The sequence below is a fragment of the Apodemus sylvaticus genome, chromosome 1 (assembly GCF_947179515.1).
Source record: "Apodemus sylvaticus chromosome 1, mApoSyl1.1, whole genome shotgun sequence".
Lineage (NCBI taxonomy): Eukaryota > Metazoa > Chordata > Mammalia > Rodentia > Muridae > Apodemus > Apodemus sylvaticus.
In genome coordinates, this window is record NC_067472.1 from 57,553,484 (window position 1) to 57,615,513 (window position 62,030).

Consider the following 62,030-nt stretch of genomic DNA (forward strand, 5'->3'; position numbering starts at 1 on the left):
CTATATAGACCAGACTGGCCTTTGACTTAGAGATCCTCCTGCATTCTGAGTCTTGGGATTAAGGGCATGGGCCACCATGCCCAGCCTTGTCCTATGGTCTTTTAGAATGAATTAAACTGAGTGCCTGGCCTTGCTAAGTTAACCAAGCCTCCTATACAGGCGGGGTGCTCTTCGGAGTCTGCCTTCTTTCAATCACTCAGCATGTTTGCTGAGCACCAACTTAGTGCACCTGCCCAGCCCCTGTTCCTGGAGGTGAGTCAGACCCAGCTGCTGTCCTGTTTGTATGACACATGTCCTGTCTGTATGACACATGGGTGGGACGGGGCTGATGAGCAGAGGTAAACAAATAGGCAACACTTAATGCTTGGTGTCCAGTGCTGGGCAGAAAGAGACACCAGGACCGGAGAGAGAGAAACCTCCCAGCTCCATCTTTCTCAGGGAACCAAAGGATGCTGTTGGTGACAGACCCAAGTGCCAGCTCCTGGGGTGAGGCAGTGGTCCCTGCTTCCAGCCACAGGTTCCCCTCTACCCACCATCCAACTTGGTGTGCAGTGCTTGGCTTCTTTCTTCCTTTCTTTCTTTCTTTCTTTCTTTCTTTCTTTTTCTTTCTTTCTTTCTTTCTTTCTTTCTTTCTTTCTTCCTTTCTTCCTTTCTTCCTTCCTTCCTTCCTTCCTTCCTTCCTTTCTTTCTTTCTTTCTTTCTTTCTTTCTTTCTTTCTTTCTTTCTTTCTTTCTTTCTTTCTTCTTCTTTCTCTCTCTCTCTCTCTCTCTCTCTCTCTCTCTCTCTCTCTCTCTCTCTCTCTTCTTTCTTTCTTTCTTTCTTTCTTTCTTTCTTTCTTTCTTCTTTCTTTCTTTCTTTTCCAGTTTTTTGAGACAGGGTTTCTCTGTATAGCCTTGGCTGTCCTGGAACTCACTGTGTAGACCAGGCTGGCCTCAAACTCAGAAATCTGCCTCTGCCTCCCAAGTGCTGGGATTCAAAGTGTGCGCCACCACTGCCTGGCTCTTTTCTGGTTTCTTAGATTTGTTTTCTATACACACCACACTGTTTTCCTTTGAAGCAGGGTCTCACTGTGTAGCACTGCCTGGCCTGGAACTTTCTAAGTTAACCAAGCTGGCCTCTGTCTGCTTCCATCTTTTGGATACTGTGATAAGTGACTCTGAACATTTTGCTGTTGGAGTCTCTTTTGATTCTTGGTATATATACACTGAAGTGGAATTGCCAGATAACATGGGGTGGTAGCTGAATGAGAACGGCCCTGCAGGCATAGATTTAAATGACTCAGTACTAGGTGGACTGTCTAGGCATGCTAAGGAGGGTGGCCTTGAGGGAGTAGGATGTCTGTAGGGATCCCAGCTAGGCCTAGTCTTGCCTTTGTCTCTGTCTGAGGAGAGAATGCAAGCTCTCAGATAGCACTCCAGCAGCACCATCGCAGCCGCTCTTGCCATGACCTGCCTTGATGACCATGGACTGTAAGTAAACCTCTGAAACTGTAAGCAGGCCCAGCTAAATGTTCTCTTGATAAGTTGCCTTGGTCATGAGTGTCTTCACAGAAATAGAACAGTAGCTAATACGCATTAACTACTAATTAACTGTATTTATCTTTATGTCTATGGGTGTTTTCCTGCATATATGTCTATTAAACACTTGTGTGCTGTGGAATAGGGCTCTGGAGCCTCTGTAACTTGAGTTACAGAAGGCTGTGAACTGCCACATGCTGGGGAAGAAACCCAATCCTTTGCAAGGGCAGATAGTGCTCCCAATCACTGTACCATCTCCCCAGTTTCTCCCTCTACTCCCATTTTTTAAAACAGGGTCTCTCATAGCTTGGGTTGGCTTCAAACTCACTATGTAGCCAAGGATGACCTTGAACTCCTGACGTTCCTGCCACCTCCCAGAGCTGACTGCTGAGCCCTTCATTCCATCCTGTTGATCTTTTGCACCAGTTCCACGCTGTCTGATGACTGAAGCTTTTACCAAGACTTTCAAATGAGAAAATGTAAAATATGTTATCCAACCTTGTCTTGTTTCAAGATTGCCTATCCCGGGTCCTTTGGACTTTCTTTCTTTCTTTCTTTCTTTTTTTTTTTTTTAAGATTTATTATATTATATGTAAGTAAGTACACTGTAGCTGTCTTCAGATACACCAGAAGAGGGCGTCAGATTTCTTTACGCAAGGTTGTGAGCCACCATATGGGTGCTGGGATTTGAACTCATGACCTTCAGAAGAGCAGTCAGTGCTCTTACCCTCTGAGCATCTCTCCAGCCCCCCCTCTTTTTGTTTTTTTTGTGTGTGTGTGTGTGTGTTTTTTTTTTTTTTGTATTTGTTTTTTTTTCGAGACAGGGTTTCTCTGTGTAGCCCTGGCTATCCTTGAACTTACTCTGTAGACCAGGCTGGCCTCGAACTCAGAAATCTGCCTGCCTCTGCCTCCCAAAGTGCTGGGATTACAGGCATGCACCACCACTGCCTGGCTTCCTTTGGATTTTCATATGAATTTTAAGGTCAGACTTGGAAAGACAGCTGACCTGCTTTTTTCCCCTTATTTATGGTGTGTGTTCAAAGCCAGCCTGTCTACAGAGTGAGTTCCAGGCCAGTTACACAGAGAAATCATGTCTTGAAAACAAAACATATAAAAGGAGGAGGAGGAGGAAGAGAACAGAGGAGGAAAAGGGGACAGTTCGCCTGCTTCAGGTCTGAGACCTCAGCAGGACACCAGCTGTTTCCAAATTGATGTCATTTCCAACGCTCTCAAAATTCACCCTAGAGGCTGGCAAGATGCTCAGCGGGTAAAGGTGCTTGTCACCAAACCTGATAACCTAAGTTTGACTGCCAAGACCTACAATAGAAGGAGAGAACTGACTGAGTTATCCTCCTATGGTCACACGCATCCCAGGCCAGCACCCCTATCCACATAAAAGACAAATACGAGTAAAAGTATAATACATCTGCCCTTGGATCAGGGGAGCATATTTCAACAGGTAGAGTGCTTGCCTAGAATGCATGAAGCCTTGAGTTCGGTGCGCAGCACCAAATAAACCAGGCACCGTGGTGAGCATCTCCACGTTGGGGAGGTAGAGGCAGGAGGGTCAGAAGTTGAAGTTTATCCTTGTCTGTATAGCAAGTTTAAAGCTAGCCTGGGCTATATGAAACCCTTTCTCAAATATATATATATATAAATATAGATAGAGATAGAGAGATGGGAGGGAGGGAGAGAGAGAGAGAGAGAGAGAGAGAGAGAGAGAGAGAGAGAAGTCCAACTTTAATCCATTCATATTTCTGACAAGGATGAGGGTTTCAAAAGTGGCAAAATGTAGATCAGGTCGGAGCCGGAGAGACAGCTCAGAGGATAAGAGCACTGGCTGCTCTTCTGCAGGACCTGGGTTTGGTTCCCAGCCCCCACAAGGTGCCCGACGACTGTAACTCCTTTTCAGGTCCAGTGGTCTCTGCTGACCTCAGCAGACACTGAATTCATGTGGTATACAGACATGCTTTCGGGTAAAACACTCATATATATAAAGTAAAAATGACAATGTTTTAAATTTTTTTTAAAAATAATTAAAATGCAGCACACACTTACAGTTCCAGTGCTTGGAGCCTGAGCAGGAGGATGAAGAACTCAAAGCCAGCCTGGGCTGCACAGCAAGAACACCTCTCAAGAGCGGGCCTTGGTGGCGCATGCTTTTAAACCCAGCTCTTGGGAGACAGAGGCAGGCAGATTTCTGTGAGTTGGAGGGCCAACCTAGTCTACAAGGTGAATTCCAGGATAGCCAGGGCTACATAGTAAGGCCCTGTCTTTAAAAAAAAAAAAAACCTGAACAAACAAACCTGTCTCTGGTAAAAATGGAATGGACATGGAAAATTCTGCCTGTAATTCCAATATATGAGAGGTGGAGATAGGAGGTAAAGAGTTCAAATCCATCCTCTGCTACATATAGCTTGAAGTCAGTGCTCAAAGCATAAGACTTTGCCTTTAACAAATAGAATAGTTTCTATGATGGTTAATTTTGGGTGTCAGTTTCACCAAGTATTCACAGAGAGAGCCTCCAGAAACTAGAACACGAGTCTTAGTGGACTAAGTGGGGCTGGGTCCTGGCTGCGGACAGGCGCCATCCAATTGGCTGGGGCAGATGGAGCAGGCACAGGAAGTACACTGGCTCTCCACCAGCTCAGGTAACTTCTGCGGCTACTAGAATTCCAGGCTCCTGGGTGGCAAGGTGTCTGGCTCAGCAAATACAGGCACTTGCTTCCAGGCCTGATGACTTGAGTTCAGTTCTCAGGAAAGACTCCCAGAGTTTTGTTATCTTCTGACTTCCAGATGCACACACAATAAAATTTAAAATTAATAAAAAAATTAAAAGAGCCGAGAGGTGGTGGCGTATGCCTGTAATCCCAGCACTCGGGAGACAGGCAGGCAGATTTCTGAGTTCGAGGCCAGCCTGGTCTACAGAGTGAGTTCCAGGACAGCCAGGGCTACACAGAGAAACCCTGTCTTGGAAAAAAAAATTAAAAGAACTCAAGTCTCTCTGGCTTTTGCACGAGGGAGCTCAGGTTCTCAGGCTTTTGACCATGAACTAAAAGTCATAGACCAGTTCCTTGGCTCTAAGGTCCTCGACCTTTTCTGAAGCCACACTGCTGCTGGTATCTCGGGAACTCCAGCATGCAGACAGATGATCTATTGTGGGCCATCTAAGCCATCCTAGTTACAGGAGTTAATTCCATGACTAAATTGCCTGCCCTATATGTCTACACGCCCTGTTTATTCTGTCTCACTGAAGAATACTAACTACTAGCCGGGCATGGTGGAGCATGCCCGTAATCCCAGCACTTGGGACGCAGAGGCAGGCGGATTTCTGAGTTCGAGGCCAGCCTGGTCTACAGAGTGAGTTCCAGGACAGCCAGGACTACACAGAGAAACCCTGTCTCAAAAAACCAAAAAAAAAAAAAAAAAAAAAAAAAAAAAAAAAGAATACTAACTACTGACGATAAACTTAACACAAACTAAAATCATCTGAGAGTAGGAAACCTCCATTGAGATGATGCCTCTCAGGCTGTGGACACACCTTTAGGGCACATCTCAGTTAATGATTGACGTGGGTGCCCAGCCCATTGTGGGCGGGGTCGTTCCTTGGCAGGTGGGCCTGGGTTCTATAAGAAAGAAGCAGAACAGGCCATGGGGAGCAATGCAGTACACAGCACCTCTATGGGCTCTGCATCAGCTCAGGACTCCGCTTCCTGCCCTGCTTGAGTTCCTATCCTGACTTCCTTAGATGATGAACTGTGATATGGAAGTATAATCCCAGTAAACCCTTTCCTCCCCAACTTGCTTTTTAAAAATTACTTTGTTTTGGTTTTTTTGTTTGTTTGTTTGTTTGTTTGTTTGTTTTCTGAAGACAGTTTCTCTGTAGTCCTGACTGTCCTGGAACTCACTCTGTAGACCAAACTGGCCTCCAACTCAGAAATCTGCCTGCCTCTGCCTCCCAAGTGCTGGGATTAAAGGCGTGTGCTATCACCGCCTGGAGAGATTTCTTTCTTTTTCTCTCTCTTTTTTTTAAATATAACATTTTTTTTATTGAAAAGAGAAGTAAAAACACTTTATGATAATATTAAAGATTTACATGGAAGATATTTCAGATAAAATAGAAGAGATTCATAGAAAAACACGTTAAAATTGACAATTTTCATGGAAAATTAAAGAGTAAAGTGGTAGACATGTAAAACATTGCTAAATTAATTGAAATATGAAACAGAAACATTTTATGATAGAATTGAAGATTTACATGGAAAATATTTCTGACAAAATCGTAGAAAAATGTAGAAAAACATGTTAGAATTGAAGATTATCATGGAAATTTTTATATAGATATAATAATGGTAGGCATAAAAGTATTCCTAAGTTGATTGAAAGTAGAATTATAAACATTTTCTGATAAACTTGAAGATTTACATGGAAAATATTTCTGACAAAATTGAAGAAATATATAGAAAAACATGTTAAAATTAAAGATTATCATGGAAATTATACAGAAAAAATGATTGGCATAAAGATAATTCTAAGTTGATTGAAGGTGGAATTATAAACATTTTCAGATAAAATTGAGGATTCACATGGAAATATTTCTGGTAAAATTCAAGAAATATATAGACAAACACATTAAAATTGACTAAGATTTCTATATTTTTATATATGTGACTACACTGTTGCTATCTTCAGATACACTAGAAGAAGGCATTGTATTCCCTTACAGATAGTTGTGAGCCACCATGTGGTTGCTGGGAGTTGAACTCAGGACTTCTGGAAGAGCAGTCAGTGCTCTTAACCACTGAACCACCTCTCCAGTCCCCCAAATTGCTTTTTGGTCATGGTGTTTTAGTGTAGCAATAGAAACAGTAAGATGACAGGCTTATTATTTTTTCTTTTCTTTCTTTTTCTCTTCTTTCATTTCTTTATTATATATATATATATATATATACACACACACACGTGTAAATATATATGTGTGTGTACACGTGTGTGTGTGTGTGTGTGTGTGTGTGTGTGTGTGTGTGTGTGTATATACACACTGTAGCTATCCTCAGGCACACCAGAAGAGGGCATCCAATCCCATTATAAATAGCTGTGAGCCACCATGTAGTTTCTGGGAATTGATCTCTGGAAGAACAGTCAGTGTTTTTAACTGCTAAACCATCTCTCCAGCTCCAGGTGTATTCTTTTAATTGAAGGTTAAATTGTAGTTTGAACTTTATTTTATTTGAGATTTTTATTTTAATTGAAAATTAAAATTGTATTTTGGCCAGTGGCTACCCATTTGGTAATTCTATGTTCTTCTTCCCTGTAAGCCTCAGTGGCTCAGTGGCAACTTCCAACCACTCGTCATGAGCTTTCCTAGCTATGAGGTGAACCAGGAGTTCTCAGATCCAATAGGCCCTACATGGCCTAGACCCCTGAGTCCAGAGAGGTTTAAAATAGTCACATGACAAAGAATAGCACAAATACAATTTTAAGTGAGGTGGAAACACTTCTAGAAAAATGTGAAATGCCCAAATTGGCACAAGACAGCACAAACTTCAATGGATTCAAAACCAGTAAAGAAAAGGTATAATTCAATATTCAGTGTTGGACATGGTGGTGTGGGCCAAGAGTCCCAGCCCTTGGAGGGAAGGCTGGAAGGTCAAGTTTAGAGTTATACTTAGCTAATGCAGATCTTGAGGCCACCCTGGGCTATATGAGACCCTTCTTAAAGAAACAAAACCCCTCTTACAAAGAAGTAAGGAAAAGACAAAATCTCAGTGGAAGGGTTGGGGCTGTGGCGAGGGCGGAGCCCAGTGGTGAGTGTATGCTTGGTAGTCCTGAGGCGCTGTGCTCCAGTCTCAGAACCAAAAAACCAACCAACCAACCATCCAACCAACCGACCGACCAACCAGGGGCTGAGGCTGCGGAGATGCCTCAGTGGCTATACAATCATAAGGACCTGAGGTCAATCCCCTGCGTCCACACAGAAAATTAGCATACCCCACTTAGCACTCACACACCTTTAATTCCAGTGCCCTTGAAGCAAAGCCAGGCAGAGGTCGGCCTATTTAAGGACAGCCTGGTCTATACAGTGACTTTCAGGCCAGCTAGCTGGGTTACATGTGAGACACTGTCTAAAATAAGCAAAACAAAACAAAATCCATAAAATGCTCAAAACGAAGCCGGTCAAAGTACAAATATGCACCACTAGGCTCAGAAAAACAAGTAAGGCTGAAGCTCTGTCATTCTCAGTCAGAGTGGCTTGCTGCCTCTCTGAGGAGCACAGTATCCTGCTGCCAGGCCCTGCCAGGGAGCTGAAGGCATGCCGAAGACCATGGCCTGCCTCAGGCACCAATGGGGCATTTTCACAGGACCTGAGGGCCCTTTGAGATGACCAGAGGGTTCTGCTAACCCTCCAAAAGCAGACGGACAAACAGAGTGCCCAGAGAAGCAGGGAGCTTAGGCCGGGTCAGGCAGCAGGGCAGAGGCAGGCCCGAGGCCGTCCTGGGTCCTGTTGAACACCTCTCTGAAAGGAGACCAGCATAACATGCTCTGACTGATCCCTACCTAGTACTTTTTGCTGGAGTCATTCAGACTGGTCACAGCCTGGTTGTCATGGAGATGGCAGAGAGGGCAGTTCCAGAGCTGGCAGGTAGGGGTGGGAGAGGGCAACATGCCAATATGCTAAACACTGACCAACTGTTGGTTAGGGCCATATCGGAGAGACCAAGGCAGAACACAGAGCCCTTGGTTCCAGGGACACCCACAGGGCTGTTCAGACTTCTATCAAGCATCTCTCAGGAGGAGCAGGTGAGGGAGGCAGGCCCAGCTGGGGAACTTCAACCGCCCAGTAGCATCTTAGGCCAGAAGAGGCCAGCCCTGGCCAAGGCTCTTGAGGAAACATAAGACTGGTGCTCAGGTCCTGGTAACAGTTAGGAAGGCCTGGGACAGGGACTATAGAGGACAGATGGAACAGTTTGGGAACACTGCAGGGAGGAAAGGAGTTTGGGGAAATAAAAACTCTTCCTTCCTTCCACTTCTGTCGCACTGAGTCCAGAGCCCTGGATGGCATCGGAAGAACGTGAGCTTATGTTGTGGGTGGTTTGGCCTGGTGTTTCGGGGTGGCGGCGGTGGTGGATGGCTTGTTTATTTGGTAGTCGCCTACCAAATTATCTTATCTGGGCTGTCTTAGAACTCACCATCATCCCCTCTCAGTTCCCTGCGGATCTGGGGTTACAGCTATATGTCATCATACCCAGACATTTTTCTAAATTTAAAGAAGTCCAAATTAGGCATGCTGGCACAGCCTGTCATCCCAACACTGGGGATGTGGAGGCAGGAGGATCAGGAGTTCAAAGCTATCCTCAGCCAAGCCATGGTGGCACACATAACTTTAATCCCAACCTTGGGAGTCAGCAGCAGGTGGATCTCTGAGTTAGAGGCCAGCCTGGTCTACAGAGTGAGTTCCAGGACAGCCAGGGCTACACAGAAAAGCCCTGTCTCAAAAAAAAAAAAAAAAAAGCTATCTTCAGCTATACAGTGAGTCTGAGACCCTCCTCAGCTACACAAGACACTATCTCAACAAAACAACAAAAACTAATAACATATATTGATGGCAACAATATAGTAATCTTGTACACATAATGATTGAATCAGAGCAATTATCATCTGTGTGTTGGGGACATTTGAGCACTTCCTGTGGCAGAGTTCAGTGGTGACAAATTTGGGGTCTTCAAACAGTGACAATGCGTGTTGGTCTCAGTCCCACTACTCACCAGCCGTGTGACCTCTACTCTTTGAAGTGCTTGAGCCTAACTCTTTGCAAAATGTGTGGTAGACAGCAAGCTCAACCCCTTGGCTGTTTCTTTGGGAAGATAAATATGTAAGTGCTTAAAGATCTGGGGCCCAAGTGTCTGCAGTTCTTTATTCATGTGTGTGTGTGTGTGTGTGTGTGTGTGTGTGTGTAGATCAGAGAACAACAGATAGGAGCTGCTTCCCGGGGATTGATTGCACTCATGCTTAGTGGTAACTACCTTTACCTGGTGAGTCACCTCCCAACCCAGGTCTGCAGCTCCTGCTAACAGAAGAGGGAGTGAGTGACAGTGAGTTTTAGAGGCAGCCACAGCCTGGACAGAATGTAAAGAGAGGAAGCCCTGCCTCCGGGAGGTGAATCACGGTGTGGGAAGCTAGTCAATGCCCCCCTCTTCCCCTGTCCCTGTCCAGAGGCGCCTTGGGAGTGGAGACAGTCTCCAGAATCAGAGCTGTCAGCTACAAAGATCTTACAGTGCAGGGCAGACAACAAAGAAAGAACGAAAGCCCCGGAGGCGGAACAAGAAAGGACATGGCTCGGTGGCCGAGGCAGAGGAGTAAGCTGGGGATGGACCGGAAGGTGCGCGCGGGCGGGGGGCGGGGGGGGCATAAAGACCCTCGTTCTGACTTCTTTCTCCTCCTTCTTCAGTCTCTTCAGCTCACCTCGGAAGCCATCCTTCCCTTTCCAGTGGGCCTGGGAGAGCTTCATCATAGATGGCCAGACTTTTCAGTCAAATTCCTCCGTGGCCCTGGGCCATCGACCCCTGCTCTTCCCCCCAGCAGCCCCCCAGTGCAAGTCCAGGCAAAAGCCAGTAGCCAACCTCTCAGAAGACCTTCGAGCCTCCCATAAGATGGAAGTGCAAAACCCGGGGAGGAGATATCAACCAGGGGGCTGGGGTAACCTTCCCCTGCCTCTGGGCAAAGTTGAGAGCCAAGGGCTAGAGCGATCCAGCTTCTGGTTATCAGGGAAAGGGTCAGGATCAGAGTGTGAGGATGTCTCAGAGGTAGAAGGCCAGAATGCTGAAGAGGCCGAGAAAAGTCTCAGCCCTGGGGAACTGCCCCAGCTTCCAGCACGGGGCTTGATCTTGGAGGAGGAATTGGTCTCAGAGGTGATGGAGGAGGAGGAACACAATGACCCGAACAGGAGAAAGGGCAGTTCTGTCAATAAGGGGAAGAATTCTGGAGAGAAGGGCTCAGAAGAAGGGGAGCTGCAGAGCCACAGCCAGGGAAGCAGCGCTAGCTCCAACAGCCTCCGAAAGCCACAGAAGGGGACCTCAAAGGCCAAGGAGCTGAAGGGGCCCTGGGACCTGGAACGGCTACACAGGCAGTTACAGGAGGAACTGGAGTGTGGTTAGTACTGCGGGGAGGCCTGAGACCCCATAAGCCTGAGAGATCTGTGCTTAGACCGAGGGGTGGGGTCGGTGGTAGAGGCTGGGGAGGGCTAGGACTTGTCTGGATGCTGGGTGGGACTGCCCAGGGATCCAGGAAAGAGCATGACCCAGACTTCATTCTCCCATGGAAAGGCCCCCAAAAGCAGACCTGGAAGGCATTGCGGGCAGCTGTCCAAGCCTCAGCCAGGAACAGGAAGACCCCCATCATGGGAGATGATGAAAGTTTCTTGTCTGCCAACTTCCCTAATCGCACCTTCCATAAACGACAGGAGGCCACCAGGTGAGGACCAAAGAAGAAGGGGGACAAGATGTGAGGGGAGAGTAGAGAGGGCCAGTTTTACAAATGACAGATTTCCCATTGCTCATCCTTTCACCATTCACTAGGTTTTCTGACCATCCACCCATGTATCTGTTGGCACAGGCCACTCTCTCTCTCTCTCTCTCTCTCTCTCTCTCTCTCTCTCTCTCTCTCTCTCTCTCTCTCTCTCTTCCTTCCTTTCTTTCTTTTTCAAGACAGGGTTTCTCTGTGTAAACCTGTCTGTCCTGGAACTCACCCTGTAGACTAGGCTGGCCTTGAACTCACAGATCCACTGCCTTTACTTCCCAAGCAGTAGGATTAAAGGCATGCGCCGCCACGGCCCAGCTGACAAACAACACTTGCCATTCCTTTCCATTCTCCTATTCCTCGGTCAAACTACTAATTCACCATATACAGAGCATCTACTTGTACGCCTGCAGGATAGGAAGGAGGAAGAGTTGGGCCAGGCCTAAGAATTTCGAGGTCTGTAACAGAAGATGGATGGCCAATGTCTGTTCAGTTCCACAGTCTGACACTTGGGTTAGGACAAGAGACCATGAACTCAGAAAAGCCTGGAGACAAGGAGGCAGCTGCCAGCCAAGGGCTGGTGGTGTGCCAGTATGGATGAGAGGACAGTGCCCACTCCTGAGTTCTTCATGTGCGTGTGGTACTGGAGATCAAGCCCAGGTTCTTGGGAATGTTAAGCAGTTCTCTACTGTTGAGTTGTGGCCTCAGCCCTGAGACCGGAAAAAAAAAAAAAGATTTATTTTCTATTTGTGCAGGCGTGTGAGTACTTCAGTCCTGGGATGAAGCTCAGGGGACAACTTGAGGGAGGAAGTTCTTGCCCTCTACCATGTGGGTTGGAGTTTTGAACTTATATTGTCAGGCTTGGCAGCAAATGCCATCTTGCTGGCCCAGCCCTGAGGTTCTTAGAGTCTGACTTAATATTCCTTGAGGGTTGATTAGAAGTGGTATGTGAGGGAGGGGCAAATTCAAATTTATTCAGCATTATTATTATTATTAATTTTTCTGATGAGGGAAGGTGGTTGAGGCTGGTCTCACGTATCCCAGGTTGGCCTTGAACTTACAAAGCAGCCGGAGCTGCCTTGTGCAGCGGGAGTTTTTGCTACGCGGTTTTGGCTCCCAGTTGATACGTTCGAGCACCTGCCCAGGAGCTGTCTTCGGGTCCTCCAATGAAACACACACCTACATTAGCTTACTCTTTAAATTTCCTTGGCTACCTCATAGGCTGGGCACTCCAAAACGTTCTCCCTGCTACCCGAGGCCCAACTGGGGAGATGGCTAGTGGCTAATGTTACCCCAAATCTCACACTGCTGCTTGGTTTATCTCCTACCAGCCCTGTGCTCATCCTTCTGCACAGCCATGGTGATTCTCCAGCTCCTCTTTGCACCCTATGACGAAACTCTAAGTGTCCTGCCCCACACCCAGCCATTGGCCATTGGCATCTTTATTGATCAATCAAAAACTAATTGGGACAAGGACCTTCAACATCTGGACAGGCACATTCCTGATTGAATCAAAGCATTAGAATCAATCCCCAACAATCTTAAATTCCAGATCCCTCTACTTCTGTCTGGGTGCTGGGCTTACAGCCCTGCACCATCACCCTTGGTCACTTGGTCACCAGATTCTTTCTTTCTTTTTTTTCTTTCTTTTTCTCTTCCTTCCTTCTTCCCTTCCTTCCTTCCTTCTTTCCTTTTTCTTTCTCTGTTTCTTTTTTCTTCCTTTCTTTATTTTCTTTCTTTTTGAGACAGGGTTTCTCTTTGTAGCCCTGGCTGTTCTGGAACTCTCTCTGTAGTCCTGACTGTCCTCAAACTCACAGAGATCTGCCTGTTTCTGCCTCTCTAGTGCTGGGATCAAAGTCACAAGCTACTACATACCATTTGTTTTTATATATTTTTAAAATTATCTTTTTTAAAGATTTATTTATTTTATGTATATGATGAGTACAGTGTAGCTGTATAGATGGTTGTGAGCCATCTGTGGTTGCTGGGAATTGAACTCAGGACCTCTGCTTGCTCTGGCCCAGCTCATTCTGGCCCAAAGATTTATTTATTGTTATATGTAAGTACACTGTAGCTGTCTTCAAACACCCCAGAAGAGTGCATCAGATCTCATTACACATGGTTGTGAGCCACCATGTGGTTGCTGAGATTTGAACTCAGAACCTTCAGAAGAGCAGTCAGTGCTCTTAACTGCTGAGCCATCTCTCCAGCCCTTAAATTCGTTTTTGAGACTATTTTCACTTTATGTGTATGGTTGTTTTGGCTACATTTATGTCTGTGCACCACGTGCACATGTATGCATCATGAGTGTGTTTCATACACAGCGAGGTCAGAAGAGGGCATCTGTTCCCCTGAGCTGGAGTTGCAGATGGCTGTGACACCCCACGTGGGTGCTGGGAATTGAACCTGGGTCTCTAGAAGAGCAACAAGTGCTCTAAGCCCCGAGCCATCTCTCCAGCCCCTCTGTACTGTTTTTATAGTCCCACTATGGGATTCTAAGCCCCGAGCCCCTCTGTACTGTTTTTATAGTCCCACTATGTACAAGGTCCAGTTTCTCTGCACCCTTGACAGTGGCTATCTTTTGTCAGTTGTTTAGGAAAATCCTTGCTATTTAGGCAGAATGGCCATTTCTGGTACTAGTTATGTACCTAAGTGGCACTGAACTTTCTGTCATCCTCCTGCCTCAGCCTCCCAGGTTCCAGGATTCCAGGTTTATATCACCATGCCTGATTTTTTTGACCAGTTTCTGTTTTAAATTTCCTTTGTGTGAGTATGGGCATTGTATGGATAGTGGCAGGAGATGGTTTTCTCCTACCACTTTGAGGCAGGGTCTCTCTTGTTTCTGCCAGAATGCTGTGTACTCTGGGCTCCCTGGCCTGTCCCTCAAATCTGTCTCTGACCCACTTCTCACCATAGAAATGCTTGGATTACAGATGTACACACCCATAGCTGGCTTTATACAAGGTTCCTAAAGCTTGAACTCAGGTGTGTGTGGCCAGGGTTTGAACTGCTGAGCCTCCCACCTCCCAGCCACCATTTTCAAACTGGGTTATCTTACTAGTGTTGAATTCACCTGTTACCTTTTTCTAGTGTTTTGTTGGGAGATGTTCTTCATTTCCTTTGCTATGTGGAAACTTTTAAATTCCTACACATATATACTCAAAACACACAAAACTGTCACTGCCCGGGCCAGCATCATGGAGAGTTCCCCTTCATTCTGAACACTTTACTGATGTTGAGACAAGGTTTCTCTGTGTAGTCATGGCTCTTAGGAATTGACTCTGTAGAACACGCTGGTCTTGAATTCACAGAGATCCACCTGCCTCTGCCTTGTGAGGTCTGGGACTAAATGTGCATCACCACGTTGAGTTCTCTGAACATGTTTACAGTTTCAGGTTTTAGGTTTAAATGCCTCCCCCACTTGAGTTGGTGTTTGAATATTGTATGGAATAATAGCCGACTGTAATTGTTTTAATAGAAATAGCCAGTGTTCTTATGAGGACACTTTCCTTTCCTCCACGGTCCTTTACATCTCTGGAAAATCAATGCACCATTTATGAGCTTTGCATTCTGGTCCTTTACATCTCTGGAAAATCAATGCACCATTTATGAGCTTTGCATTCTGGCCCGTTGGTCCATCTGTCTGCATTTTTACCCCAGTGTCATGTTTTGATTACTGATTGATGGTTTATGAAATCAGGGCATATGATATTCCAGTTCTTTTTTCTGTTAAGCAGATGTAACGCCCAGTATGGTGGTGCACTTTGGAATCCCAGCACTCCACAGGTCCAGGCATGAGACATTCTTAGCTCCATGGAGAGTTTGAGGGCAGTCGGGGACACGTAAGAAGTGAAATGAACCAAGTATGTAGCTAGAGATGGGGGTTCCTAAAAAGGAGATGCCTTTCTGGGAGAAATTACATTTCAACAGACACATGACTGATGAGAAGAAACTGGCCATGGTATCTGTGCAGGAGTCTTCCAGGTTTGTCTAGTTGCTGTTCTGTTACCCACCTTTTGCCTACCTAATCTTCCATAGATGAATGAATCTTTTCAACATTTTAATTCTTTCCCACATATTCATTCATCCAACCGACTGTCCGTTCATCCGAATGTGCCTCAGGCTCTCAAGTGGTTAGAAATCTGTCCCCTTCTCAGACAGCTGCTGGGAAGGGAATGTGAGCTCTGCAAAGGGTCCCCAGCTGTGCTCGGGAGTCCCAGGCTGGGCTCTACAGTACTCAGGAGGCCTGGGGCAAACGTTAAGAACTGGTTGTCAGCTGGGAGGCGGTGGCACATGCCTTCAATCCAGCACTCAAGAGGCAGAAGAAGGTGAGTCTCTGAGTTCAAGATCAGCATGGTCTATAGGTAGAGTTCCAGGATAGTCAGGGCTACACAGAGAAACTCTCTGTCTCAAACAAAACAAAACAAAACCAACCAACCAACCCAAAACTAAACTAACCAAACAAACAAACAAAGAAGTGGACCTCACTGCTGAATAGTAAGTAGGGAAAAGCCTAAGGCTTGGTGTTCCGTACAGCCTGGCTTCCATGACAAATGCCATTTGTTTTGCAGGACTTGGGCTTTCGGAGACACATACTTCTTCCCACAGTCCCTCACCTCTGGATTACATGCTCCTCTGGTTACCTTGGCCTTCCCTGAAGCTCCTGATCCCCCAAGGTCTTCCCCCTTTTCTCACCAGAAACCTACTGCGGGCCTGGGAACAGCAGCAGGTAAAGGAGAGGCAGCAGGCTGAGCTGCGCAGAGCTCGGGAGCATCAGGTGCAGCAGCAGGTGGCGCGGTGTCTGGCAGCCTACACCCCCGGCGGCGGGAACAGAGGGGCCTTGGGTCCTCAGCGCAAACTAGAGGAGCTGAGGTAGGAAGCCAGGCTTTGGAGGGCGAGGCAGGGAGACTGTGCTGGAAATCAGGCTGCAGGACCTCACAGCAGACAGGCCAGGCCACTCAGCTGCATCTTACAAATGAAGATGCTATGGCCCCTGGAGAATGGGCTGGGTCAAGGTCATTCAGCTAGTAATAGTAACCTCTTCAGATATTATATCCTTAAGTCCAAAGTATTCTGCACACAGTCATGATTTTAAATTTTATTTTTTTGGTTTTGTGGTGCCAGATGTGCTTATTATAAAAATTGAGATGATTGGACAGAGTGGTAGACACCTTTAATCCTAGCATTCTGGAGGTAAAGGCAGGTAGATTGCTCTGAAGCCAGTCAAGGAGACCCTGTCCAAACAAAACAAAACAAAACAAAGCAAAACAAAAACAAAAACATTGTCAAGGTGTTGGAGAGATGGCTCAGTAGCTAAGAACTCCTGTTGTTCTTACAAAGGACCCCGGTTCAGTTCCACGTGGTGACTCATAACCATGCATAACTCCAGTTCCAGGGAATCTAACACCTTCTCCTAGCCTCTGTGAGCACTAGGCACAGATGTGGTACACGTACACTTACACACATGCAGACTAAACACTCATACACATAAAAGTAAATGCAGATTTCAAATGTTGAAGATTTTAGAAATGGTTGATGTTCTCTGTAGAGAGCATCAAGCACGGTCCGCTGGGTGCTGGGCCACGTGTTTCACTAGCTTTCCATTTTTACCATCCCTTTCCCCTTTTTTGAGATGGGGTCTCTTTATGTCCCCTTGCTGGCCTGGAACACCATGTGTAGACCAGGCTCTCACAGAGATCCTTCCAAGGCTGCACTATGCCCGGCTCTCCTTTTCCCTTCAGATATGGACTCATCTTGATAGTCTAGGCTGTCTTGGAACTCACTATATATATATATATATATATATATATATATATATATATATATATATATATATATATATATAAAATCAAGCTGGCCTCAAATGTATAGTGATCCTCCTATCCTCAAGTGATGATTACAGGTTTGTACCACTACTCTCAACTTAAGACTATTATTTCTTGGAAGCAAATTCAGGAATCAAACTCTTCCTAATGGGCCATGGGTTAGGCAGTACCAATACCTACCTAGAACTACAGAGGAAGAACTAATGCTCAGAGAGCAGCGAGCTTAAAAGGCTTGCCAACATTTAAAGTAAGCCCCGGCAGTCGTTAGATCGCCTGCTGCACTGGCTGAATGTTTTAATGTGTGTTCTTTGGTGAGAGGACACACGACAGTCCCTGCGATGGCTCAAGCTCATGTCATAGAGAGTATGAATAAGTTCAGTCATTCAAGCCATGGACTTGAGGCCACGCAGTGGTGGCAAGCACCTTTAATCCCAGCCCTTGGGAGACAGAGGCAGTTGGATCTTTGTCAGTTTGAGGCCAGTCTGAGTGAGTTTTAGGACAGCCAGGGCTACACAGAGAAACCCCATCTCAAAAACAAACAAACAAACAAACAAACACAAACAAGACAAAGAGAGTGAAGCCTTGACCTGAACACCTCTGGGTTCCTGTCTTTTCCTGCCTCGCTTTGGCTCACAACATGTAGAAGAAGTTTCATGGGCTGTAGCACAGCACCAAGGTCTTGACGGGACTCGGATCACCCACACAGGGTCAGTCTTATCTCAGTTTTATTTTTAAATTATTATTTATGTTTTGAGACAGAGTCTCCCAGTGTGTTCTGGGTGTCCTAGAACTCGTAGAGGTCCTTCTGTCTCTGCCTCCTCGGTACTAGGATTAAAGGGGCGCCACTCACCTTCACAGGTAAGTTTACTGAATGATGTCTTCTTGCAGGGCACTGTTTTTTTTTTTTTTTTTTTTTTTTTTTTTTAGTGTGTGTATGTAGGTCAGATGACAATTTGCAGGAGTAGGCTTTCTCCTTCCACCCAGTGGGTCCTGGAGACTGACCTCAGCTCCTCAGGCAGGACAGGAAGCACCTTTACTCCCTGAGCCATCGTGATGTGTCCTCCCCCACCCCAAAGCCTCATTCTGTAGCTCAGGCTGCTCAAATCTGTGGCAATCTGCCTGCCCTGGCCTCCCGAGCGCAGGGGTTACAAACAGCTGCCCTGTTACTGGGTCTTTAATAAGAGGTGAGTATAAGGCCCATCTTCCAGCTGACAGGTGCATGAGATGGGTGCTAGAATGTTCTTATTTCAGGGTGAAGGCACAGGCAGACCTTCCCTGGCAGTCTGCCAGCCTGGCTGGGACACATGCCAGAGAGAAACTTTTTTTTCTCCATGAGGTTTGTTCAACTTTACCAACCAAGACTCAGTGCTGCCCAGGAGACACAATAGAAGGGACAGTGGGGACACTGTGGCAGGGAAGAATGTCATCTCATACTTTGGAATGACAGGGCTGATATCTATTGACACCAGGTGTTTTTTGTTTTGTTTTGTTGTGTTTTTGTTTGTTTTTGGCATGAACTTTAACAGAAGTGACAAGATATCCAACAAGAAGTTGGACGTAATGGTACACACATAACCCTTGCTATTTGCAAGGTTTGAGGCCTGGAATTTGAGTCCAGCCCAGGCAATACAGCTAGACTGTCCCAAAAACAAGCTTGGCATGGTGGTATGTGCCTATAATCCTAGCATTTAGGAGGCTAAGGCAGGAGGATTGTGCATTTGGGGCCAGCTTGGACTACAAAGCACAGTCCAGTCTCCAAAACCTAAATGAATAGGAGCATGGGAGATGGCTTAGCCAGTGAAGTGCTTGGTGCATGAAGACCAGAGCTGAACCCTTAGTATCCATCCTCCTCCTCCTCCTCCTCCTTCTTTAAAAACAGCAACAAAGTGAAGCCAGGTGCAACGGTGTACAACCATAATTCGGTGCCTGGGAGGCTGGCTGACCAGCGCCAGCTTCAGTGAGAGACCCGGTCTAAAAGAATAAAATGGCTAGCACAGTGGCACATACCTTTAGTCCCAGCTCTTGGGAGGGAATTCCAGGTTAGCCTGGTCTACATAGTGAGACCCCATCTCAAAAACAAACAAACAAACAAAAAACCCCAACAAAACAAAAACTAGACAGTAAGAAAAATACTGTCTTGCATGGGCTGGAGAACACTGACCAGAGGTTCTGAGTTAATTCCCAGCAACCACATGGTAGCTCACAATTGTCTGTAATGGAATCCTAAGCCCTCTTCTGGTGTGTCTGAAGACAGCAACAGTACTCACATGAAATAAAGCTTAGCCAGGTGTGGTGGTGCATGCCTTTTATTCCAGCATTCAGGAGGCAGACACGGGAAGATCTCTGTGAGTTCAAGACCAGCCTGGTCTACACAGCAAATTTCAGGCCAGGCCAGGCCGAACTGTACAGTGACAGCTGCACAGCTGTCTCAAAACAAAACCAAACCAAAAATGAAAGAATGGAAAAAAGAGAAAAAGAAAAATACACAGGACATCATGCAAAGGCAGAGTCCTAGCACCAGCTCATGCCTGCCTCGACACTGGGCACCTCAGAGGGGCTCTCAGGACTGTGACACTCTTCTTACTAGAGCTTGAGATTCTCGCATGGTTTCCCCATGGATTTCTTTTCTCTCCTCCAGGGAGAAAGATTCCGTCCCTGGTACCTGGCCAAGCATGGGAGGGCTATCCCACAGGGGTCCGACATACACGCCTGAGAGCCTAGCACAAGTTTCAGGTCTCGTCTGGTCATCCCTTTCATCTTGCCTGTGGGTTCTGCTACTCCATCCTGGATATGACTTATGTGCTGTAACTGACATGCCTGTTAACCCTGGGCTAGCTGAGCAGCCATGCTGTCTCAGGTAGCCCAGGTTGGCCTAGAAGTATGTAGCAGAGGATAATTTCTGATCTTCCTCCTTCTGCCTGATAAGTGCTGGGATTGTTGACATGAACATCTCATGGAGGGGAAAGGAGCTCACACCACAGCGTGACACGGAGGGGACAGACAATTCTGCAGGTCTGGTGCTCAGCTGGAGCCAGCCAGCCCAGCCTTAAGGGCGGCATGCGCTTCTGCCTCCTGAGCCATCTACACATCTTCAAACTGATTTTAATAATGGGGAAAGCTTTCTCCAGTGCATCCCAGGTCTTTGTTTGTTTTCTATAGTCTCATTCTGCAATCCAGACTGGCCTATAATTTACTTTGTTGCCCAGGTTGGCTTTTAGTTCAGGCAATTCTCCTGCCTCATCTTCTCAAATGTTAACCCCTGCTGTAGTGACGACAACTGGACTCAGACCTAGGGCTCCCAGGTCACCCGCCCCACTGCATCCTCAAAGGAGTAATAGGGGGACAATAAGGCAAGAAGCTTTACAAACAGAGAGGCTGTGGAAGTAGGAGGTCAAAAGCCAGGAGGACCGGCTCCCCGCTTTGGGTGTGGCCAGAAGGTTGGGCAAGGCCTGGATGTACAAAGCCTAACCCTGGGACAGGTGCTCAATCCTACAGTCCAGGATCAGTCCCGCCACCTTTCTGAGGCAGCAGTAAAATGGCCACCCTGGTAATCCCACCCAAGAAATACAGGGCTGGAATGGGAATCCAAGGGCGTGGTGTCAGGGGAAACTTCTATGTTAATAAGCTTCCAGGAAGACCGCAGGCTCCAGCCTGGGGAGCGGCTATGTTCAGCTGCCCCGAGGCCTGTCTTGTCTCCCTCACAGGCGCAAGGAGCGACAGCGTTTCGCTGAGTACCAAGCTGAGCTGCAAGGTATCCAGCATCGGGTGCAGGCCCGGCCCTTCCTGTTCCAGCAGGCCATGCAGGTGAGGACTGACAGCCGTGCCGGCACGCCGCTGCCACCACCACCCACGGAGCTGCTGCAACAAGTGTGTGAAACATAGTTGGAGTGGGGTCCCATCTCTACTCCCAGAAGGCCTGGGACCCCTTCTTAATAATTGGAGCCCCACAGCGCCCCCAGCAGCCTTGGTGAAGGGTAGGAACCTTTCTTTTCTCCCATCAGACCAATGCCAGGCTCACAGCAAACCGGCGCTTCTCCCAGGTGCTGTCAGCATTGGGAGTGGATGAGGAGCAGCTGCTGGCTGAGGCGGGCAGTGCCGAGGGCATCCCCCGGAAACACAGGTGAGGTGGGCCACAGCACCCTTCCAGGGCTCTCCACGTCACACAGGAAGCTGGGCCATGGCTATTGTCCCCATCTTCCAATGAGACCAGGGTAGGACCTTACTTGAGGACAAAGGAACAAACAAGCAGTAAAGCTAGCCTGGGACTCTGAGCAAGATACGCCATGCCGCTGGTGCGGTTCTGAGGCCCCTCAGGCTGTTCCTTACAGCTTAGAGTAATTGAGCAGGTTCAGAGCAGGGATTGTAAGATTCACTTCACAGTAAAACAAGCCAACCAAACAACTGAGGCTGCAGGGGGTGCCACTTCTCAGGGTTACACAGCACCCCAGTATAGGACTTCCACTTAGACCCACAGGGAAAAGGGCTGCCCTGGGCACGGGACAGGGTGCTGCGGTGCCCACTGGCCTCTATCCGTGTCTTTAAGGAGCCACCGGTCATTTGGAGCAGAAATGGAACCCTCTTCCCAGAGTCCCCCAAAGACAGAGCCAGCCAGCAGCCAGCCTGGAAGACACCCCTCCCCAACTCTGGACCCAGAGCACAGTCCCCGAGAGAAAAATTAAATGCTTTATGGCCAAGTACAGCGTGAGATATTTGAGGGGAGTCGGCTGTGGGCCCGATATAGGTAGTGCCAAGTGGGAGGCGGAGATTGAACTGTTTTCCCCCGCCCCGCCCCCAACCCAGGCCACGCCCACCCTCAACAAGCATCTCTCTGCTGAGGAGACACCAAGAAAGGAATCCGCAGGGACTTTTCCATGCTTCCTCCAAGCCCGGGACCCAGAGATCTTAGTGAACAGGACCCTGCCCCTGAAGGCTCTCAGGCTTGGAGAGGACCTTTAAAGGAGCCCTCCCTCCACACCAAAACACACCAGAGGTGTGCTGCACCAGAAGCCCACAGAGGAGCAACAACTCCTCTCCGGGAGGAGTGTGCGAATTCTTAACCTAAACCCCTTCTACTACTTGGGCTGGATGGCTCAGCGGTTAAGAGCACTGACTTTTCTTCTGAAGGTCCTGAGTTCAAATCCCAACAACCACATGGTGGCTCACAACCATCTGTAATGAAATCTGACGCTCTCTTCTGGTGTGTCTGAAGATAATTACAGTGTACTTACATATAGTAATAAATAAGTAATTTATTTGTTAGATATAATAAATAAATAATAAATCCTGAGTTCAATTCCCAACAATCACATGATGGCTCACAACCATCTGTACAGCTGCAGTGTACACATATACACAAAATAAATTTTTTTAAAAAAAAATCTCTACTCAAGTCCCAAACAAAGCAAGCAAACCAAACAAGCAATCAAACAAGTAGAAACCCAGGAAAAGGCTGGAAAAGCATGTAATCCCAGCCTGGGCTACATAGCCAGTCTGAAAGGGAAAAGGAAGAGGAAAAGCATCATACATGCACAAATAAGGTGAATTTGCACTCAAGCCTGGAGCGGCCACGCACACCTGAAATCCCAGCACATGGGAGGCTGACCACACAGTCCCTACTGTGGTGGGTTTGGGTACCAAGTTCTAGACCAATCAGGGATATATAGATCTACCTTTAAAAAAAATAGGACGAGAAGGGCTGGAGAGATGGCTCAGTGCTTAAGAGCACTAACTGCTCTTCCAGAAGTCCTGAGTTCAAATCCCAGCAACCACAAGGTGGCTCCAAACCATATGTACTGAGATCGGATGCCCTCTTCTGGGGTGTCTGAGGATAGCTACAGCGAGACTGCCCTGAACCAGCGGACGGGAGAGCTGGAGAGTTGGCTCAGCGTCAGCATCAGTGGTTAAGAGCACCGACTGCACTTCAGGAGGTCCTGACTTCAAATCCCAACACAACCATCTGTAATGAGACCGGATGCCCTCTTCTGGTGTGTCTGAAAAACAGCCACAGTGTACTTACATATAATAAATAAATGTTTTAAAAAACTAGAGACAAATAAACCAGCACTCAGTATCACCGGGTTAATAGGCACACATTCTTAGAGCGTTCCTTAGCTCTCCAGCGCCCAACCCATCAGTCCAGGGGACATGGGATGACGGTAGCGTTCGCTGGCAATACTGGCTTAAAGGGGTTGCAAGGCTCGGCTTTTGGAGCTGGCATCTCGCGCACGAAGAAAACAAAGTATTTTCCAGCACCGGATGGAGCCCCGGCACCAGGGAGCCTACTAGGACAATCACAGAGAGACTTGAGGCACAGAGAACCACAAGGCTATCAGAGTGGAAGAGGAAGGAGGCAGGGAAAGCTTCTAGCTCCAGAGATGGTAGCCTAGTAACAGGCTAAAGTTCTTACAGCTCTAGGACCACTGTCTAACCGCAGACTCTACAAGCGCGCGTGCCCAGAGACCAGTACCTGGTAGGCGGGAACGAGCACTGCCAATCAGTCCCTCCCATGAGCCTTTGGAGGTTCTCAGGCAGGCCCCGGAAACAGCCCCTCTTAGTTTCCGGCAACAGGAAAGGGGCGGTCGCGCGACCCGGAAGTGTTCCCATTTTGCGTCGTCTGGGCTCGGGTAGCGGCCCCGGCTCCAGGCGGACGCACTAGTCATGGGGTCGTCAAAGAAGCACCGTGGGGAGAAGGAGGCAGCCGGGACGACGGCTGCGGCCGGTACCGGCACTACCGAGCAGCCGCCACGGCATCGAGAGCATAAAAAACACAAGCACCGGAGCAGCGGCGGCGGCAGCAGCGGCGGGGAACGACGGAAGCGGAGCCGCGAGCGTGGGAGTGAGCGCGGGAGCGGGAGGCGCGGGGCCGAAGCCGAGGCCCGCAGCGGCGCGCACGGTCGCGAACGAAGCCAAGCAGAGCCCTCAGAGCGGCGCGTGAAGCGGGAGAAACGCGATGACGGCTATGAGGCCGGTGAGGGCGGGGCGGAGCCCGGGGGCGGGGCAGGGGCTTGGGGTGCGCAGGTCGGAAGGTGCAGGATGACCTCGAGGGCCTTCTGCCTCTCGTGTTAAAGACTTTCTCCGCGTGTTTGGGATTAAACATCGACTTTTCCCATGTTTAGCTTCAAGAAGACAGGAGTCTTGTTTTTCCTTGTTTTTTTTTTTTTTTTTTTTTTTAGTACTTCTCAGTGGATGAATGAGATTGAATGTGCATGCATAAACAGACGAATCACGATGTGGGGCTCATTGCAGAGACATGAAGCAGTAAGATAGGTTTGGGTCTGCCCACCAAGGGGCCTGTGCTACAAGTCCTGTTGAGAAATTTGGGCTTTGTTATGAGGATGGTATGGAGCCAAGGATTTGAGTAAGGAAGTGACTTGATTTGCATGATATTTTATGAAGATCAGTGGGTTAAAGCTTGTCAAAAGTAGGACCAGAGATCAGGATGAGGTCCAGGCAACCAGGTGAGGGCTAATAGTACGCATGTTTCTCCATGCAATGGGGAGGAGAGAAGTGAACAGGTTGAATAGGTATTTAGGAAGTGGAATGAACAGAATTTTAATGCCTGGGCTGAGGATGTCAGGGACAGAGAGTAGGGAAAGTACTCCTTGGGTTTTCCTCTGATTGGCCTGGTAAATGGTGGTGTCATCTGTTGGAACTGAGTTTAGAAGAGAAGCAGATTTGAGGGGAGAATGAAACAGTTTTGGGAGAACTTTATGGCTGATGTGTATGGGAAACCCTACATTTTAAGTGGGATAGAGTCACTTTGGGCTGGTGTGTATTCAGGAAACCAAAGTAGTGCCTTAGAACATGTGGAGTGAGAATGAGGGTCAGGAATAGAACCCAATAAATCCCAGTAGTTCAGTCGTGGTCAGAGGAACATGAGAATAAATCGTAGCCAACGGCAGGAAACCCACAGTCAGGTCATAGAATCTATGCAAAGACTTGCTGAGCATTGTCACACACCGTTGGACATTAAGCAAAACCAGATCTTTTAAACAAAGGGTTATCTTTGTTTGTTTGGTTTTTGGTTTTTTCGAGACAGGGTTTCTGTATGTAGCCCTGGCAGCCCTGGAACTCACTCTGTAGACCAGGCTGACCTTGAACTCAGAAATCCTCCTGCCTCTGCCTCCCAAGTGCTGGAATTACAGGTGTGCGGCATCACCGCCCGGCAAAGGGTTATTTTTATTTTATGCATTTGAGTATCTTACCTTCATGTGCCTGTGCCAGGGGAGGTCAGGAGGCGGCATTGGATCCCCTGGAACTGAATTAGATGGCTATGGTTGCCATGTGGATTCTGAGAACCAAACCTGGGTGCTCAAAAGAAGAGCAGTGCGCTTACCACTGAGACATCTCTCCAGGCTCCAGATCAGAAGGGTTCTTGAAAGTAATCTGCTAGTTGGAAAAAGGGAGACGTGGAACTTGACAGTTCATACAGAAAGTGGGGTGGCACCAAGGTGGAGAAAGGGACTGTTGGGCTTAAAGAGAGTGGCTGCAGCAGTACAATGTGGCAGGGACATGTTCCAGAAGATGCCCTCCTGGTGGGGCTTGGTTGGAGGGAAAGCTGTTTGTTGAGGTTCTTTTTTGTTTGTGGGATGGGTAGAGCCAGGTCCAGGGTGCGTGCATGTGTGCGTGCTTGCTTATTTATTTATTTATTTATTTACTTACTTACTTACTTACTTATATACTTATTTATGCACACATTTGGCATGGAATACTGCTGTGGGCAGAAAGTGCCAGAAATGAGCAGTGCTGTGCAGTTGAAGGCGGAGTTCTAATTCTGGTTAGTAATTGAACAGGGCTTCATGGTGGAAGCAGTCCTTGATGTTTGATAGAACGTTATTGTAACGAGCAGAAGGGGCAGTGGAGGCTGCAGGTAGGGAATGGAGATCTAGAGTGCCACAGGGAAGGGCGCAGAACGTTGGACTGCTGGTTCAGAAGAATGGTATTGGAAGAGCCAGTCCTGCTAGCCTAGGGCCTGGGTAGGAGCTGTCAGGGAGCTCAGGAGAAAGCCGCTGTCTTCTGTTGCGTACCCAGGCGCTGGCGAAGGACACGTGCCTTTGACCTTGCAGCTGGACCTGCAGTGCTGTTGCTTCTTGGTCCCGGGTTCATGGGTCCCTTAGCCATTCTCCTTATTGTTCTAGCTGCCAGCTCCAAAACCACCTCTGGAGAGGCCTCATCACTTAGCATCGAGGAGACCAAGTAAGTGATCGCTCCTGTGTTCTGCTCTCCTCAAGACAGGGTGCCTAAGGTAAACAACAGAGACCTTTTCATTATGAATGGAGCCAGCTACAGTTGGAAGGTCAGGTAGCCAACCACACGAGTCAGGTAGCCAACCAGAGGAGCCGTAAGACCCAAGAGGAAGGAGAATCTCCCCAGTTAGGTGTTCCCTGTGCTGGTTCACAGCAATCTGTAATGAGGGCCAATGCCCTCTTCTGGTGTGTCTGAAGACAGCTACAGTGTACTCACATACATTAATAAATAAATATTTAGCCAGGCAGTGGTGGTGCACGCCTGTAATCCCAGCACTTGGGCACTTGGGGGGCAGAGGCAGGTGGATTTCTGAGTTCAAGGCCAGCCTGATCTACAGAGTGAGTTCCAGGACAGCCAGGGCTATACAGAGAAACCCTGTCTTGAAAAAAACCAAATAAACAAATAAGCAAACAAACAAACAAATAAATATTTAAAAGGGAGGGGGCTGGAGAGATGGCTCAGTGGTTAAGAGCACTGACTGCTCTTCCAGCGGTCCTGAGTTCAATTCCCAGCAACCTCAAGGTGTTCCCTGATCTGGAAGCCCTCGGCTGCTGGATGAGGGCCTGTGCCTGTGCATCAGGACCGCCCAGCCTCACCATGCTCTCACCTCCTGCCTGTTCACTAATGCACGCGAAGATCCCTCAGGTAGACCCTAATATTTCTATCTCTTGTTTCAGTAAACTCCGAGCAAAGTTGGGGCTGAAGCCCTTGGAGGTCAATGCTGTTAAGAAAGGTGAGCAGAGCATCTAATGGGGAGACAGTGGGTCTTAGCGCTCGGAGGCAGCATCAGTAGTGGCCTTAGGTATATTTTGTCAGAGAGCCAAAGCTCTCCATTGTATTTTAGTGGGGTTATGTGTTAGTGGGGATTTGCAAGGTGCTGTCTCTGGGTCCTGCATCCCGGCTGTAGACAGGCTATGGGATATACACAGTTGCTGTAATCTGAGTGGTGTTTGTGTTTTTAAAAACAAACATACATACCAGAAAACAGGAAAATAAAACCCTACATGATCTGAGAAGCTCTGCATGGCCTAGAGGGAGGGCTCCCCCATACTGTGTGGAGTGATAAAAGTGGGGGGATGAGGTAGTAGCGGGGAGGTGAAGGGTTCTTTCCCCTCTCCTGGCCCCTTCTGGCCCTCCCAGCTGGAAGGAGCAGGGTGAGTGGCTCCCTCCTCTCCCCACCAGCCATGGGCAAGCATAGCCTTACGTCTGGGCCCCCCTTCCAGAGGCGGGCACCAAGGAGGAGCCCGTGGCAGCCGATATTATCAACCCCATGGCCTTGCGACAGCGTGAAGAACTGCGGGAAAAGCTGGCAGCTGCCAAGGAAAAGCGCTTGCTGAACCAAAAACTGGGGTGAGTGTTTCCTGGCCAAGGACAGAGGCTTGCTTCCTAACCCCTGGGTCGGGCTGGGAGAACACATCTGGGTTCCCTTCTAAGAGCCTTCCTCCTCAGGAAAATAAAGACACTGGGGGAAGATGACCCCTGGCTCGATGATACCGCAGCCTGGATAGAAAGGAGCCGGCAGCTACAGAGAGAGAAGGACCTGGCGGAGAAGCGGGTGAGAGGCCGGGCAGGATAGGGCAGTTGCCAGGATCGTCTGTGCTCGGGGGCGTGTGGGTTCTCTGTGGCTCACTGCAAAGCCAGTCTTGTGTGTAGCACCTTGGGTGTTTGGGGCCCTGATGAGGTCACTGCCATGCTTTCTTTTGCCACAGGCCAAGCTACTGGAGGAGATGGACCAAGAGTTTGGTGTGAGCACTTTAGTGGAGGAGGAGTTTGAGCAGAGGCGACAGGTGACGTTTCCAGAGAATGTCTGGTAGACACTAGCTTAATTGTGGGTGTCCCAGAGTTGAGTGCCTTCTGACTTGGGAAGTTCTCTCTCTTAGGACCTGTACAGTGCCCGGGACTTGCAAGGCCTCACTGTGGAACATGCCATCGATTCCTTCCGAGAAGGGGAGACTGTGGTCCTCACCCTCAAGGACAGAGGTGAGCTGAGCTGGGTACTGTGTGGGACTGGACGCTGCTGAGTCGGGACGGGTGGAGAGGGCTGGCTCTGCTCTGCTGTCACAGGGGTCCTGCAGGAGGGCGAGGATGTGCTGGTGAATGTCAACATGGTGGACAAGGAACGCGCAGACAAGAACGTGGAGCTTCGGAAGAAGAAGCCCGACTACCTGCCCTGTGCGGAAGACGAGAGCGTGGATGACCTGGTCCAGGTCTGCCCGGGGGCAGCTGTGGGGCTAAGAAATCTAGAGTTCCATGGCGTCTCAGAGTTGGCCTAGGTCCCAGCCCCCCTCTTGTCTTACAGCAAAAACCTCGCTCTATCCTGGCCAAATATGATGAGGAACTGGAGGGCGAGCGGCCACATTCCTTCCGATTGGAGCAGGGTGGGATGGCCGATGGCCTGAGGGAACGGGAGCTAGAGGAAATCCGGACCAAGCTACGGCTGCAGGCTCAGTCTCTGAGCTCTGTGGGGCCCCGACTGGCCTCTGAGTACCTCAGTCCCGAGGAGATGGTGAGTCTCTTTGTTTTGTGATGGGACAGTTCTGCCGCTTGAGGTCACAAGCTGCCAACGTGCGCTTGCGGGTGGTGCTGGGAAGCCGCATATTAGCCCCGAGCTCGGTTCCTGGGTGAGCAGCCCATGGCAGCCCGGGGAAGTGTGCTGGTGCTGATAAGCAGGGAGCGGTGGGCAGATGGACTGTACTTTTGTTCCAGTTCTGTTCCCAAGCCAGCTTGAGCCTTGGGTGAGTCACTTAACTGGGCCTGGGCACCCGTGGGGATGGGTGCAGCAGCCGACTTTGGAGGCGTGCTGCAAGGACGGATAGGAGGGGGCCTTGCTATCGTTCAGGACCTTGAGGGCCCATGTGTGCCACACCAGTGTTTGCTCTTTTCTGAAGGTGACCTTCAAAAAGACCAAACGGAGAGTGAAGAAAATCCGAAAGAAGGAGAAGGAGGTGATAATGCGGGCAGATGACTTGCTGCCCCTTGGGGACCAGACGCAGGATGGGGACTTTGGATCCAGGTTGGCTTAGACACAGTAGTGGGTATGAGGGCTGGGCCAGCTTTGGAGACACCACTTACTGAAAGCGTGCCATTCTCCTAGACTTCGAGGCCGGGGTCGGCGCCGAGTTCCTGAGGTGGAGGAGGAGGCCCTTGAGGATGAGGAGAAGGATCCTGTGGCCCAGCAGCCACCATCAGATGACACTCGAGTAGAGAACATGGATATCAGTGATGAAGGTTTGTTGTTGGCTGACAGGGAGTGGGGTGAGTGTGTGGGCCAAGGAGGTGTGAGCAGTGTTGTCCGTGTCTCCACAGAGGATGGGGGAGCTGCTCCCTCAGGGTCCCCGGAGCTGCTGGAGGAGGATGAAGCCGAGCTGGAGCTGCAGAAGCAGCTGGAGAAAGGGCGCCGGCTGCGGCAGTTGCAGCAGCTCCGCGATAGCGGAGAGAAGGTGAGAATGAGCAGCTGACTGTCAGCACAGGCAGCACCCACACCCGCAGAAGTCCTTTGCTTAGCATCAGCTTAGGACCAGGTCTCTAGATTCATCGGCATCTCCAGTGTGGTACCGATTCCACAGACAGTAGGGAGCCATTGTGGGTTTGGACAGAGTGAACCTACAGAGGCCAGAGAGGAATTGGGGCCCAGTTGGAAGATCCACTGTGGGTCGTGGGAATTGCTTATTTATTGCCATGAGGGAGGATCTGTGGGTTCCTGAGTCTCTGTGGTATCACCCCAGAAACTTCGGGTCTGCCCACAGCCACTGCCTCCCCCAGGTGCTAGAGATTGTGAAGAAGCTGGAGTCTCGCCAGCGTGGCTGGGAGGAGGAAGATGATCCTGAGAGGAAGGGGACCATCGTGTTCAATGCCACCTCCGAGTTCTGCCGCACTCTGGGGGAGATCCCCACCTATGGGTTGGCTGGCAACCGAGAGGAGCAGGAGGAGCTCATGGTGGGTCACCTGTTCCCCTGGCCTGCTGTCTTTAGGCTGGCGACTTCTGGTTCTAGTGCTTAAATGTAGCAGGGAGGGTTGAGGCTGTCTGTCCTGACACTGACCTCTGGCCCCAGGACTTTGAAAGGGATGAAGAGCGCTCAGCCAATGGTGGCTCTGAATCAGACGGGGAAGAGAACATTGGCTGGAGCACCGTCAACCTGGACGAGGAGAAGCAACATCAGGATGTGAGCACTGACGGGGCATGGGTGTGGGACTCAGGCTGACTGTCCAGTACCCGCGAGCCTCTCCACCCATTCATAGCAGGGCACTAACCTTCAAGAGCCCGCTGGGGAACCAGTTAACGCTGGTGCCACAGCGTCCCCTGCTGGGGTGAGCACAGGGTGGAGGGGGAGGGGCAACCTGCTCACACCTCTCTCTCATCTCTAGTTCTCTGCTTCCTCTACCACCATCCTGGATGAGGAGCCCATCGTGAACAGAGGGCTGGCTGCTGCCCTGCTCCTGTGTCAGAACAAAGGTGTGGGCTCAGGGTGGCGTCTTGGCACTGTGGGTACTGTAGCAGGAGGGGCTGGATGGGGGCCTGTGGGTACTGCATGGTGTTCTTGGGTTTCCACTGCTGCCCTTTCCCCTCAGTCTCAGTGCTTTGAGCAGCTTCTGCTCACTGCCTTCCTCCGCTGCAGGTCTGCTCCTCCTCTGTGCCTTTAAGGCTGAGTCCTTGCAGTGGGCTAAACTGACGACCCTGGGGTCCAGATCCCGCTGTGCTGCCTTCTTAGGGAAGGGCTGATCTTTCATGTCTGTAAAGATGTTTGACACCTGAGCAGGGCTCTGAGGGACCCGTATGAAGCTGGGCACCACAATTTGTCTGTCCCTAGGACTGCTGGAGACCACAGTACAAAAGGTGGCCCGGGTAAAGGCTCCCAATAAGTCGCTGCCCTCAGCAGTGTACTGCATCGAAGATAAGATGTAAGTGTGGCCGTGGGAAGAAGTAGGAGAAGCTGTGAGCAAAGTTGTCCCTGATGCTGGCTTGCTGGGAGCATGGGTGGGTAGCAGGCAGCTTACCCTGAGCCCCTCTCTCTGCCTTGCTCTAGGGCCATTGATGACAAGTACAGCCGACGGGAGGAGTACAGGGGCTTCACCCAGGACTTCAAGGAGAAAGATGGCTACAAGCCTGATGTTAAGATTGAATATGTGGATGAGACGGGCAGGAAACTGACTCCCAAGGAGGTGAGCACGGTCTTGTGGAGATGGTCAGACACAGGTGACTAGGTCAGGGTATAGCCCTCCAGTGAAGTAGGAGTGCAGGGCCTGACTGCCCATCATTTGGGGCCTTGTGAACTCTGCCTCTATTGCTGACTTTGGGCATAGTTCAGCAGTTTCCACAGGCTGTCCGGAAGGTTAGACCTGTGCTGACTGCTATAGCTGAAGCCCTGTACCTTGAATGTGTCCATCCTTGGGGGCACCATGCAGACTCCTGTTGACTCCCATCTCTGTTCCACGTTTGCTGGGTTTCGCTCCAGCTCCCACAGGCAGGCAGGCTCCCCTGGATTCTTAGGTTGCACACATGACCCATGTATCCCAGGGCCATCCTGAAGGTGTGCAGGTCTGGATCCTTGTCCCATCCTCTTCTCTGCCATTGGTGGAGTCTAATCCTGGACTGAGTGACTTGGCCCCTAGTCACTGTTGCACTCCCAGTGGACAGGTGGCCTTGCCTGGCCTGGTGTTCCTGATGCCTCTGCTCATCTGTCCCAGGCATTCCGGCAGCTGTCCCACCGCTTCCATGGAAAGGGCTCAGGCAAGATGAAGACTGAGCGGCGGATGAAGAAGCTGGACGAGGAGGCGGTGGGTCTGGGAGGGAGGCGGGGCTCTGCATTTTCAGGTGCTGTGTGATATGTGGGGCCTGCTCCCACCTGTTCTGACCTACTGTGACCCCACAGCTCCTGAAGAAAATGAGCTCCAGTGACACGCCCCTGGGCACCGTGGCGCTGCTCCAGGAGAAGCAGAAGGCCCAGAAGACACCATACATCGTGCTCAGCGGCAGTGGCAAGAGCATGAATGCGTGAGTGGGAGGAGCCTGCGTGGGGTGGGGTGGGGCGGGGCGCTGCACCCCTTCTCCAGGCTCACCCTCATCGCCCTCTTCTCCCTGCAGGAACACCATCACCAAATGAAGCCGCCCTCCTCCCTATCCCAGATGTCCCAGATGTAATGTTAAATAAAGTTCCCTCCTTATTTTTTCCTCTTGGTTGTGCTGCAGTCTAAAGCTAGACCTAGGAAGCAAGGCCAGCTCATGGTCAGTCCTGCGATCTGGCAAGTCACTGCCCCTCCTCTACCGTCAGTGTTACCATCTGAGCAGGCAGAACACCTGCTTCATATGGGAGGCGCCAGGGAGTTCTTTCATTCAGTGATTTAGTCTGATCTCTGCCTGTAAGACTGGCTATTTAATGAACAGAGGAGGTGAGAAACCACCTGGGCCTTCAAAGGACATTCTTCTGTAAGCAGACTTCGTTGTAACAGAAGCCCCTCCATCCAGTGGTATGGGCCGTGTCATACTTTGGTCCCAAATCATTGCTGATTTCAGACTGCTCACATGGGTGTAGCCATTAACTGCCCTGTGTTGTCCTGGTTACACACTTTTCAGGGTACCAAGGATTGCCTAGCCTCTCTGGAAGGGTAGAGATGCCACTTCCTGTCCCCAAGCCTGACCCTTTGTGGAGGCATAAGGGTCATCCCAGGACTGGGGTAGGAGTTACCTAGAGTGCACTTATTTATGTACAAGGGCTGAGCCACCCTGTGAAGTGCCCACAGCTGTGCCTGGAAAGGTGGGCTTTCTGGAATGGAGACGTGGAGGAACTGCAGCTAAGCCTCAGGCTGTGCAAGAACCCTTCTCCACCGGTGGTTACTTTGAATCAGAAGATGAGTGCCCTGTGTCACTTACTGAAGAAAATTCCATGTGGGTCACTAGTGAATGTCTCAAATAACTAGAAAAAAATGGCTTTTCACATGTAAGCAAGAGACAAGAAACCCAATTGTTTATAAGTGATACTAGGTAGCAGTTCCTGAGGCATGGTCCATAAAAGAGGTCAGGTTAGCTGGTGTTCCCTGGAACTCTAGATTTGATGCCAAGGGCAGACAGGACCCGGTTTGCTGTTTAGTGGGTGGGGAAGGTTAGCAACTTATATTTTTGTATTTGGGATGTTGGTCTAACGGTAGGCTGGGGGCAGATTTGGTTACTGAGTTTCACTTACTGCTGTCTGATTAGCTCAGGCAAGTTACTGACTCTCGGGTTCTACTGCAGGAGCGTGATCTCTGACTTACTCGGGCTTTGCTGAGAAACCATCTCATTCCCTCTAGCCCACTCCAGACGTGACTGTGGAGAAGCCAGGGCTGCCCTCCATCTCCATGAACGTCACAGGCATAGCTTAGCTCTTGGGATGTGGTAATGAGAACCGCAGGCCACAGGCTAGAAGTCTAATGCCAGCTGGGCCTTAGCTCCTGCTCTGGAGTCCTGGTCCCTTCAGGCCATGCCTGCATCTTTCTGTGGCCCCCAGAGGTGATCTTCCAGCCTGGGGCTCTGCCCTCAGGTTTGGCCCACATGCCTAGTAGGTGGCTGTGGCATTACGTAGGGTCTCTAGGGTTTCCCCATCATAAGTCAAAACCAGGAGCAAGAGGGCTACAGGAGGCAGAGCAGGAGATAATGCACTGGACTCAGTGGCAAGTATGAGGGAGTTCTTCCATCTGTTTCTGAATATTTAGAAATGTTCCATTTTAGAACTAAGCACACACTGGCTTAGCAACAGAAAGTACCCTTTTGTTTAGCTCAGCCATGAAGGGTGTTCCTAACAGCATGAACCCCACCCCCATTGACAGAATGGGAATAGTTGATGCTGTTGTGACCAAGTGAAGAACAGGCTTGCATCTGTATGAGGAAGGTAGCCAGACACAAGATTGTGCCTGCTTCCAATCTGCAACATAATAGGCTGGTTTAATTACTGTCAGTGGTCAGAACCATACCATAGTTGGGGATGGATTCTAAAAGGTATCAGCTTACTTGTCTAACCCCAGAAATGCCTCTGTGACCAAAAATGGCCCACAAAGCCAGGTAATAATTTGTCCTGTTTACTGTTAATAGTTTTTCAGTTTTTCTTCCTTTTGAATTGAGGTTTTAACCTTTTTAATGTATATGGGTGTTTTATCTTCCCTGTGTCTTCACATTCATGCCTAGTAGCTGCCGAGGCCAGAAGAGGGATGCAGATGCCTAGGAACTAGTATGACAGATGTTTGTGAGCTGTCATGTTCACCATGCTGGGCATTGAAACATGGTTCATAATCACTGAGCCATCTCTTTGGCTCCCCCCTCCCCCCCCCCACAAAAAGCAATAAAGTTTGAGTTTATTAAAAGATACTTGATTTATTTGGTAGTTTGGTTTTTTGAGACAGGGTTTTATTATGTATCTCTCTGGCTGCTGACTTAGGATTCACTCCTAAGTGGTCTTAGGATCGACCAGGCCTTGAACTCAGATCCACCTGCTTCTGCCTCCTGAGTGCTAGGATTAAAGGCATGCACCACTGCTTGGCTAAACGGTATTTTAAGTATAGATCACAGCACAAGAGTTAAGAGGCGGGGTCTGGAGAGATGGCTCAGCTGTTAAGAGCACTGACTACTCTTCCGAAGGTCCTGTGTTCAAATCCCAGTAACCACATGGTGGCTCACAGCCATCCATAATGAGATCTGATGCCTTCTTCTGGTGTGTCTGAAGACAGCTATAGAATACTCACATATAATAAATTAATCTTAAAAAAAAAATGGAACCTTAAAAAAAAAAAGGCACTTGGAGAGAGCAAAATGTAAACTACTCAGAGTTTCCTGAGTTAGGTTTTTTGTTCTTGTTTTTAAGATTTATGTATATGAGTACACTGTAGCTGTACAGATGGTTGTGAGCCATCATATGGTTGCTGGGAATTGAACTCAGGACCTCTGCTCCCTAAGGCCCCACTCACTCCAGCCCAAAGATTTATTATTATAGTGAGTACATTGTAGCTGTCTTCAGACACACCAGGAGAGGGCATGGGATCCTATTACAGATGGTGTGAGCTACCATGTAGTTGCTGGGAATTGAACTTAAGACCTCTGAAAGAGCAGTCAGCGGTCTTAATGGCTAAGCCGTCTCTCCAGCCCATAGGGTTTTTGTTTTAAATTACACATGTGGGAGGCAGATTTCTGTGAATCTGAGACTAGCTTAGTCTACAAAGTGAGTTCCAGAAAATCCACAAATCCACAGCTCTGAAACTGTCGTGAAAAGTTCCCCCAACCCTGCCCCCCCACATACACACAGTAAATGAGTTTTCTGCTTGCATGTATGGACATTAGAAGAAAACAGATCCCATTATAGATGGTTTGTAAGAAATTGAAATCCGGACATCTGGAACATCAGCCTGTGTTCTAAAGCTCTCCAAACCCGAGTTGAGGTTTTAATACTTTTTATATTGGTCATGAAGTTACCCTTGGGGTGGTTTTTATGTTGTTGTTTTTTTAAGTTCTCATCTTTTATTGTGCTTGTGGGAGCTGGTATAGGCCATCAAGCCTCTGGAGCTGAAGTTAAGGTGCTTATGGACATAGCTAACGTGGGTGTTGGAAAACAAACTCAAGCACTATGAAAGACCAAGCGCTTTTAACCATCGAGCTATCTCTCCAGCCCTGATTCTGGCTTCTTTACCTCCATATTGTGCAATAATTAAACCTTATATTGGGATGGGTGTGGTAGTGCACTCATGATCCCAGCACTAAAGAGGCAGAGGCAGGAGGACCAAGTTTTGGGTCAGCCTGGGCTATAATAGTGAGATCCTGTCTCAAGAGACAAAGGGACGGTTCCTATGTCTGTGGGAGTTTCCCTTGAGCTCTCATGTGTGCAGTAAGAGTCTGTATTTAGTGCTCAGGCTCCTTTATTCTGTTAAGTTGTGCAGAGCCTTCACAATTGCCCCCGCTGTAATCATCATTTTGTTTTAAATTATTTTACTTTTTGAGATTATAATTACATCCAGCCAGGCAGTGGTGGTGCACGCCTTTAATCCTAGCACTTGGGAAGCAGAGGCAGGCAGATTTCTGAGTTTGAGGCCAGCCTGGTCTACAGAATGAGTTCCAGGAAAGGGGCACATAGAGAAACCAAAAAAATTACATCCATTTCTCATTGTCTTTCCTCCTACCAAGTCCCTTTGTTTCCTCAAATTCATGACCTCTTTCCATTCAGTTGTTATAATCACACACATGTATACATGCATATGCCTAAATACATAAATACAGCCTGCACAGTGAATGTAGTGTTACTTGAGTGTATGTTTTTAGGGCTGACCATCAGTGTTTTTGTCCTTCAGTGCTATAGGTAGGATGTTGTGAACCTACCGCCACCATTGATGCAGTTTATCAGGGAGCCTCTCAGACCAGGTGGGTGACTTCCATCCTTTGAAGTGTTCCTTCTAGAGGCTGTCTGTCAGGGTTGAAGCCTGTGCTTGGCCCAGATATCTTCCCCTGGTTTAGGATGGAGCGGTCATCCATGCCTCATCAGCATGTCTACTCCAGCCAGGTTGGGCTGCAGCTCTTCCCCACCCTAAACTCTTGACATACCTCACGCTTGTTTTTGGAATTCCTTAGCCTCACTCAGGCCTCTGAGCTTTGGTAGGCCTTCTCATTGCCTCCCCAATTCCCCCGGGAGAGCACCCATCCACACTGCCCGTGTTCAGAGCCACCGCCTCTGGGGAAGCAGAAAGCAAGAAGTCCCGTGGTATTGTGAGCTCTTACCTCTGGAGATGTCAGCCAAAGTGGCTGTCAGTTCTGATCACAGTGAAAGAGAAAGCAAGAGATGGAAGGTAGGTGGTCAGGACTGCCTGCTAAGGACCACGGAGCAAGGTAAGTGTGGCCAGAGTTGTGATTGAGAAGACAGACCCTGTCTGTCTGGGGCAGAGTTGGCGAGAACTCACAAGGAAGAGGAACGCCCTTAAAGGTTTCCGAGTGGAAGCAGGGCAGGCTGAAAGCTGAGAGCTGGCACTTGCCAGGACGTCCTCTGAACGTGCTGTAAGGAGGCCCTGGGGAGATGGTAGCACTGAGCTCTCCTGTCCTTCACCTACCTTACAGTGGTCCAGGGCCCGCTGAGTCTTCAGAGGGCACTTGAAGGGAGAGCACCGCCCAGAGCAAGGCTTTAGGGAACGTGCACAGCCTCAGTTGTGCCCTGCTTTTCAGTGTGGACCATGGCAGGTTCCCACCCCACTCCACGTGGTGCACTCCACCTTGATGCTCCTCTAGTCTGTAACACTGGGGCGGGGGCTGCTGCCTCAGTGGACATCTTCCACAGTGTGGGACCTGCTGAGCGCTGTAAGGCCTCCACTTCTTGTTTTCTGTGCCTTGATTTATGACCTAGTAAGCTAAGTTTTTCCCAGCATGCACAAACCCAAGCTCTGGCTGTCATGACTCCCAGGCACTGGTAAAACCGTCTATACTATTGCTTAATACACTGCAGGAAGCTGACCCTTTGACCCTGAGCCAAATGCCTTAAAGTCCTAAGTTTGCCCCATTCCAGGACTCCATGTCCAAAGAACCAGGAGAGCTGCTGCTCCCTCCCTGTGTCCCTAGGACGCCTCCGTGTTTTATAAGCAACTCCCCTACAGATGCTCTGTCCACGGGTCAGGAGCACAATTAGAATACACACAATTAGATATAAGTAAAGGCTTAGTTAGGGTTCAATGTGGTGAACCGATACCATGACTAAGGCAACTCTGATACAGGACAACATTGGGCCTGGCTTACAGGATCAGAGGTTCAGTCCATTGTCACCTTGGCAGGAAGCATGGCAGTGTGCAGGCAGACATGGTGCTGCAGGAGCCAGGAGTTCCACATCCTGAGTCCTAGGCGGCAGGAGGGGACTGTCTTCCACATGCAGCCAGGAGGTGGCTGACTCCACACCGGGTGGACCTTGAGCCCAGAAGACATCAAAGTCTGCCTACAGAGTGAATGGCTTCCTCCAACAAGGCCACACCCGTAATACTGTCACACCCTATGGCCAAGCACCGAAACCGGATGAATCTATGGGGACCAAATCTATTCAAACCATCACAAAGACCAATAAAGGAACACAGAAACTGTATGAAAAAAAACAATTTAAAAATACTAAAAGTCGCTGGAGAGGTAGCTCAGCAGCTAAGAACACGTTCTGCTCTTACAGACCCACATTCTGTTCCTAGCACCCAGGTCGGGCAGTTTGCCACTGCCTGTGGCCCTAGCGAGCGACTCTAGCTTCAGTGGGTATCTGCACTCACATACTCATGCACACGTGCGGACGGACATACACACACACACAATTTAAAATAATAAAAGTAAAATAGCTTTTGTTTTTCAATATAGTGTTTTTATACATAGCTGTGCTGTGCTAGAACTATGCAGACCAGGCTGGCCTCAAACTCAGAGATCAGCCTGCCTCAATCCTCACTTTCCCCAATACTGGGACTAAACATGTGTACCACCACATTGACTAAAATAGAATCTTTTTTTTTTAAAGATTTATTTATTTTATGGGTCAGACAGCAGTGGCACACGCCTTTAAATCACAGCACTTGGGAGGCAGAGGCAGGCAGATTTCTGAGTTTGAGGCCAGCCTGGTCTACAGAGTGAGTTCCAGGACAGCCAGGGCTACACAGAGAAACCCTGTCTCGAAAAACCAAAAAAACCAAAACCAAAAAAAAAAAAAAAAAGATAACTGTGGTTGTGAACCTGAGTGGCCCGGGAGTGGCACTATAAAGAGGTGTGGCCTTGTTCGAAGAAGTGTGTCACTGTGGGGCTAGGCTTTAAAGACTGTCCTCCTAGTGCCTGGAACTCATTGGCTCCTGGCTTTAATGAAAGTGTAGAACTCTCAGCTCCCCCAGCACTGTGTCTGCCACATGCTGCCATGCTTCCTGATGTGATAATGGACTGAACCTCTGAAAGTATAAGCCAGCCACCATTACATGTTGTCCTTTATAAGAGTTACTTTGGTCATGTTATTTCTTCACAGCACTGGAAACCCTAGTTATGACATTAGCCCGTTCCTTTCCTTTTTTTCATTCTTTTCTTGAGATAGTCTCACTATGTAGCCCTGGCTGGCCTCCAACTCACGATCCCACCACGTTAGCCTTCTCAACCCTGGAAACACAGGTATGTGCCACCTATTCTTCTGTTTACCTCAGATCTGTCAGGGACAGACCCCCAAGCACCGACGCGGGAGGCAAATCTGTGAGTTAAGGCTAGCCAGAACTACACAGTGAGCCCTTCCTTCAAAACAGCAACAAAACAGCAAAACCACAACAGGCCTAGCAAGCAGCTCAGGGTAACACACACAGACCTGACAAGCTGAATTTGATGTCTGGAATTCAGGATAGAGTTATCCTCTGATCTACACATGCATACCACAAATACACACTACAACAGAGAATCTACCACTCTACCCAGTGGAATTCAGTTTATGAAGAGAATAGTGACTTAGGATCAGGCCAGAAAATATTCTAAGAGGAAGGGCTGATGAAACAGAAAATTTGCCCTGAGGCAATGCTATCCAAATAATGGGAATTCTAGGGAGATAAACAAAACATTTAAAGAGATAATTAAACATTTTCTGGAATAAATACAAACATGAGGTACCTTGGATCAAAAAGGTGTCAAAAAAGGAGCTAAAGTGGGCTCAGAACACACACTGCTCCTGCAGAGGACTGAGTTTGATGCCAGCATGGACATCAGGCTGTTCACAAGCATCTGTAACTCTAGATCGAATGCTGCGGGTCTCCTTAGGCTCTGGGATGTATGTGCATATGGCACCCTCCTATATATATGACTTAAAACAGTCAATCTTTAGAAACAAAAGGAAGTAAAGGCGCTGGAGAGACAGCTTGGTGGGGAACAGCGCTGTTGCTCTTGCCGAGGACCTGAGTTCTGTCCCCATAACCCACTCCACACAGCTCACCATTGCTATAACTGCATCACCAGGGGAGCTGACATCCTCTTCTGAGCTCTGCCAGCACTTGCACTCACACACACACACACACACACACACACACACACACACACACACACACACACACAAGTAAAAAAAACCATAGTAAAAACACCAATAAAGGTCCACACTTTTGATCCCAACACTTTTTGATCCCATCAGGAGGCAGGGGTAGGTGGACCACTGTGAGTTTCAGGCTAGCCTGGTCTACATAGAGAAGAGGGAGAGCAGCCTGATGTACATGCTGGGGATCAAACTCAAGTCCTTTGCAAGAGCAGTGTGTGTTCTGAGCCCCCTTTAATCTCCTTTTTGACACACTACCTTTTTGATCCAAGGTACTTCATGTTTGTACTTAGTCCAGGAAAGCCAGGGCTGTGTAGAGACTTATCACCAAAAACTGAAAGAAAAAAAAAAAAGATAAAAATAAAACCTTTACTAGTTGCTATACTAGAACCTATACTAGGCTTGCCTGCCTAGCATGTACGAAGTCTTGAGTTAGACCCCAGCACTCACAAAACAGGGCAAGGTGGTTGTGGATTGAATAGGAATGCCGTCCTCCCACCCCCATCTTTCCCCCCAACCCCACAGACTCATGGGTTTGAATGCTTGGCTATGGAGAGTGGCACTATTAGGTGTGGCCTTGTTGGAGAAAGTGTCACTGCGGAGGCAGTGTCCTATGATCAAGCTAAGCCCAGTGTGGCACAATCTCCTGCAGCTGCCTTTGGATCAAGATGTACAACTCTCTGCTCCTTCCCAGCACCAGGACTGCCTGCACGCCATGTTTCCCACCATGACAGTGAAGTTTTTCCTTTAGTGTTTGTTGCCTTGGTCATGGTGTCTTTTCACAACAGTAAGACCCCAGGATAGTTGTGCATGTTTATTATCTCAGTAATGAGGAAGAGGATGTGTGTGAGGAGAGGTCTAGGAACTTTTGTGGTGTCAGAGATCAACTTTCAGGAGTTGGTTCTCCTCTTCTGACATTTGGATCCTGGAGTCTGAACAAGTTCATCAGGTTTAGCAGCAAGTGTGTACCCACTGAGCCATTTCATTAGCCACACCAAGAAGACTATTCAATGAAATCAATCAAATTGATTCTAAAGTTCTACTGTAATGAGGAATCTGAGCTAGCCTCAGGATGGAGTCAGAACTATGAGGTATCAAGTGCACTGCCATATGTAGTGTAAATACAAAGACCCATAGTGCGGATCTAGAATACTAAAAAGACCCTTATGTGTAGGAATCTGTTTTTAAGACAGTCTCATCTGGACTTAATGTCTGCTTTTTGTTTCTGAATAGGATCTCACTCTATAGCTCTGGCTGACCTAGAACTCAAAGAGATCTATCTGCCTGACTTTGCCTCCCAAGTACTGGGATTGGGATTAAATGTGTGCACAAACCATACCTGTCTGTATCTGAAGTTTTTTAAAAGTTACTATCAATGAGAAAAGAATGAGCCCTTTAATGAATGAGTTAGGGGCAAGTGGCTCTTTCTTTAGTTAAAAACTTAGTTCTCTATTCCCTATAAATGACAAAGCAAAAAGCTGTGCTCTAGCTTGTTAAGAACACCAGTCTACCACACTAAGTGCCCAACGCTCGGGGTTCAATACTCAGTACTAAACAAAAACAAAAAAGAACCCTTCATAAAAAAATTCAAAGAAGTTAAAGATAGGTTTATCTTTAACTCATCTGGTTTATTTTTCCATGTATATACATCTGTATTTTATACATGTGTATACCTAAGTATACATTTACTATCACAGAAAGCAAGCATGATGGACATGAGAGCCAGAGAGGGTGTGATCACAAGATTTCTTGTTCAAAAACAGATTCTATACAGCATATGAAGCTAATACATGCCTCCACACAACCAACTACCCACAACAGAAAACAAAATCCCTCAGAAAACAAGAGGAAGACTCTAAAATACAAGTCCCATTAGTACAAGTTCACAAACACACACACACAAGCACATGAGGATGGGCAACAGGGTTGACTAGTTCTGTTGCAGGATGGAGCAAAGGACCAGTGTGGCAAGACTAAGCCGAGAGGTCAGTTTCAACAGGACCAGCAGGGCTGGGTAAGACTAGCAGTGCACAGCCAGAAGCAAAAGCCTCCCAACCAGTGAGGCCATTGCTCACAGAAGCTTGCAGTTTAGTGAGTACCTGGGCTACTGAAGGATCTTTGAACTAAGGCAACAAGTGTAATTAATGAATGGAGGCAGTCATGGGCAAAGGTCTGAGTTGCCACAAGAAGCCTTTTGGTGCTGAAATACAAGGGTAAGGGTTTTACAAGAGCCTCTAATGAAAGGTTAGTAGCCCCATAGGTTCATGCCTGTGATGCAGGACATCCATTGAGTTGGCTAGCCTAGGCTACATAGTGATTCCCAAGCAAACCTAGGTTAGAGACCATCTCAAGTTTACAGGAAATTAATACCCTGAGGAAATTGGAAAAAATAAAAAACCAGGAGACGTAAGGAGGCACCCTGACCACAGACATTCTGGAAATGAGAGGTGGCTAAGGTAAAGAGAGACGAGGTGCATGATGCTTGTGTGGCAACAGGTAGTATGCACTGTAGCAATAAGGGATAACAAGGCACCGTGAGGTCTGTCCTGAGTTGTGCATAAGAGGCAAATGGGTACTCAGGCCTTGCTACAAACGAGTGAAATCATTATCATTACTGAATGTAAGCAGGTATAAAGGAAGACCCAGGAAGGAACAGCACAGGGTAAGGTGTCAAGTGTCCAGAGAGGTACTGTGAACCAGATACATGCAGCAGAGTCTGGCCAAACCATTTCCTTCCTATTATACCCACGTGACCAAGGCTTCCACCATAGAAGACTTTACTTCACCATGAGCTTCCCTCCACAGAGAGCCACTCAGACACCAGTGTAAGTCATTACCCACCAGGGGTTTAATTCTTTTAGGTCAGTTCAGAAAGGGGCCATGCTTTGTCCCCATCCAAAGGAAAAGATCTGCAGGGCACCCTGGGAATGTCCAAGCCCAGAAAAGCCAAGGGGTAGTCCCTGAGCAGGCAGAGGTAGGTCCTGGGGCTCAGGCCTCCTCTTCCTCCTCCTCTTCTTCACTCTCCTCCTCACTCTCATGATACTGTCTGTGATTGGTGTTGACAAAGAGGTCAGAATCATCTTCAGAACCTGACCCTTCTCCTGAAAGCTGTGGCTCAGCAGGGAGTTCCGGCTGACTCTCTCTGTGGGAACAGGAGGACAGAATAGATAACATCTTCTGGAGAAAATGGATCTATAATTTGGAGTCCCCAAAACCAGGACCATCAACTAAACAATCAGAATCCAACAGGTTTCTGAAAACCCAAGAGCCCCAAACCCTTATGTAGTGGCACATGCCTAGTATTTAGGAGGCTAATGCAAAAGACGGTGAGTCTGAGGACAACCTGGGCTACATGAGATCCTGACTCAAGAATAAACGAAACAAAGCAAAAAAAAGTCTGGGAGAGGCTTCTTCTAGAGAAACAAGAGCAAATAGGGAAACCCAGTCAAAGAAAACAGACTCAGGAGTACCTCCCACCCAGCCCTTGCTCAGTTTCAGTGAGGAAACGCTCCTCCTAGCATCACTGACACATGGTATGTTCACTTACTAGCAGCTAACGCACTACAAGCTTCCTGATGCTACAACCCTTTAACAGTTCTTCATGTTGTGGTGACCCCAACCATAAAATTATTTCATGGCTCCTTTATAACTGTTTTGCTACTGTTATATTTTAAATATCTGACACTTAACCCTTAAAGGGGTCTTGACCCAAGGTGAGGACTGCTGCACTAAGCAATCTTACTCTCTGTATAATCCTGTCTCTTAGATAAACTCTTGTTTTTGAGAAACGGTTTCCTGTACCCGAGGCTGGCTTTGAACCTGTTATGAATAGACCATGCATGCTGGCTTCAAACTCCTGATCTAGAATTGCAGGCATGTCCAACCACATCCAGTCAAGAACCTCCTTAAGATACTAAAGAATGCATCTAAAGTCACTTGCCTATTGAGTAGCGAAGCCAACATGTTAGCACGTGACCTTCCATGCACACTCATAACTACCCATCCTACTATATGTGCTGATGTTCTCAATAGAAGAGAAGCAAGACAAGGTGTGAACTTGTACTTCTTGTATTCCATGGGCTGGGGGCTTGCTCCTTACCTGTTCATATTATTCTGTTTCTCAGCTACCTCAGAGAAGGCCTCAGGCCTGTGACAGAGAAAAGCCAGGTTAGAGAGCAAAGAGAAACAGCTGTTTCCAACTGTCCCTCCTTGGGATGGCAGAATCTTCTCCTTCACCCCCCCCCATCCCTAGCTAGGATAATACTATCCCCAGAAGCCAGAGGGTGACTGATTAAGACCATCCTACCAGTGACCCTCCTTCTGCAGAGAGCGAACGTGGTTCTTGCAAAGCACAAAAGAGATCTCAGCCTTCACTTTTTCTCCTTCTTCAATAGGGTCAACAATGAGGAAGTCCCCTGTAGATGATAAAGGATAAAGCCACTCCTGTTGTGGAGGAAGAAGTCAATGCCACGCTTCTGTACTGTGGAGGGATGCTTCTAACCTCTTTTGATCCAGATGTTCTTGCGGTATTTGGAGGGCATGCTCACCAGGAAGCGCTGCCCTTGTGCTGTCTCTACCTCATGCAGATTGTTGCCAGGAGTCCTGAGGACCTGGTCCAGGAGAGAACAAGAACCAGCCACATCATCAGTTAGATCAAGCATCCTCTGACCTGCATTGAGCTGGGGTGCCAATGGGAGTATCAGGAGGACAGACACCCTGAGACCGTCTCACTCACTTTCACTATCTGCTGTTGGTCAGAAGGCACCATGTGCTCTCCCAGCACCTCCTGCACCACATGCTTCCTCTTGCTGGCCTGAGACATGCTGGCTTCTGTCCAGGGTTGTTAGGGTGCACGGACTGTCAGCTCTTCTTCCAGAGTTATTTGGATGCCGGTCTTAGAAGCCAGGACTGCTTTCAAGAGAAGCAGCCTTATACGAAAAAGTGCCACCTTGCCCTGTTAAAAAACGTGCACTTTAGGGGACTGCAGGACTTGCTGCTATGTTGCTACTTTTGTTTCCATCAAAATACATGCCGGGAGCTATCCACAGCATGGTTCTGCCCGAGAACCAGAGAACCCAGCACTCAAATTAATCCCAGTCACAGGGGGTTCAATGCCCTCCTTTGGAGACATATGCAGGTAAAAACACCGATACACATAAAAAATGAATAAAACCATTGAAAAATAAACCACAAACTTAGCCAGGTGCTGGTGTACATATTTATTCCTAGCACTTGGGAGGGAGAGGGAGGCAGGTATTTGTTGAGTTCTAGGCCAACCTAGTCTACATAGGGAGACTCTAAACCAAAACAAACAAGCATGCCGTTTAAGGGCCAGAGAGATGTCTTATGAGCCAACACCCACGTCAGATGGTTCCCGACCATCTTTAACTCCAATTCTAGGGGATCCAACGCCCTCTTCTGGCTCCCAAGGGCACTCGCAACACCACCCATAGGATAAATCTTAACAAAGCCAAACCAAACCACGAAACACACGTTTTATCGTATCAGTTGAGATGTAAGGGCGGCTCAAGCCTTCAATCCCAACACTAATCCCAACCCATGGCGGCTGGAGCCGGGGCCGGCCAGGTCTACGTAGTGAGATGCCTTCTCCATAACAAACAAAAAGGTAAGTCAATCACGTGAGATCATGGGAAACCAGCAGGCACAGGGCAAGTCCTCCGAGTTCCACCTCTAAGTCCGGTTAGACGGTGCGGCCACACCCCTCCCGGGCCGCCCGATCGTGCTCACCACCTCTCTGCGAGAAGTTGACGATAACCCGCGCCCGTCCGCACGCCGGGACACCCGCAGGTGTGGGACAGCCACACGACGCCGGCCCTCCTAACACATCCCGCACGGCCTGACCTGACGCGGTGACCGTCACGACGCCTCAAGCCGAAAGGCCTCCGAGCAAAGAACCACCACAGGACTCACCCGCTCGGCGCTACACAAGCAAGCTCTGTTTTCCAGGTTGACGGTGAAAGCAGCTCGTCCACGACTCACCTCAAGAGTGAGTGAACAAAAAAGCAAAGAAGTGCGACTTGCAGGTGGTCACGACGGTAGCGCCGGCTTGGACGCTCGGCCTCAACCCTCCGGTGTTCCTACCTTCCGTCTGCGGGTTTGAGGTGATAGACCTGACTGAGGAAACCGCGCCGTGGATTGCACTTCCGGGGCTCTCAGAGGCCCCTCCGGATGCCCCGCCCCCTCTTTGTCCATTCCTTTAACTCTTCCCCTCGATCTAGTGAGACAAACCTAAGTTCCGGGTGCTGGGCAGGAAAAAGTATTCTCCTCGGAGGCCTCGATCCCACAGACGGGAAGGGCCGCTGGAGAAACAAAATCCATCGAAAGCAGCGTGGCTTCCTGAGAGGGACCGGAAAGCAGCGACTGCCGTGGGCCCCGCGGCTAGCCTTAGCGCTTCAACTCTATGGCTCCGGGTGGCTAGACGTGCCCAATTTGGGGATTATTTTGAAGGTCGCTCATAAAATGACCCGGAAGCGGAAATCGACGAACGTTCTAGTAGCTTGAGGTATAGGCGGGAGCGGCCGAGTGGCGCGAGGAGCCGTTACCAGAGCCGGAGCTGCCGGTGAGCGTGAGAAGCGGAGTGGGGCACCGGCTGGAGAGCGGTGGCGGCGTGCAGAGGCGGGAGGGAGAGGAGTCCATCGCAGAGGCGCGCCTTTGCAGTGCAGCGGCCGAGTCTGCGGGAGGGGCGGTGCGCGACATGCAGGGGTGGTGGCGCGTGGAGGAGGCGGGGCGGGGCGGCGCGCTGGGGGCGGGGCCTGCGGGCTCAGAGGGGCGTGGGCTTCTGCGGGCCGCCGGAGCGAGTGTGCGGGCGCGTGTGGGCCTCTGGAGGGCGGCGAGGAGCCTCGTCATCCCGCGTGCCTGGTGGTGACCAACGGGGTCAGTGCCTGTCTAGGCAAGGTCACCGTGCGTGAGAGCTTCAGGGTGGACCGTGGCTACTGAGTCTGGGATCTGTCTGTTGCCTTATGTGCGCCAGCTGTAGTGCAAGCTGATACATCCTGCATACCCAAACCCAGGACCCACAGAAAGTGGAAATTTCTGAGTAGCAGGGGGAAACCTTGCCTGGCCCTCAGTTTTCTCATGTGTATAACGAGGGGACTCAAGGAAGCAGCCACAGTAGCTGTCATAGGATATTGCCCTTGGGAGTTGTGGTCTTCAGCCCTAACCTGCTTTTTTTTGGGATTCCCAGGTTAAGCCTGATCAAGATGACAACCTCCCAAAAGCACCGAGACTTCGTGGCAGAGCCCATGGGGGAAAAGCCAGTGGGGAGCCTGGCCGGGATTGGTGAAGTCCTGGGCAAGAAGCTGGAGGAAAGGGGCTTTGACAAGGTGTGGGGTGGCGGCAAATGCCAGGGAGGGACAGGAGTGACGATTGGCAGCAGATGTTACCAAGCAGTTAGAGTGAGGACAGGAAAGTAGGGGTCTGGGAAGGGCAGGGACAGTCGTGCATATTTTGAAGTGCTTTGGGGCTACCTGGGGAGACATGGAGCTTCCTTCATTTTTGTGTTTTGTTTTGTTGAGACAGGCCTTCTCAGTGCTATGCTTAAAGGTGTGACCCATTGTGCCCTGCCCTTTTGTGTGTTTTAAATATCACAAAAATGAAACTAGGCATAGTGGATTATGCTGATGACCCCGGCACTTGGGAAGCTGAGCTAAGAGGATTCCCATGATGTTTAATGCCAGCCCTGGCAACAAAGGAACAAGCCCTGTCTTAAAAGAACCAAAAGGAAAATGGCCTTGCCCTCTGAAGTATTTACCAACTAACCCTCCATAGCTTCAAAGATCTGACACCTTTAGAGTGGAATCAGACAATCTTGTTGCTTTTAGCACATAAGTCATTTAGCTACATGCCCTTTTCTGTTTTGCAGGCTTACGTGGTCCTTGGCCAGTTTCTGGTGCTAAAGAAAGATGAAGACCTCTTTCGAGAATGGCTGAAGGATACATGTGGTGCCAATGCCAAGCAGTCCCGAGACTGCTTTGGTTGCCTTCGAGAATGGTGTGATGCCTTCTTGTAATGTTCTCTGGGGACTCCTTAGCCCCCCAGCCACAGCATAGAGTCTCCAGAGTCTGCAGCAGGGCGGGGCTCCTCCCTGTCCTCCATGAAGGAAGATTGCTGTTGTCACCCTCGCCTCCTATGTACTCCAGGATCTTTTGGGAGTTCTCTCCCCTCAGCATTTCAACTTTTCTGGAGTTCTTGCCCTTGCATGCCTTTCCCGTCCTCCTCCCCCTGCAGTTCCGTGGCAACAGTTACCAGTTTTCCTGAATGGATTCCTGGCCCCTTCTCCCTCACTATCTGTGGATGCCCTTTGGCTCCTTTCCTGTTTTTGGCAAAATAGTCACTGTCCTTATAAAAGATTTTTAAATTAATAAAATCAGTGGCCTTCATACTTGGTGTTCTGTGTCAGAGAGCAGATGGGCTAGGGAGTTGTGTCTTCATAGGGCTGAACACATCTACTTCATTTGTTATCAGTGCAGACCGAAACTGGTGCCTTCCATTTCCTCTCCCAAGAGGGAGCCACCCTAGCCATGTGGGCCTTGGGCAGGTGCCCTGGGTGTCCCAATTCCTAAATAATGTGGGAGAGAATGTGGGTTGACAGTTTTTTTCTCCTGGGAGCCAGATAGGCTGTAGGCTTCCAGATGTCAAATCAACAGTCAGTCTAGGCAGCACCTGGTGGGAAAGTCAGTGGGAGTCAAAGGTACCAGGAAGTGGATGAATAGGATGTGGGTAAGAGTTCACCTGCCAGTCACCAATCATATCATGTGCTCTTTTAGCCTCTGGGAAGAATGGGTGGGACTTTTGCTGTTTGCCTAGCTATCATAGAAATGGAAGGAAATGGTTAAACTTGGAAACCAAGTTCCAGTTCTATTGTTTTCAAGCTCATATTGTAACCCAATCCTGAAACTAGTATCTTTGTAGGCGTTTCTTAAATTTTTTATTTTGGAATGGTAAAGAGATTTGGGGCTCAGAAAAGCTAATTTTTCCTTGAATTTGCAAGAGAAGAACCACTGGAGTTGAGAGTGTCTGGGAGCTTGTGTTCCTATGTCATGGAACCCATGCTCTGATTTCGGGCTTCGCATGGCTGTGGCTTGTGGGGACCACGTCCAGTGCTGTGTAACAATGATTCCTGCTCGGTGTGCATCCTCCAACAGAGAACAGGGAGCGACGACTTGACTGTACAAATGACGTGCTCTTCGAAGGTCGGCTCTCCTCCAGGAAGGCAATGAAGGCAGCACGAGACAGGGCATGGGATGAGACAATTGTCATGGTCACATAAAGGGAAGGTTAATAAGATGGTCTCTGTTCTGCCTAGTGGTGGTGCACGCCTTTACTCCCAGCACTTGGGGGGCAGAGGCAGGTGGATCTCTGTGAGTTTGAGACGAGCCCAGTCTACATAGTGAGTTCCAGGGCAGCTAAGGCTACACAGAGTAACCCTGCCTCAAGAAGAAAAAAAGAAAAGATGGTCTCTATTAAAATTAGAGACTTGGCTTAAACCTGAGTGAAGAGATGAACAGTGTAGGTGAAGGTGTTCTTATCAATAAAATCCCCACCCAGAATTCATATCAGAGCTGTAGTCAAGGAAGTGTCTGGGATGTGGCTCAGTTGGTGCAGGGCTTGTGGTAGTGCATGCCTGGATGATTAGGGGCGATGTGGGTCTGAAGCTCAAGGTCATCCTGGCCTCCAAAGCAAGTTCCAGGTTAGTCTAGGGTGCGTAGAATTCGAGCTCCTAAAGCAGGTGGTCTTCGGAGATGGCTCAGGGTCTAAACTCTTGCCGTGGAAACAAGAAGACTCAAGTTCAAATCCATAGCACCCACCTACACCAGGCGCGCTTGCATGTGCCTTTAGTGCCGTCAGCCCACTGTTGTGGGGCAGAGAGAAGCAGCCTGGCCGGCCTGGCTGAGACAGCTTCAGACTCAGTGAGCAGTCCTCTCAGCAAGCAGTGGGAAACGCTGAAGGACGGTGCCTTGCATCCTCCTCTGGCCTCATGATTAGGCCAAGGAATCACCCCTCACCACACACATGCGCGCGCACACACATCGAGACCCAGGCCGGGGATGTGGTTGTGTGGTAGGATGCCTCACATTCATGAGTCCGTGGGCTCAATCCCTAGTTCTGAAACAAAGCTAAGGAGATGACAGAATAGGGAACTTGGTAGAGAAGCTGAAAGGCAGCCTAAGGGAGGATTTTAAAATAGCATATGGAAAGGGTTCACTTTGATTAGGAATCAGACAAACAAGTGCCCCTAGTGCCTACCAGACTGGCCCGACTGGCGAAAATCTCAAGTTAGACAATATCAAGTGGAGCAACAGGAACTGATCCCAGTCGGTGGGAGTAAAATTGCTATGAGCACTCTGGGAAAGCAGCTGAGTATTATTTTGCAAAACTGACACACCCCATGAGCCACCAATTCCATTCTTAGGACTGTGCCTGTAAGAAACTGAATGCCTGCTCCAGGACTTTAAGAACAGCTCACAGCTGCCTGGTCTGTGAGACCCTGCTGTGCAGGCTGGTGGTTCCTAGTGGGAGCCTCACAGGGGAAGTGAGCCGGAGCAGTAGTTGAGACTATTCTCAGTACGGGACCATGGACACAAAATCCTGTGCTGGTACCGCCTTAGATCCCAGCACAGGCAGGGGCAGCAGATCTTTGAGTTCAAGACTAGCCTGATCTACAGAATGAGTTCCAAAACAGACAGGGCTACGCAGAGAAACTCTGTCTCAAAACAAAACAAAGTGCTTTTTACTCTCGGGATTTTGATGCTTGTGTCCTCTGTGGGCCTGGCTAGCTTGGTATTCACTGTGAAGCCCAGAAGGCCTCAAGCTCACAGCAATTCCGCCTTAAGCTTCAGGATTGCATGAGGGCCCACACCATGACCTGCCTTCGTCCATGTTCAGAAGTAAGTTCTTGCTTAGGGATTCCTATAGAGAGTAAAGTTAGAAAACCAAGGAACTGCTCACTGCAAAGAATTAGTGACAGGTTTGCGGGAGCAGCACTGCTCTAGTGCTTGCTTGGTGTGCACAGTGGACACCGAAGCAGACACCAAAGGGTTACAAAAGAAAAAGCCAATAGTAAAGACGAATCACTGTATCATATCTGTGGAGAAGGAAGGTTAATGATGATGGAGGGGCTTTTAAGTGCAGGTGACATTTTCATTTTCTGGTCCCAGAGGTGGTGACACTAAGTATGGAATTGAGCAGGGTTTCAGAAGTAGCTAAATAATAGAACAGTTACCCAGCATGTGTTAAGTCCTGCGTGCCAGGTCCATCCTCTCAAAGAGCATGAACATGAGTGGTATGTCCCCCTTTCTGTGTACTGTGATATTGCAGAACTATAAGATAAAAGCAAAACCAAAAATGTCCCAAGGAGTGCTACGTGTGCCAGTGCGTGTCTATAATCCAAGCATTTGGGAGGCAGAAGTGGCAGGATTGAGAGCTGGGGAGAAACTGGGCTCTGGAGTAAGACAGTCCTCCAAAACATCAAAACAAGACAAACAAACCATGAAAACAAAACAAGATTTGAGCCTCTCGAATCAGGCGGCAAGTCAGAAACTCTCTGGCAGGAGGGAGTGTGAAGGAGGCCTCACTCAAGGCTGGGTCTGGGTGGCTTATGGAGTCCACCTGGAGTAGGGACCAGGTACCCTCAGCGGTGACCAGGACACTTGCACTGTTCCCACACCTCCAAGGTGCAAAGCAAGGCGCAGTTAGGACATCAGCAATGGCCCTGCAGAGATGCGAGAGGCAGGGGCAACCAAAAGAGGAATAAAAACTCATTTTTGAGCCGGGCAGCGGTGGCACACGCCTTTAATCCCAGCACTTGGGAGGCAGAGGCAGGTTGATGTCTGAGTTCGAGGCCAGCCTGGTCTACAGAGTGAGTGCCAGGATAGCCAGGGCTATACAGAGTAATCCTATCTCCAAAAACCAAACCAAACCAAACCAAAACTCATCTTTGAGTCAGGCATGATGATGCACACCTTTAATGTCAGCACCCAGAAGGCATAGTGGGTGCCCCTCGCCACATGTCTGCTCCTGCTTCAGGAGGGTGAGCCTGGGTGCCTCAGCTTCCCTCAAGGGCCAAGCCTCTTCCCTCTGTAGCTCCCTGTAAGAATCCCCCTTACTCCGTGTCTGAGTCCCTAGGTCAGAACTCTTCTTAACTGGCAGTGGGAAAGGCTATCTGTGGACAGCCGGGCTGGGCTCCCAAGTGCCCCTAACTGGCCTGTTGCCAGCTGGTGGCTGGCATCAAGTGCTGACCCTGGATATAAGAGCATAACCATCCAAGAAGACCAGAGTCTCTGGAGCCCACGTGGACCTCACCCCCACCCCCAGCCCCCAACCATAGGGGTGTAATAAGTGGTAATATCTGCATCCCACGCAGAGCCTTGAACCCCCCTGGCTTTTCCATCTTGACTAGTACAGTCAGGTAGAGGCCTGGCTGAACCTGTCCTGACTCAGCCTAAGGCCAGCATAGGGTATAGGAAGGAGAGGCTGGCACTTCCCCTTGTGGTGGAGGTTTTCTGGAAGGACTTGGGATCACATGGGAGCTTCTCATTCTCTATACTGGACCATGATTGTCCTTGGTCACAGAGAGATGTGGCAGGCTGGGGGTTGGCAGCTAGGAGAAGGAGGCTGGCACCAGGCTCACCCTCCTAGTCCACTGCCCCATCCTCACCCCCTGGAGCTGTGCTGCAATGTTGAGCTCCTTGAAGTCCCTCTGGGAGAACACCACTCAGTTTCTAAAACATGACTGTATGCGGGTGTGACCGGCCCCAGGGTAACGGCGTCAGGACCTACGGGAACGTGGCGGAGGCACCTCGGGGCCACAGGCCATGTCTGCTGCAATAAATCCCCAGCCCTGCTTCTTGCACTGCTTTCTCCTGTGTGCTTCACCCACCCTGACCCTCACTCTGCTCCCAGTGACTCTCAACCCCTCAGCTGACAGAGTGCAGTGCCACCCCTGGAGATCTCTGCTGTCCCAGCCCAAGCATTACTGAGCACACAGGGCTCAGCGCTCCAGTATGGGTCCTCAAATACTGTAGCATCTCAGACAGAGAGCCACGGCCTTCCAGCACTTCTAAGCGCGGCCAGGCTCCCTGCATGTGCAATGGAACAGAAGCAGCACAGTCAGAGGATGACTCCCGGAGACTAGCTGGGAGCACATAGGGGAGCACTCTGAAGGGGAACATCACCCTGATGACCTCAGCACTCCTGGTCAGGGCGTGGATGCGACACTGAAGATCCAGCCTACAGTCCTAGAGTGGCTAGAGGTGGCTGACTGTCCTTCCAAATTACTGTAAGCCATGAGGCTAAGACAGTCCCCTTTCCATCCACCCCAAAGGCACAATGCCTTGCCCTGGGCAAGACCTCTGAAAGGAGCTGGACACACAGCTCCAGAGGTGTGAACTCAAGTGTCCTGCCCCAGAGGGGTGAGTCCCCAGGAGACAGAGAATTCAAAGGAACAGATACAGTGTTTTTAAAATGACCTTATCTGTTTATTTGAATGTGACGGTCGACCTGTAGAGATGAGAAGGTGAGCTGTGGTAATCAGTTCTCTTCTACCATGTGAGACCCAGGGATAAAACTCACTTTTGCCTGAAAGCATCATCATGTGCTGAGTCATTTCACCAGCCCCAAGTGCAGTACTATGTGCAACCTTACGTGGCAATCAAAATCCTTTTTCATTCCTCTCCTGAGAAGAACTTGTCCAGTACAAGTGTCAGTCAGAAGACAGACAGACAGACAGACACACACACACACACACACAGATACTGAGACACAGAGACACAGATATAGAGACCAGAGAGACAGAGAGACAGAGACAGAGACAGAAAGACAGATGCAAGATGTACTCAGATGCTCCCAGACGCTGAGGACATGCCATGGAAAACATCAACACCCACAGCAAAGTCAACACAGAAGGAGCGCGCCCCAGAGATCAAGCCAGGGATGGGCGCATAGCTCCCAAACTCAAAAGTCTGAGCCTCTGTGTCCTGCCAAAGGTGTATTCTGATACACAGACACCACGTTGCCACACCTGGGGACAAGACGCAGTGAGGGAGTACTTTGAGAGTACCAAGGATCAGCAGTGTCAGGCCCAGGCTGGCAGTATAGGGGTGGTAGGAGAACACCTTAGTTCAGGGCCTCTGTGACCACCATGGTCAGCAGAGTAGTGACTCACCAGACGCAAGCAGTTTGGTTCAACACACCTAAGCAGCCAGTTGTGGTTCAACCTTCAAGAGTGTCACACCCCAGCGGCCTCTCTGCACAGCTCGGTCCCTTCCTCCTGAGTCCTCATACCTCTTTTCCCTGCCCATCACTAGGACCCAGTCACCAAGTGCCTTGGGGTGCTGCTTAAGGTCCTAGGGGCTGTGAGATGAATGCCGTTGAAGCCAAACACAGTAGATAAATAGCAGCTTGTACTGAGTAAATGAAGAAAAATCATGTGGTTACTTTCAGGCAAAGTTAAGAAGTCAAATCCTGCTCAGTGATCCAGACATGTGTCTGCATTCCTGGCCTAGAATTCCAAACTGACCCAGAACTCCTGACCACTCCCCTGCAGCTGCCTCCTGAATACTGGGCTGTGGGTGTGCGTGACCACACCTGGCTCTGCTATTGGCTTTTGCAATAAACATTTTCTTACTTTTTTATTGAGTTCCGGGGGACTCAGGTTCAATTCCCAGCACCCAGCGCCCACAGCTGCGTGTAATTCCAGTTGTAAGGAATTCGATACAATGCATGTGAAATAAAAGTAAATAAATAAAAAGAAAGAAAAAAATTCTGCATTCCATATTTATTATATTTGGATGTAGAAGGGAAGGTAGGAAAAAAGGTCAAATGACATTTCCATTTCTTTGTGTGTGTATGTGTGTGTGAGAGAGAGAAAGAGAGAGAGAGAGAGAGAGAGAGAGAGAGAGAGAAAGAGAGAGGAGAAGGGGGGAGGGAGGGAGAGAGAGAAAGAGATAATTAGCATGCGTGAACATTTGTGAGAGGCCAGAGGTCAGTGTGATCCATCTTCCTCAGTCACCTTCTACCTTAGCTTTGAGACAGGGTCCCTGACTGAAACTGGAGCTCACTGGTTCCATTAGACTGACCAGCAAGCCCCAGAGACCCTCTGGCCTGTCTCCCCAGCACAAAGATTACACACATGTCATGACAGCTGGATTTTTACATGAATGCTGAATTTGAACTCAAGGTTCAGATCCAGGCTTGAGCAGACACCAGGCTTGAGTCTGAGTCTCTCGCCGCGGCCTTCTATATTTTTGTTTGTTTGTTTGTTTGTTGTTATTTTCGAGACAGGGTTTCTCTGTGTAGCCCTGGCTATCCTGGAACTCTGTAGACCAGGTGGCCTCGAACTCAGAAATCTGCCTGCCTCTGCCTCCCAGAGTGCTGGGATTACAGGCGTGCGCCACCACCGCCCTGCTCACCGCGGCCTTCTAAATACTGGGATCACAGACATAGGCCGCCACAGCCAGCTTTGATGTTTCTGTTTCTTTCCTTTTTTTTTTTTTTTTGTTTATGTGTTTGTTTACTTTTGAACAGGGTCTCACCTTGTAGCCCTAGCTGGGCTGGAACTTCTATGTAGACTAGGCTAGCCTCAAACTCAGAGATCTGCCTACCTCTGCCTCCTGAGTCCTGGTATTAAAGGTGTGAGGCCCCAAGTCTATCACTCCTCTCCTCTCCATTTTCCTTTTCTCTTCTCCTTTTTTCTCTGTCCTCTTCTTTTGAGGATACACACACACACACACACACAGATGGAAATGTCAATCCATTTGGCCTTTTCCTACCTTCCTTTCTATGTCCAAAGATAATCAATGTGGAATATAGAAAATTTTCTTTCTGTTTATTTACTTTTATTTTTCAGAGGATTCATGAGGCCAGGCTGGTTTCACGTTTGCTTTGTAGCTGAGGATGACTCTGAGCCTCTGATCCTCCTGCCTCTGCCTCCAGAGGGCTGAGATTCCAGGCATGTTTTATAACACTTGCTGTGGCATTTCTGTTTCTTGACCTGAAGGCTAGAACTATGTGCTGAACCTGTAGGTGCTTGTTAAGAGGAACATAAGGCTGATGCCATTATCTTGGAATAATAGAAGTGTAAAAGGGAAACTAGGAGGAAACCGAGCCGGGACAGTTGTGGGACCACTGTGTATTGTCGTGCCGGGGATGAGGATTCGGTGAAGCAGGGCAGTGTGTGCATCTCACCCTGGAAGGCAGCCGGAAGCAGGGCCCAGCTGGGGCTGCAGCTCCTTCCTGGAAGGCTTCTCCCTGTCTGCAGGCCAAACTGGTGGAGTTCGAGGCCACCTGGTCTACAGAGTTCCAGGATAGCCAGGGCTACACAGAGAAACCCTGTCTCGAAAATAACAACAAACAAACAAACAAACAAAAATATAGAAGGCCGCGGCGAGAGACTCAGACTCAAGCCTGGTGTCTGCTCAGAGAGCATCTGTGGCCTTGCGGTTTGTAATACACGCTGGCGTTTCCTTCACTGTTCAGACACTGGCAGAGGCTGGCACAGAAACAGCTCGAGGATTTACCCAAGTCATTTAGAACATCAGCTCAGGTAAACACTTTACATCCATCCATGCAGGGAGAAAACTTCAGAAGGAACAGGTATGAAGTAGATTTTTGGGTTTATTAAAAACAGCAAGGCACTTGGGGAAGAATAAAGCACAGGTACCAGCTTCTCAGCTTCACGGTTTATTAAAATGCTTATTATTATTATTATTGTTATTATTATTATTATTATTTTGGTGTTTTTAAAACACAGTCTCTGTGTGTAGCCCTGGTTACCCTGGACTCGCCCTGTAGACGAAGCTGGCCTCAAACTCAGAGAGATCCACCTGCCTCTGCTTCCCAAGTGCTGGGATTAAAGGCGTGAGCCACCACAAAATGAATAAATAAAATACTGGGTGTTTTTTGTTTGTTTGTTTTGTATGTTAAGCCATGATGTCATAGGGCGTGGGCTCTAATTCCCTGGCCCTGCTGGTCACATTAACTGTCCTTCTCTGGCTTCCTTTCTTTTTCCTGAGTGTTCTCCTTCACCAGCTTCAGGGAGCTGCCTTGGTGACCCCTGCATCCGTTCTCTTGGCAAGAGTCTTCCCTTCCCTTGCTTGTTTAGGATGAGACTCACAGAGTCCTGAGTGATGTGATGCCCACTCTTCCTCACCGGGCACTTCTTGAACAGTGACATTACCTTAATGTCTACAATATCACCTTTCTTGTGGGTTCTTGTGGATGTGGCCAAGAGGACAAGCCCATGCTTCCTTAGAGGCCGAGAGGCATGCACTAGGTGTCCCCCCAGCTCCACCATATTTGTCATTTTGGTGAGTTACCGGAAGATAGTCACCACAGCAGAAAGGCAAGTACGGACTTCTTTTAAAATCTAAAAACGAAATGGGCAGTAGTGGTACACACCTTTTTTTGTTTTTGTTTTTGTTTTGTTTGAGACAAGGTTTCTCTGTGTAGCTCTGGCTGTCCTGGAACTCACTCTGTAGACCAGGCTGACCTTGAACTCTAAAATCTGCCTGCCTCTGCCTCCCAAGTACTGGGATTAAAAGCGTGCACCACCACTGCCCGGAAACTCCTTTTTTTTAAACTCACATTTTTGTTGTTACGTTTTGTGCTTTGTTTTGTTTTGAGACAGGGTCTCTGACTAGAACTCACTATATAGAGCAGGCTGCCCTTGAACTCAAAGATATATCCACCTGCTTCTGCCTCCACAATGCTGAGATTAAACATATGCCACCATACCCAGCTATTTTTACTTTATGTGTATGAGTGCTTGCCTGCAAGGATGTTGGTCTGTGTACCACACATGTGCAGTGCCTGAACAGGCCAGGAGAGAGTGTGATATGCTTTAGATCTGGAGTTACAGGCAGTTATGAGTTGTCCTGTGGTGCTGAGAGCCAAATCCTGGTCCTTAGAAAGAGAAGACAAGTCCGTTAATCTCTGAGCTGTTTCTCTAGCACGGGTAGCATCTTCTTAAGGGAGAGCTGATTTTATTCTGAGGTTAAGGGATTTCTGCTGAGAGTCCTAGAAAATTGTAAGTTTATAGCTGGGAAGGGAGACAGGTCCTAACTAGATGCTAAGTGTGTTAGAATCCTTGATTCTCAGCTGGTGAAAGACTTCAACCAGATTCTAGCAGAAGGAAGTCCTTTTCCTTTACATGTGCAGAGTTTTCCCTGTCTTTCTATCCTGTCTCACAGGTGTGCTCAGCCTCACCCGCATACATGACACTATCACACAGGTGTGCTCAGCCTCACCTGCACACATGACACTATCACACAGGCCCAGTGTGCTTAGGCAGGCTCAGGCAGCCTGCTCATACTTCAGCTCTAATTCTGCCAGACTGTAACCAAAGCTAAGCAAGGAAGTGGGGACCTCCATGGGACTCTCCTCTGGCTCCAGTTTATGTTGGTTACCTGTCTTTGTCCCCCTGGGTCTGGCCCTGACCCTTGGTGTGACCGTGTAAGACAGACAGGCTTTCTATACTGTTTACTCACCATCTGTCTCCCTGGCTTTCCCACAGGCTTTGCTTCGGAAGGGTCTGAAGCCTGCTTCATCCCTCCCTTGAGCTGTGGGCTGTACCTGAGACAAGTTGGCAGGCCATGAACCCTTTATCAAGGCCCTGGATTGCAACCCACATAAGTTCCTGGATCAGTCCTGGGGCAGGGCAGCAGGGGACAAAGGCCTTCAGAGTGTATAGTATAGCCAGATCCAACCAAAGAGCCTACCAAAGAGACCAAGGCTGGGGTGCTGATGGGGAAAGCAAACCTGGCAAGGGAAGATGGGAGTGGCTTCTTCTAGGATCTGTGTGCAGTGTTCAACAGGCTGGACCCACTGGGCTAAGAACATGAATGACCCTGCCCCTCGTCCTTGCTCCCAGCCAGAGCTTGACCCCTCAGCCCCTCCTCTTGTCTTTAGTGCTCAGGTGAGGTCTAGAGCTTCTGATGAACCGACTGACTAATCTAGGAGCCATCGGGGCTCTCTCCATCCAGCCCTGGGAAGGAAGGAGCAGGGGCTACTTGGATGGACACAGCCCAGGGCTCTTCCTCACCCTGTGGTATTGAAGGCATGCTGCGGGAACTGACAGCTGTCCTTCATGATCTAGATGTTCCCTCCATACAAAGATCAGGGCTCTCTGAGTGTCGTTGCTAGGTCTGGACGAAGTGCCAGGTAAACCTTGTGTTCAACAAGACTGTCTTTACTCCCAGAGATTGGAAGGAATTTGCCCCACTGCCCTGAGCCTCGTCTCTGTCATGGCACAGACGGGAAACCTCAAGCAGCTGCACAAGGGAAGGCCGTGGCGTTTGGGGGAACTCCTTCATGGCGGAAGACAGGTGTCCTTTAGTCACTGTTGGGCCACAGGTGTCCTTGTTATAAAATTTTCTTTCCAGGATGTGGTATGACAGCGAGAAGGGGCAGAGCCTGAAGGATGGAATGTCCTCCACCTACGGAAAGACATGGGCAAGAGAATTCAAGATCTACGGGGCTAGGAGACAGAGAGCACTGCTGTGGCCAACCTAGATGGGGGCTTCTGGGCTGCAGTACCACTGGAGACTGCCCTGTGGCCAGGGGGGACAGGCGCTTTTAGCTTATTCTTGCCCCAAGACCTTTGCAGAATGGGGCAGCACACCTGTAAGTGGCATTTCTCTACGAAGTGGACCTTACATCCCTGTGGAACAGCCTGGGGCGAATACCCTGGGTCACTGGTGGCATGTGGCTGCTACCCTAGGTCCCAATACTGACCCTTTCTTTCCCTTTGCTCTCATTTCTTAGTTGGAAGAGATAATGGCCACTGTGTGCAGAGCCACCACAAGAGTGAAACATGTCAGGCCCTGGGATGTAGGGCAAGACCCTAGAATTTTCAATTACTGTCCTTCTTTCTCTCCAGGACTCCAACTTAGCCAAATGGCCTCAGAGTAACTCTCTGAATGATGCATTTGTAGGAGCCCATCTACCTCAATGCTTGTGAGAGGGGGTCAGTGTGATGAAAAGTTCTTGGAAACTGCTAGGTTGCATGGTGGATTGCAATCGCTCTCCACCTTATTTTTGGAGACAGGGTCTCTCACTGAGTCTGGAGCTTAGCAGTTCAGCTGGCGGGCTTGGCCAGCGCTCCCGGAGTCAGCCTGTTTTCTCTGCAGGTCCCAGGGATCCACCTGCCGGTGTGGCAGGCATTTTACCAACTAAGCCACCTCTCCAGGCCCTCCAACTGAGTAATTTTCGAGCGAACCGTAGGAGGTCCATGTGGCCATGATGGAATCCCATGACAGGTGAGCAGACATGGGTAAGCTCGGAGCTGGGGAGGCTTCCGGCGCTTTGGTGCTGCTTCACCCCGAGTCCCTTGTGAGTTGTCGTGTCCCTCGCTCTACTCCCTTCTCAGGGTCCCCAGCTCAGGGACCCTGCTTGGTTAAGACTTATAGATCAAGATTGATAGAGTTATTTTCTAAATTGGTGTCTATGGGCCTGCAGCAAACTTGTGGTCTTGAGGTGGTAGGTCTTTGTCTTTTGGGAGGGGCAGGCTGAGGGGACAACAAAGTCTCATAAGCCTCACTATATAGCCTTGGCCTGGAACTCACTCTGTAGACCAGGCTAGTCTTGAACTCACAGAGATCTGCCTGCCTCTTCTGCGGAGTGCTGGGATCACAGGCAGGGTCCCCTGGCCCTGGCCGTTCGCCTTTCATAGCCGGGCTGTTGTTGGGTGGAGCAAGCTCGTAGCTGGATGGGGAGCTGATCACACTCTGGGTTGAGCATCACCGCCTCACCACCCTGGCATTCTCAAAGGTCTAGAATCGGAGGAAGAGTGTCCTCGGTGCCTACCTGTAATAGTCACCCCAGCGGAGCGACCGCTTCTCGAGTTCTAACAGCCTGCTAGGTGCCAAAAGCAGTCTCTTCTCTGCAGTCCCATTTAAGATCCTCAGGGAGGGCCAGTAAGATGGCCCTCAGCAGGTAAGGACCTGCCAAGGCTGAAGACCTGGGTTCAAACTTCAGAACTCCCATGGTGGAAAGAGAACCAGTTCTGGAAAGCTGACCTCTGACCTTCTGCATGTGCATGCTATGGTGTGCACACACAAACACCCCCCCACACACACACACACACATACACACACACACACACACACACATGTCCCATGCTGAGGCATGAATTTTAATTCAAAAATTAAAAAAAATAAGGTAAAGGGAAAGAGAGAGAGAGAGAGAGAGAGAGAGAGAGAGAGGAGAGAGAGAGAAAGGGGACATTGAACTGGTTAGAAAACACAAAAAAAGAAGATGCCTGCGGAAGGAGGCATTGCTAAGAGCAGTTCACATGCAGCCGCCGTAGGGTTTCCTAATCTGCATGTACCCCATTGTATGTCCAGTGTCCTTAGGGATGACAGTCTGAAACCATCATTGTCAGAAGAATAGCTTTGGGAAAAAAGAATAAAATATGCTGGTAATGCCAGCACCTGGAAGGTAGGCGCAGGGCGGTCCGGAGTTCAAAGTCATCCTGAGCTACGAAATTCAAGGTCAGCCCAGGACACGTAATATCTTGTTCTCTCTCTCTCTCTCTCTCTCTCTCTCTCTCTCTCTCTCACACACACACACACACACACACACAAACACACATGACTTAGGCTCAGTGTACTTATTTACTAGGGACCAGTTGATATTGTTGTGCAAATTCCTCCTCTCTATGCAGTCCCCACCTCTGCACAGTGAAAGGGTCAGCCCACCGGGTCTCACTGTGACAGTAGTGCTTGAGCAGTGAGGACTCCCCACCGTCTGCATAGCACTCGGCCTCTCCTCGGCTCTTTACCTGTATCTGTTCATCGATCCTTATAACATTTATTTTTCAGAAGAAGAAATGGAGGCTGGGAGTTGTAATTTCTTTTAAAAAACCACATGATAAGAAAAAGATAGTGACAGTAAGAACTTAACCGTAG

The 62,030-nt window shown here is 49.1% G+C and overlaps 4 protein-coding genes across 5 annotated transcripts; 3 read left to right on the plus strand and 1 right to left on the minus strand.

Moving 5' to 3' along the window:
- Positions 1-8,189: 8,189 nt before the first annotated feature.
- Positions 8,190-21,537, plus strand: Tsga10ip (testis specific 10 interacting protein). Its single transcript, XM_052192833.1, has 8 exons — positions 8,190-8,318; positions 9,732-9,874; positions 9,967-10,667; positions 10,841-10,988; positions 15,732-15,905; positions 20,563-20,662; positions 20,860-20,978; positions 21,402-21,537. The coding sequence occupies exons 1-8, from the start codon at positions 8,190-8,192 to the stop codon at positions 21,535-21,537; spliced, it is 1,650 nt and encodes a 549-aa protein (XP_052048793.1).
- A 1,906-nt stretch (positions 21,538-23,443) lies between these two features.
- Positions 23,444-32,273, plus strand: Sart1 (spliceosome associated factor 1, recruiter of U4/U6.U5 tri-snRNP). Its single transcript, XM_052192823.1, has 20 exons — positions 23,444-23,825; positions 25,996-26,053; positions 26,782-26,837; positions 27,328-27,454; positions 27,554-27,659; positions 27,814-27,891; positions 27,985-28,084; positions 28,169-28,311; positions 28,404-28,610; positions 28,993-29,117; positions 29,199-29,332; positions 29,411-29,544; positions 29,867-30,040; positions 30,157-30,267; positions 30,470-30,557; positions 30,913-31,003; positions 31,129-31,264; positions 31,790-31,879; positions 31,975-32,096; positions 32,187-32,273. Exons 1-20 carry the CDS (start codon positions 23,516-23,518, stop codon positions 32,203-32,205), a joined length of 2,409 nt encoding a protein of 802 aa, XP_052048783.1. The 5' UTR covers positions 23,444-23,515; the 3' UTR covers positions 32,206-32,273.
- Positions 32,274-42,933: 10,660 nt separating this feature from the next.
- Positions 42,934-46,477, minus strand: Eif1ad (eukaryotic translation initiation factor 1A domain containing). Of its 2 annotated transcripts, none has more exons than XM_052192853.1 (6): positions 46,108-46,477; positions 44,843-45,061; positions 44,609-44,717; positions 44,414-44,522; positions 44,207-44,254; positions 42,934-43,249 (listed from the first exon to the last, which is right to left on the minus strand). In XM_052192853.1, the coding sequence occupies exons 2-6, from the start codon at positions 44,927-44,929 to the stop codon at positions 43,096-43,098; spliced, it is 507 nt and encodes a 168-aa protein (XP_052048813.1). In that variant the 5' UTR covers positions 44,930-45,061; positions 46,108-46,477; the 3' UTR covers positions 42,934-43,095. The 2 variants fall into 2 exon arrangements, with proteins under 2 accessions (XP_052048813.1, XP_052048804.1); XM_052192844.1 differs by having other exon boundaries at positions 46,039-46,477.
- A 113-nt stretch (positions 46,478-46,590) lies between these two features.
- Banf1 (BAF nuclear assembly factor 1) lies at positions 46,591-48,506 on the plus strand. Its single transcript, XM_052192867.1, has 3 exons — positions 46,591-46,687; positions 47,312-47,450; positions 47,990-48,506. Exons 2-3 carry the CDS (start codon positions 47,328-47,330, stop codon positions 48,134-48,136), a joined length of 270 nt encoding a protein of 89 aa, XP_052048827.1. The 5' UTR covers positions 46,591-46,687; positions 47,312-47,327; the 3' UTR covers positions 48,137-48,506.
- Positions 48,507-62,030: the final 13,524 nt, after the last annotated feature.

Coding starts and splice junctions, on each gene's coding strand:
- Tsga10ip (XM_052192833.1), top strand. CDS start 8,190: ATGCTAAACACTGACCAACTGTTGGTTAGGGCCATATCGGAGAGACCA. Junction 8,319..9,731: donor GCATCTCTCAGGAGGAGCAG/GTGAGGGAGGCA, acceptor GTCCCTGTCCAG/AGGCGCCTTGGGAGTGGAGA. Junction 10,668..10,840: donor ACAGGAGGAACTGGAGTGTG/GTTAGTACTGCG, acceptor TCCCATGGAAAG/GCCCCCAAAAGCAGACCTGG.
- Sart1 (XM_052192823.1), top strand. CDS start 23,516: ATGGGGTCGTCAAAGAAGCACCGTGGGGAGAAGGAGGCAGCCGGGACG. Junction 28,611..28,992: donor ACCTCAGTCCCGAGGAGATG/GTGAGTCTCTTT, acceptor TCTTTTCTGAAG/GTGACCTTCAAAAAGACCAA. Junction 30,268..30,469: donor AGGAGAAGCAACATCAGGAT/GTGAGCACTGAC, acceptor TCTCATCTCTAG/TTCTCTGCTTCCTCTACCAC.
- Eif1ad (XM_052192853.1), bottom strand. CDS start 44,929: ATGTCTCAGGCCAGCAAGAGGAAGCATGTGGTGCAGGAGGTGCTGGGA. Junction 44,718..44,842: donor ACCAACAGCAGATAGTGAAA/GTGAGTGAGACG, acceptor CTCCTGGACCAG/GTCCTCAGGACTCCTGGCAA. Junction 44,523..44,608: donor GAACATCTGGATCAAAAGAG/GTTAGAAGCATC, acceptor TATCATCTACAG/GGGACTTCCTCATTGTTGAC.
- Banf1 (XM_052192867.1), top strand. CDS start 47,328: ATGACAACCTCCCAAAAGCACCGAGACTTCGTGGCAGAGCCCATGGGG. Junction 47,451..47,989: donor AGGAAAGGGGCTTTGACAAG/GTGTGGGGTGGC, acceptor TCTGTTTTGCAG/GCTTACGTGGTCCTTGGCCA.